At 44.2% G+C, this 72,089-nt stretch overlaps 3 non-coding genes across 3 annotated transcripts; 2 read left to right on the top strand and 1 right to left on the bottom strand.

Moving 5' to 3' along the window:
* The first annotated feature begins 28,109 nt into the window (after window positions 1–28,109).
* trnar-ccu (transfer RNA arginine (anticodon CCU)) lies at window positions 28,110–28,182 on the top strand. The gene has a single exon. It is a non-coding gene; the product is annotated as a tRNA-Arg (tRNA).
* Window positions 28,183–45,705: 17,523 nt separating this feature from the next.
* Window positions 45,706–45,778, top strand: trnar-ccu (transfer RNA arginine (anticodon CCU)). Its single transcript has one exon. It is a non-coding gene; the product is annotated as a tRNA-Arg (tRNA).
* Window positions 45,779–64,794: 19,016 nt separating this feature from the next.
* On the bottom strand, window positions 64,795–64,867 carry trnar-ccg (transfer RNA arginine (anticodon CCG)). Its single transcript has one exon. It is a non-coding gene; the product is annotated as a tRNA-Arg (tRNA).
* Window positions 64,868–72,089: the final 7,222 nt, after the last annotated feature.

Below are 72,089 nucleotides of genomic sequence, written 5' to 3'. Positions count from 1 at the left end.
AGGTCTGGGGCAGATCAGCCATGATCTTATTGAATGGCAGGGAAGGCTTGAGGGGCTGAATGGCCTACTGCTGCTCCTATTTCTTATTTTCTTGTGTTCTTGTAGGCCCCGGAGACAGAGAAGTGCAGGGCTTGAAGGCTGCTGCTTCTTGTAGAAGCTGTTCTCTTTAACTGAAACTGTTTAAAATTAGACAGGCTAAAAAGGGTGGGTTCTAGATCATGTGATCCCTTCAAGTAGCTGTCCCACCTCCTGTTGGCCTTCCTACATATTAGAGTCAGTGAAGTGATCTCCCACTCCATTTTAAACACGCTGAACACTGAAGTAAATCAACTTAATATGCTGTGTATATACAGAAACCAGAGAGAAAAAAATGGATGTTCTCAAACTCAAAAGATTCTTCAGTAAAAACATGCAGTACCCAGAACAAAAGGGTCAACATGCACATTAAGAGCTGAGTTTTTAACTTATTTGTACCCTACTGGCTACTAGTTTCACTGTGTTGAATGGCAGCTGACGATAACACCCAAGTGCACAGAAATTCTATAATTTCCACTTGGTTTTCATCCGTTCATGACAGTGGCACAATGTTACTTGCCACTTATCAACCCAAGCCTGAATATTGTCCAGGTTTTGCTGCATACAGGCACAGACTGAGGAATTGTGAATGGTACTGAACACTATGTAATCATGATTAAAAATCCCCACATCTGACCTTATGATGGGGGGGAAAGTCATTGATGAAGCAGCTGAAGATGTTTGGGCCTAGGACATGGCCCTGAAGAACTCCTACAGCAATATCCTGAGGCCGAGATGATTGGCTTCCAACAATCACAACCATCTTCACTGACATCTGACTCCAGCCAGAGGAGAGATTTCCCTCTGATTCTCATTGACTTCAATTGTCCTCGTGCTCCTTGATGCCACACTCGGTTAAATGATGCCTTGATGTCAAGGGCAGTCACTCTCACCTCACCTCTAGAATTCAGTTCTTTTGCCCATGTTTAGATCAAGGTTGTAATAAGGTTTGGAGCAGAGAGAGGCCTCAACATGTTGCACCAGGGACATGTGACAAAATTAATGACTCTGTCACAGACATGGGGGCTATTAATTTGCATATAAAGTGAATAGCCAATCTAATACCTTCAAAACACAATCTGATTTAAAACACATTTCTCCCTTTCAATAATGTCACTAAGCATGAAGACATCAATGGAGAGTAGCACAACTGTATTAGCTAGCTAACAAAACAGTATGCAATGCCAATGCAAACTATTTTTTTTGACAGAAAAGAGCGAGCTACATCATGTCACTGGGTGGTAGATGGACCTTATGGGATAACCTCTGTGGATTCACATTGAATGCACTCCTGATACATCCAATAAACCATGAAACTCAAGGAGAGAATTGTTATTGTGGTTATTGAGGTGAGGCAGTAGAAAAACCAGCAAAAGGAAGAGGGACCATTTCTCACAATGCTGTTGTCACAAGATAATTTAACCTGTGATGGTCAATGTTTGTGCAACTTCTCCACCTGCTTGTATTATGTCTCTGCAGACAGGGCAGCCAACAAAACGGCAGTAAATTAATCACCATTTAATCTTTTATACAAGCTAACTCGATACAAGCTGTCTTTATAATTTAACCCTCTAAACCCCAGTGCCATTCTGGCAAATCAGTGCTGTACCCCCTCCGGGGTGGTCGACACAGAAACCCTCATTGCATTTAAAAATACTTGGATATGCACTACAAAGAACAAAGAACAGTACAGCACAGAACAGGCCATTCGGCCCTCCAAGCTGACACGAGGAGACTGGATGAATTGTAACCCACGCCGAGGTCCCTTTAAATAGAAATTCTTAGCTAGTCAGGTGAAGGTCGTCATCACAACCGCCCAATCTGATTGGTCAGGAATCCTGGAAGCCGGGTGGGAATGCTGTGGCTGAGTTAAAAGGCCACGGCAAAGTCCACTCCTCGATCTTTCAGGTCCCAGCCCACTGACAGACTCCCCCAGGTGTGAGTAGGTGTCAGTGTTAAAATTCAGTCTAAAATCTCTCTCTGGAAGGTATTTTCCAGAGGGAACTGCCAAGCAGCTGGAAGCACTGAACCTTTATTGAGTTCAGGTTATCTGAAGCTGATAGACCCCCCATGAAGAGCAGCTCAATCTCACCTTCTTTTCACTGGAGAGTTTCCCAGACCCCAGGAAACCTGTGCTGGAGGCGTTAAATCCAAAGCATTCTGAAAATGTATTGAAAATCCAACCCTTTCTATGTAATTGTGATTTTAAATGGTGTGTTAATTGTCGACCCACCTGTCTGAATGATTACACCAGCAGGCAAATTATTCACGTGCAGTCAATTGGGTGTCAGTGAAAGCTGGAAGTGGATGTATTGGAGCCGGGCTGTGGTCAAGCTTCAATTTTCTCTGATTTTTAGCTGATTCCATCCCTCACATTCTTGGCTGTTAAAATCCTCTCCCCAGCCTCAAACTCAAAGGTTACGAGGAAGCTGTTTGGAGGTGAAAATTCACCCTGATGTAGTATCATAGGGAGTGTTTTTGTGAGCTGAGGGACAGGTGCATTGCTGAAGTGAGTAAAAGGAGAGAAATTCTTCTGCTGTACACCATGTACTTACCAGCTGCTCACCACAACCCCTCCCCCACTCACCACAACCCCTCCCCCACTCACCACAACCCCTCCCCCACTCACCATAACCCCTCCCCCACACACCACAACCCCTCCCCCACACACCACAACCCCTCCCCCACTCCCACAACCCCTCCCCCACTCCCACAACCCCTCCTCCACACACCACCACCCCTCCCCCACTCACGATCAAACACGCCCCTGCTCACCACCAGAATCTCTGTTATCCAATCCAATCTGATCACTTTCCCACCGAGCGGTCTAGTTTAAAATTATTCCCTCTTCCTCTGTAAGATCACCTGCCATGACGCAGGTGAATCGCTTAGAATTTCAGCTGCAGACAACTTTCTCACATTCTGCATTACACCAGCTACTGTCACAAACTGCAAACAATGTCAGTAACTAACAGCAATTATAGCATCATAGAAGGGTTACAGCACAGAATGAGGACATTTGGCCCCTCGTGTCTGTGCTGTCTCTCTGTGAGGACAATGTAATTAATCCCACTCCCCATCCTTTACCCACAGCCCTGCAAATGATTTCTTTTCAGGTGCTGATCCAATTCTCTATTGAAATCCCCTGAAATCGGTGTCCTCTGGTTCTCAGCCCTTCCACCAATGGGAACAGGTTCAGTCTATTTATTCTGTCCAGTCACCTCTGTTAAACTCCAGAAATCTTGTTCTAGAAGGATAAGGCTGGAGCCTATATTTACTCAGTTTCACATTTATTGTGCAGAAAAAAAGTATTACAAACATGCAGCTCTGCACACAAATCCCTCTCCCAGTCCCACTGAGTGTCTGCTTTTAAGTGTTCAACTAAAACCCAATTAACTCCCTTCACCTGCACATAATCACACAATTACCAGATTCCCTTCTTTCTTTTACAATACAATTTAGATTAACATGCTCAAAGAATACTTCAAAATGAATCAAAATTAAATTCCATATTGAGCATAAAGTTTTTTTTATATTGTGAGATACCCGTCATCCAGCAACTCCAACAATTCCTTTGCACTCACATTTCTCTTTATGAAACAATCAGATCGCTGATGACTTGCATCTACCCATTTGAGTTTGGAGATTTCCTTTCTCTCCAGCATTTATTTCAATTCATTGAGGTCAATACGTAGTCTTTGATCACTCACACTTTTTGTAGAGTGTACATTGTCCCACAAAGAACTATTATCCACATAACAATTCAATGTGTATTCTATCTTCAGGATGTCCCTTGTTCAGAATTTCACCCAAAATATATGACAAATAGAACTCCATGTCCACTGCCTCCACAAGACCAGTGTTTCTGCAGCTAAAGTGCTTTTAACAACACGTTTTATTTTCTTAGCCTCCTAAGCTAAAGGACAAGATTTCCCATTTTCACCCATCAGACATATTATGAAGCCAGCCGCACACGAATACCCATCATCAAGATTAGCATGTGAAGCATCACTAAAAATTATTAGCTTCATGTTCTTTGGGTCACCTAAGGATGGGAACTTCAGTGCACATTTCTCCACATTTAGCTTTTTCAATGTTTTATTTGCCCTTAAAACATTCTCGACTTTTGGATGTTTCATCATCGTGCTTAACTCCAGCACATCAAAACTAACATCAGGCCTAGTCTGAGAGCCCAACCAGTTTAATTGACCCACCAGGCTTCGCAATTGTTCAATCTCTGCTTTAGATAGATCGTCATCTTTCTGTGATGACCGAACACGATTAACTGGGATGGGAGTAATACTCTCTAAATAGGATTGTTGATTCAAACCTATTCCAGACTTATTCAGCTTAACATCTAAACCAATATATTTAAAGGCCCCACAAGCCTGACTCCCAATCTTAAATTCTGCCTTAATCTTATTAATAACATATTTCTCAAAATCTGCAGTACCACCGCATAAGATATTATCAACATACATCATGAAGATGCCTGAAAGTTTCTCTTTATGAGACCAATAAAACGTTGCAGGATCTGCTTTTAGTTGAACACAACCAATTTTCAACAAAAGAGATCTCACTGAGAAATACCACACCCTGGAAGCATCATTAAGGCCACAGACACATTTGTTCAGTTTCCATAATTTTCCTTCTGTATCTGCTGCCTCTTCAGGTGGTTTCAGATACACTTCTCTCTGAAAAGTATCACCTTGCAGAAACACAGCTTTTATGACAATGGATTTACATTCCCATGAATATGTGGCCAAAAGAGTCAAAAAGATTTTTTGATTACTTTTCCAGCTGTGGGTGAGTCCACTCTAACATCGATATCCCCCAATCGCTCTTCAAACCCCCTCACAACTAACCTCACTTTAGCCTTATAAATTCCATCAGGAAGGACTTTCTCAGTACAAATCCATCTCTGTGACAAGGCCGACTGTCCCCTATCTGGTACCTCAGAATAGACGCCAAACTCTCTCCAACTCTCTAATTCGTTATCTTTTACTTCTCTTTTTCGTTTATCCTCCAGTTTACTGACAGCCACGAAAACTTCATGATCATGAGGACTTCTGCTTCCAATTCTATTCAGAGACTGCCATCTAGCCTTCATTTCATTGTGTAATCTGTTCATAGAACAGCCTCCATTAGCACTTTGATTTCTTTTGGAACGACTGCGAGAAGATTTCCCTCGCGCTTTATCGGAGGCTCTTTCTCCAGTACGTGGTCACTTCCTCAGGCAAGAGTCACTTCCTGACCCACTATCAAAACTTGCACTGCACTTTCTTACCTTCCACACTTTCACCCCACTCTGCCAGTCCATGGCCCTTGCTTCTTGGCCATCATCTTGAACATTTAACCAATATTTAAACTTGATTTTCCTGCACGCTCCACAGTTGTCGCATCCTTCCATTTATCAGACCCCTCTGGAATATATGTCACCCGAGTACCTACTCGAGACAAATTGGTCTTTGGATGTGATAGCTCTTTCCTGAGCATCATGATCGGTTACATTACTATCCAACTCTTGATCTACCTGTGCCTCAGGACCTTCATCACAAAACACATGAATATTTGAAGTACAAGGTGCCCCTCTTCCCTCTATCAGCTGCTCAAATTCTGAGATTTTGTAATCAACCCCAATTATTCGTGAAGAATGAACCTTAACAGTTTGATTTCCATGCTTGATAACGACTGTCTTACCATCCCGACCGATTATCTTACCAGGGCCCTTCCATTCTCAATGGCCTCTCTTTTATAATGGACCAAATCTCAAAGAACAAAGAACAGTACAGCACAGGAACAGGCCATTCGGCCCTCCAAACCTGTGCCGATCTTGATGCCTGCCTAAACTTATATGCAATGCTTATAGAAGATGCTTTGGCATTTGTATCTGGTCCAAAGTTATTTCAGCTAAGATGAATCTTGAACCCATAACCACTGCTTCAGAGGATCAATACCTTATCCATTAAGCTGCTGGAGCCCGATACTATTGTAAACCAGGAAAAGCGATAGAGAGTCAGATGGTTTAGGGTGGAAATTCCAGAGCTTGGGTCCTTGGCAGCTGAAGACACAACCATCAATGCTGTTGTGATGAAATTCAGCCATGCTCAAGAGGCCAGAAATTGAAGGAGTGTCGATAGCTCGAAGGCTTGTTGGGCAGGAGAAGGCGACAGATATAGGAAGGGGTGAGGCCATAGAGAAATATGAAAATAATGATGAGAATTTTAAAATTTGAGGCATTGCTGGGAGCCAACACAAGGCAGTGATCACAGGGGAGTTTGGTGTGTGTTAGGACTCGGGCAGCAGAATTTAGGATGAACTGAAATTTATAGAGGGTGGAAGATGGGAGGCTGGCCAGTACAGTATTGGAAGAGTCAAGTCAAGAGGTATTGGAGTGGAGTGGATTTGTGGTCAGAAGCTCATTTCGGAGTCAAATGCGAATTGAAGCAAATGACCAATCTGGTGCAGCCTCAGAGATTTGCCAGGGAGAGAGATGGGGCCGGTGGCTAGGGAATGGAATTTGTGGTGGGGACCAACGACAATGGCTTCAGTCTTTCCAATATTTAGGGGGAGAAAAATTCAGCTCCGGAAAGCGAATCGAATGTTTTTGTTTATTGCGAGCGGAATTGAATACAAAAGTAGGGAGGTTATGCTTCAGTTATATAGGGTATTTGGTGAGACCACATCTGGAGTATTGTGTACAGTATTGGTCTCCTTATTTAAGGAAGGATGTAAATGTGTTGGAAGCAGTTGAGAGAAAGTTTACTAGACTAATACCCGGAATGGGTGGTTGTCTTATGAGGAAAGGTCGGACAGGCTCGGCTTGTATCCGTTGGAGTTTTAAAGCTTAAGAGGCAACTTGATTGAAGCATTTAAGATTCTGAGGGGTCTTGATGGTGTGGATGTGGAAAGGATGTTTCCTCTTGTGGGAAAATGTCGAACTAGGGGTCACTGTTTAAAAATAAGGGGTTGCCCACATTTAAGACACAGATGAGGAGAAATTTTTTCTCTCAGAGGGTTACGAGTTTTTGGAATTCTCTTCCTCAAAAGGCAGTGGAAGCAGAGTCTTTGAATATTTTGAAGGCAGAGGGAGATAGATTCTTGATAAGCAAGGGGGTGAAAAGTTATTGGGGGAGGTGGGAATGTGGAGTTGAGGTTGCAATCAGATCAGCCATGAACTTGTTGAATGGTGATGCAGGCTCGAGGGGCCGAGTGGCCTATTCCTGCACCTAATTCATGTGTTCGTATGTCATACGACAGGTTAAGAACAATGAGGAGAGCAAGTCTACCATGGTCACAATCACATCGGATGTCATTTGTGACTTTGATAAAGGCCATTTGTGTTAGTGACAGGGATGGAAGCTAACTGAAGGAATTCAAGTATCGAATTATGGAAAGATGGGTGAATTTGGGAGGTGACAACACATTGAAGGAGTTTGGAGAGGAACAGGAGATCAGACATGGAGCAGGAGGAGGGGTTTGTGAGGAGAGGGGTGATGATGGCAAATTTGAAGGAAAGGGGACAATACCTGAGAAGAGGAAATTCAAACTCTGAAATTTTCACAGTGGGATATGAACTGACATTGACTGCATTATTAATCAAGTAACATAACCAGAGAACCGATTGGTGCAACTGCATGTTAACAATTAGTACGTTGATTGCAGGGTGAAATGTTGACTGTCCATGGGAAGCAAGTGGTTTTGCAGAGGTTTTCTTTTTTGCACCGGCTCCAACTTTCAGAGGTTAATAAGGCTCCATGCTGCCTGAAGCAATTTAATTTCTGTGTATTTCAGTGATGAGGACAAAGAGCTGGTTTCACAGAATAGCAATGATTTAAAAACTCACCACACCCCAGGTGGGACTTGAACCCACAATCCCTGGCTCCGGGGGCCAATGCCTTATCCATTAAGCCATTGGGGCTGTTCAGTGTTTGGTTTTGGTGCTTGCAACTTGTCACTTATTATTTATGTAATCACTGCCAAAACCTGATGTCTTTGTGTCAGTTGCCATTTCTTCTTTGACACAACCACATTAGAATCATAGAATCTTCGAGCACAGAAAGAGTCCTTTCAGCCCATCATGTCTGTGCCAGCTATTTGAAAGAGATTTCTAATTTAGTCTAATTGTCGATTGAGGGATAAATATTGTGCACGGCACCAGTGAGAACTCTCCTGTTCCTCAACAAAAGAGCCTTGGGATCTTTTAGATTCACTTGAGGAATAGACAGAGCCTTGGTTTAATCTATCATCCAAAAAGAATGCAGACCCGGCAGTGCAGCACTCTCTCTGTGTGACACTGGGAGAATCAACATAGAATTCTGTGCTGATGTAACTGGAGGTAGAGGTTAAACACTGTCTACTGACAGAGAGACAAAAGTGTAACCAGCTGAACCACAGCTGACACACATTACAGTACCACCAATCTGAAGTTCTTGAAATCAATGTTGAGTCCATGAGGTTGTGAAGAGCTTTATTGAAAGATGAGGTGCTGTTCCTCGAGCTTCCATTGAGCTTCATTGGAACAGTGAAGGAGGTCAAAGGCAGAGATGTAAGAGTAGAAGTGGGATGGAGAATTAATATGGTTAGTGACTGGAAGATCACGTTCAAGTTTGCAGACTAGACGGAGGTGTTGAGCAAAAAGATCACCTAATCTGCATTTAGTGTCTGCAGTGTAGAGGAGATGACATCATGTGCAGTGAATACAGTACAGTAAATTGAAGGAAGTACAGGTTAATCACTGTTTCACCTGGTAGGAGTGTTTGGGCCCCTGGACGATAAAAAGGAGTTGAAAGGCAGATGTTACATCTCCTGCACTTGCACAGGAAGATGTTATGGGACAAGGAGTGAGTGATTGAAGAGGCTGCACAAGGCAGAGAGGTCCGATCACCAAGCAACCACAGAACTAAGGGTGGTGCAGTGGTTGGCACTGCAACCTCACAGCTCCTGTGACCCGGGTTCAATTCTGGCTACTGCTTGTGCAAGTTCTCCCTGTGACCGTGTGGGTTTTCACCAGGTGCTCTGGTTTTCACCCACAGCCAAAGACTTGCAGGTTGATAGGAAAATTGTTCCTAGTATAGGTAGGGGGGATGGGGTAGGAATATGGGATTAATGTAGGATCAGAATAAATGGGTGGTTGATGGTCACCACAGACTTGGTGGGCCAAAGGGCCTGTTTCAGTGCTGTATCTCTAAATAAATAAGCTGCCTTTGTCATCAGGTTTATAGGAATAGGCCACTTAGCCCCTCGAGCCTGTTCCACCATGCAATGCAATTATGGCCGATTTATGACCTAACTCAGTTTTCCCACCATTGCCCCTTATTTCTTTGGACCCCCACAGTTTCTAGATTTACACCATTTAGAAACTATCCTGCTCTATCCTTTTCAGCTCCATAGTGGATGACCAACACACACTGCTATTGAAATCCATTGCCACAGTTTTGCCCATTCACTTAATCTATCAATATCTCTTCGTAATTTGATGTTCCATCTACACTGCTCACAATGACACAGCCTCCACTGCTTTCTGGGGAAGAGAATTCCACAGACGAACGACCCTTTGACAAATAAAAAATTCTCCTTATTTCAGTTTTGAAAAGGAGACCTCTTACACTTAAACTGTTTCCCCTAGCCCTAGTCTCTCCCACAAGAGGAAACATCCTCCTGGTATCCACTCTAGCAAGTTCCCTCATCTTATATGTTTCAATAAGATCACTTCTCATTCTTCTAAATTTCAACAGGTAAAAGCCCAACCTGCTCAGTCTTTCTTCATAATATAAGTACTTCATCCCCCGGATTTAGTCGAGTGAGGCATCTATGAACTGCTTCTAATGCAATTATATTCTTTACCAAATAAGGAGACCAAAACTGTAGACAGTACTCTCAATGTGGTCTCACCAAGGTCCTATACAGCTGCAGTAAAACTTCCCTACTTTATGTAGTGTTATGACCGAGGTGGGAGGAGGGCACTGTCTTTTCTTGTTCCACTTCTATGCAGGTCACACATATATTTTTAAAAATGTTTACCCAGTTACCGATGCAGTCAATCATATACTCTACTCTTTATCTCAGAATAAAATACGCCAACCAGGTTTCTTCAATAAACAACAACATCATCAGTTCATTACAAAGCAAGACTTAACCAGTAACAAAGCAAAGCATTAACACACAGATTGAAAAATGAAAGTTCCCCTTTTAAATTCCCCACACACAAACTCACACAGACTGAAAAAAATACAGAAATTCTCTCTGCAGAGGTCTGTTACAAAACAAAGACAACAAAGAATACTTTGGCCAAATATTTGCTAATTCTTGAAGAAAAAAAAGTTATGGAAAAATGTTACTTGTCCCTTTGTAGCCTGGCACCCCAAATATGCATAAACGGCTGTCACTGGGATTTTTCTAGAGCAGATTCTTTCAGGTGACATTGAGGATCAGTTCAGCAGGGTTTGCAGGAGAAATGCAGGATCAGTTTCTCTATTTCTTACACTTGATTCTCAGGAAGTTCTCAAAGAGATGGAAGAGGGTGATCTAATGGTAGCTGCTCTCTTGGCAGGTTTTCTCCAACTCTTAAAAATAGTTCACACCTCAATATATTCTCCAAAATGAAACCAAAAGCAATATCTCAAAAGTCAAGCCTCCTGACCCCTATAAATCTTGACCTGTCATTTCCCGGTAAACATCTTCCCCAGGTCACCAAGGTTTCTATTGTTTATTGCTTAAAGATCATAACTTCTAGCACGGTTGCTTTTAAACAACATTTAAGTGTCCTTTCAATGAACTGTCAACAACAAAACAAAGTCCAGCTTCTATGAAATCTTCAGCCTTCCAATGAAACCATCTCCACAATTGAAATATATGTTCTCAAAAACACATACTTAACAAAACATACAGAAGCACTTTCATAACAGTGATATAATATACATAAGCTGTTGCTAGGTTGATTATGTTAAAAGACTTTGCCGGAATTTTACCCCCCCACCCCCACCACACAGGAGCAGGCTGGTGGCAGGGGGGGAGGGCAGGTGTGGTAAAATTGAGTGGGAGGTGGAGGGGGGATGTGTTACTATTCTTTTACACTGCAATTTTATGAGTGGCGGTGGCGAGAAACAGCCCACCTGCCACAGCCCAATCAGGACCCTTATGTGGCCAATTAACTGCCACTTAAGCGCCTCCTCCTGCCACCGCTGGTATTTTATCAGGTCTTAGGCCCCACAGAAGGCCACCAGGTGGGGGGCACCCTATCCCCTACAGAGGGCCCCCCCCGAAGCCCCTACAGTCCCCACTGAGAAACAGTACTCCGCCCAACCATTCCCCCCTTGCCTTGCCGGGGTCAGTTCGGTTGTCCCCGGCTAGGCCCGGAAATTTGCCTCTCTTCCATGGATGGCATCCATGATCCTTGCTTCCTAATCAGTTGCTGGACCTGTATACTTACCTTTTGTGATTCATGTACCAGGACACCTAGATCCCTCTGTACCCACGAGTTCTGCAATCTTGCTCCATTTCAATAGTATACAGACTTTCTACTCTTCCTGCCAAATTTCACATTTTCCCACATTATAATCCATCTGCCAAATTTTTCGTACACACTTAACCTATCTATATCCTTTTTAGTCTTTTTACATCCTCTTGACAACTTACTTTCCTTCCTATCTTGGTGTCATCTATAAATTTAGCAATTGAAATACTTGTAGAAACTCTTACTATCTGTTTTTACATTACTGGCTAGTTTTCATTCATACTCTACTTTCTACCTCTTAATTAATTTTTCATCATTCTTTGCTGGTTCTTAAAATCTGTCCAATCTTCTGACTTATCACTAACCTTTGCAGATTTATATAGCGCTTCTTTTAATTTGATACTATCCTGAATATCCTTATTTAGCCACGGATGATGCATCCTTCTCAAAGAATTTTTCTTTCTCGCTGGGCTAAATCTTTGCTGAGAGTTATTAAATTTTGCCTTAAAGGTCTACCCCTGCTTCTCCACTATCCTACCATTTAACCTAGTTTCACAGTTTACTTTCTGCCTTCATACCTTTGTAATTACCTTTATTTAGGTTTAAAACACAAGTCTTAGACCCACACTTTTCCCTTTCAAACTGAATGTGAAATTCTATCATGTTATGACCACTGTCGTCGAGAGGCTCCTGCACCATGAGATTATTGATTAATCCTGTCTTATTGTACATATCCAGGTCTAGACTAGCCTGCTCCCTAGTTGGCTCTCGACGTACTGTTCTGATAAATTGTCTGGAATACACTTTATTAACTCATTTTCTAGCCTACCTTTGCCAATCTGATTCGCCCAATCTACATGTAGATTAAAGTCACCCAAGACTGCAGTGGTACCTTTCTTACATGCCCCATTTCTTCCTGTATACTCTGCTCTACTGTGTAGCAGCTGTTCGGGTGGCCTATAAACTACTCCCACAAGTGCCCGCTTACCTTTCCTATTTCGTATCTCTACCCAACTGATTCTACATCTTGCAGCCTCACAGCTCCAGCGGCCCGGGTTCAATTCTGGGTACTGCCTGTGCGGAGTTTGCAAGTTCTCCCTGTGACCTCGTGGGTTTTCGCCGGGTGCTCCGCTTTCCTCCCACAGCCAAAGACTTGCAGGTTGATAGGTAAATTGACCATTATAAATTGCCCCTAGTGTAGGTAGGGGAATTGAGAGAGGGTACTGGGATTAATGTAGGATTAGTATAAATGGGTGGTTGATGGTCAGCACAGACTCGGTGGGCCGAAGGGCCTGTTTCAGTGCTGTATCTCTTAAAAAAAATCTCTTGCTGCAGCACTAATGATATCTTTAATTAACAGAGCTACTTCACCACCTTGTCCTAGCTTCCTGTTTTATTGAAATGTTGATTACCCTTCATTATTTATTTCTATCTGTGCTAACAATTCATCCATTTTGTTGTGAATGTTACACACATTCAGATACAGAGCATTTAACTCTGTCTTTTTTACCACTTCTGCAGTCTTTGGCCTTATCTGCTGGTGTAGTCTTACGCTCTATCCCTTGCTGCCTCCTGCCACACTCTGATTATCATTACCCAAATCACTACCTGGCTCTATTACCTCATTGTTTCCCTTTGGTTTACCACATGTGAATGTGGGAATTTGGTTCACCTGCTAAGTTTGGTACAGAGAGGGAAATAGGTGCTCCTTTTTCAGCCTCCAGTCGCTGCAGAAGATATAAGTTGCTTCCGAGAAATAGAAGGCAACCTTGAGAGAGTGACATCACAGGAAAGCTGTAAGATGATTGGTTGGTGAGTAACTGCTCATCGGGAGTATCTGTAAATAGGAGCAGGATCCAGTTGTCGTGGTCCATGTAGGTACCAACGACATAGGTAGGATTAGAAAAGAGATTTTGCTTAGACAGTATGAGGAGCTAGGCACCGAATTAATGAGCAAGGGTAATAGTCTCTGGATTATTACCTGAACCACATGCCAATTGGCAGAGGGCACATAAGATTAGTGAAATGAATATGTGGCTCAAAGGCTGGTGTGGGAGAAATGGGTTTTGGTTCATGGGGCACTGGCACCAGTACTGGGGAAATTGGGGGCTGTACCGTTGCGACAGTCTGCGACATGCTGGGACCAATGATCCAGCAAACCATATAACTAGGGAAGTACAGAGTGCTTTAACAAGGGGGGTGAGAGATCAAGCTTGGGTAGATGTAGCAACTCAAGGGGTAGAGTCAAGGCAGGAGAGCAGAATAGTAATATGGGAAATGAAGGTCAGAGAATGGTAGCAAGGGCCAGAGAAAAATCCTAACAACACAACAAAAGTCAAGACTAAATGTTACAAAGATAACACAAAGACAAAACTAAAGGCTCTGTATCTGAATGCACGTAGCATTCATAACAAAGTAGATGAAATGATAGCGCACATTGAAGTAAATAAATATAGCCATTACGGAGACATGGCTGCAGGATGACAAGGATTGGGTCCTGAATGTTGAGGGGGATATGACATTCAAAACGAATAGGAAATTAGGTCAAGGTGGAAGGGTAGCACTGTTACTCAAGGATGGCATTGGTGCAATTGTTAGAGATGACCTTGGTTCAGGAGATCAGGATGTAGAATTGGTTTGGGTGGAGATGAGGAAAAGTAGGGGAAATAAGTCACTAGTGGGAGTGGTCTACAGGCCCCCTAACAGTAATCACAATGTAGGAAGAAGTATACAAGAAGAAATATTGGGTGCTTGTGATAAAGGGACAGCAATAATTATGAGTGATTTTAATCTATATATAAACTGGAAAAATCATATTGGCAATTGTAGCCTGGATGAGGAGTTCATAGAATGCTTGAGATAGTTTCTTAGAGTAGCACATTCTGGAACCAACCAGAGAGCGGGTTATATTGGACTTGGCATTGTGTAATGTGACAGAATTAAATCATGACCTCAGAATAAAGGCACCTTTAGGTAGCAGCGAACACAACATGATTGAATTTTGCATCCAGTTTGAAAGAGAGAAGAGTGGATCTAAGACTAGTATTTTCAACCTAAATAAGGGCAAATATATGGACATGAAATCTGAGCTAGCTGAAGTGAACTGGGATACTAGGCTTGGAAATAGATCAATAGAGAAGCAGTGGCAGATATTTAAGGGGATATTTCAAAATACTCAGAATTACTACAATGAAGAAAAATTCTAAGAGGAGGTCCTACCATCCGTGGTTAACTAAAGAAGTTGAGGAAAGCCGGCACAGGTGTAATGGGCCGAATGTGGTTGTGCATGACGAAAAAGGCCGGCCCATAGAAAGACACCAAATTTGAGACAAAGGGTCAAATTGCAAACTCCAAGCTCACACATTTCTAGTTGTCAAATCGATGTGATATTGGTCTCCAACACCTGAGATAGTGGATTTCAATCCCATCCAGGAACAAATGTGAAAATGTGCTCTATGTGGGAAGCCAGGAACAATTCCAGCGCCCGGGACCAGCATGTGTGCAGGAAGTGTCTCTAGCTGCAGCTCCTGGAAGCCTGGGTTTCGGAGTTGGAGCAGCAGCTGGGGACACTGTGGGGTATCCACAAGGCAGAGAGTATCATTGATAGCACGTATAGAGAGGTGGTCACTTCGCAGGCTCAGACACCACAGGCAGGAAGGGAATGGGTGACCACCAGGCAGAGCAAGAGGACTAAGCAGGCAGTTGAGGACTCTCCTGTGGCTATTCCCCTGCAAAACAGATATACTGCTTTGGATACTGTTGGGGGGAATGGCCTCTCAGGGGAAAGCAGCAACAGCCCAATTCGTTGCACCACAGTTGGCTCTGTTGCACAGGGGAGGAGTAAAAAGTGTAGAATGCAATAGTTATAGGGATTCAATTGTAAAGGGAATAGATAGGTGTTTCTGTGGCCGTAAAAGAGACTCCAGGATGGTATACAAAAACAAGAAATGCTGGATTCACTCAGCAGGTCTGGCAGCATCTGTGGAAAGAGAAGCAGAGTTAACGTTTCGGGTCAGTGACCCTTCTTCGGAACTGACAAATATTAGAAAAGTCACAGATTATAAACAAGTGAGGTGGGGGTTGGGCAAGAGATAACAAAGGAGAAGGTGCAGATTGGACCAGGCCACATAGCTGACCAAAAGGTCACGGAGCAAAGGCAAACAATATGTTAATGGTGTGTTGAAAGACAAAGCATTAGTACAGATTAGGTGTGAATATACTGAATATTGAACATCAGCAAGTGCAAACCTGAAGAAAAACAACCTGAAAAAAACAGTGGGTAAGCAAACTGAACAAACTAAGATGAAATGAAATAAATGCAAAAAAAGATTGTAAAAAATGTAAAAAGGAATGCAAAAAATAAGGAAGAAAAAATAACTAAAAATGACTAAAAATGAAAGTAAAGTGGGGGGCTGTCATGCTCTGAAATTATTGAACTCAATGTTCAGTCCGGCAGGCTGTAGTGTGCCTAATCGGTAGACGAGATGCTGTTCCTCGAGCTTGCGTTGATGTTCACTGGAACACTGCAGCAATCCCAGGACAGAGATGTGAGCATGAGAGCAGGGGGGAGTGTTGAAATGGCAAGCAACCGGAAGCTCAGGGTCCTGCTTGCGGACTGAGCGGAGATGTTCCGCAAAGCGGTCACCCAGTCTGCGCTTGGTCTCCCCAATGTAGAGGAGACCACACTGTGAGCAGCGAATACAGTATACTACATTGAAAGAAGTACAAGTAAATCGCTGCTTCACCTGAAAGGAGTGTTTGGGGCCTGGGATAGTGAGGAGAGAGGAGGTAAATGGGCAGGTATTACACCTCCTGCGATTGCAAGGGAAGGTGCCCTGGGACGGGGACGAGGTGGTGGGGGTAATGGAGGAGTGGACCAGGGTGTCGCGGAGGGAACGATCCCTTCGGAATGCTGACAGGGGAAGGGAGGGGAAGATGCGACTGGTAGTGGCATCACGCTGGAGGTGGTGAAAATGGCAGAGGATGATCCTTTGGATATGGAGGCTGGTGGGATGAAAAGTGAGGACAAGGGGAACCCTGTCACGGTTCTGGGAGGGAGGGGAAGGGGTGAGGGTAGAGGTGCGGGGAATGGGTCGGACACGGTTGAGGGCCCTGTCAACCACAGTGGGGGGAAATCCTCGGTTGAGGAAAAAGGAGGTCATATCAGAAGCACCGTCATGGAAGGTAGCATCATCAGAGCAGATGCGTCGGAGACGGAGAAACTGGGAGAATGGAATGGAGTCCTTACAGGAGGTAGGGTGTGAAGAAGTGTAGTCGAGGTAGCTGTGGGAGTCAGTGGGCTTATAATGGATATTGGTAGACAACCTATCCCCAGAGATGGAGACAGAGAAGTCGAGGAAGGGAAGGGAAGTGTCAGAGATGGACCATGTAAAGGTGAGAGAAGGGTGGAAATTGGAAGCAAAGTTGATAAAGTTTTCTAGTTCGGGGCGGGAGCAGGAAACGGCACCGATACAGTCATCAATGTACCGGAAAAAGAGTTGGGGGAGGGGGCCTGAGTAGGACTGGAACAAAGAATGCTCGACATATCCCACAAAAAGACAGGCATAACTAGGACCCATGCGGGTACCCATAGCGACACCTTTTACTTGAAGGAAATGCATGGAGTTGAAGGAGAAGTTGTTCAATGTGAGAACAAGTTCAGCCAGGTGGAGGAGGGTGTTGGTGGATGGGGACTGGTTGGGCCTCTGTTCCAGCAAGAAGCGGAGAGCCCTCAAACCATCCTGCTGGGAGATGGAGGTGTAGAGCGATTGGACGTCCATAGTGAAGAGGAGGCGGTTGGGACCAGGAAACTGGAAATTGTCAAAATGACGTAGGGCGTCAGAAGAGTCACGGATGTAGGTGGGAAGAGACTGGACCAGCGGAGAAAAGATAGAGTCTAGATAGGAAGAAATAAGTTCAGTTGGGCAGGAGCAGGCTGACACAATGGGTCTGCCGGGACAGTCCCGTTTGTGGATTTTGGGAAGGAGGTAGAAGCGGGCTGTCCGGGGTTGCGGGACTATGAGGTTGGAAGCTGTAGAGGGAAGATCTCCAGAGGAGATGAGGTCAGTGACAGTCCTTTGGACGGTGGCTTGATGTTCGGTGGTGGGGTCATGGTCCAGAAGAAGGTAGGAAGAGGTGTCTGTGAGTTGGCGTTGAGCTTCTGCAAGGTAGAGGTCGGTACGCCATACAACAACAGCACCACCCTTGTCTGCAGGTTTGATGATCATGTCGGGGTTAGACCTGAGAGAACGGAGTGCCTCAAGTTCAGAGGGGGACAGGTTCGAGTGAGTGAGGGGGGCAGAGAAATTCAGACGACCAATGTCTCGCCGACAGTTTTCAATGAAGAGATCAAGAGCGGGTAAGAGGCCAGGGTGAGGGGTCCAGGTAGAGGGAGAATGCTGGAGGCGGGTGAATGGGTCTGCTGGTCGGGGGAGGACTCCTGGTCGAAGAAGTGAGCCCGGAGGCGGAGGCGACGGAAGAAGAGCTCAACGTCATGCCGAGCGCGAAATTCATTGAGGTGGGGGCGTCAGGGGATAAAACTGAGACCTTTGCTGAGTACAGAACGCTCAGCATCAGAGAGGGGGAGGTCAGAGGGAGGTCCAGGATGGTATGTTGCCTCCCTGGTGCTAGGGTCAAGGATGTCTCAGAGTGGTTACAGGACATTCTGAAGGGGGAGCCAGTGGTCGTGATATACCTTGCTACAAACGGCGTAGGTTAAAAAAGGACGAGGTCCTAAAAGCAGAATATAGGGAGTTAGGAAGTAAGTTGAAAAGTAGGACCTCAAAGGTAGTGATCTCAGGATTACTATCAGTGCCACGTGCCAGTCAGAGGAGAAATAGAAGGATATATCGGCTGAAGGGATAGTGTAAGGGGGAGGGTTTTAGATTCCTGGGACATTGGGACCGGTTCTGGGGGAGGTGGGACTGGTACAAACTGGACGGGTTACACCTGGGCAGGACCGGGACTGATGTCCTAGGGGGAGCATTTGCTAGAGTGGTTGGGGAGGGTTTAAACTAAAATGGCAGGGGGATGGGAACCTTTGTAAGGAGTCAGAGGAGGGGGGAATCATAGACAAGAACAAAAGACAGAAAGGGGAATAAGAAATGTGATAGACAGAGAAATCAAGGGCCAGAATCAAACAGGGCCACAGTGAAAAATAGTGGGAAGGGGACAAGTAATGTTAAAAAGACAAGTCTTCAGGCTTTGTACCTGAACAAGCGAAAATTTCGCAATAAAGTGGATGAATTAATCGCGCTAATAGATGTAAACGGGTATGATATAGTCGGGACTACAGAGACATGGCTACAAGGTGACCAGGGATGGGAAATGAACATCCAGGGGTATTCAGTATTTAGGAAAGGCAGCCAAAAAGTAAAAGGCGGTGGAGTTGCAATAGTGAGGAAGGATATTAGCTCTGACGATGTGGAATCTGCATGGGTAGAGCTGAAAAAAAACTAAGGGGCAAAAAATGTTAGTGGGGATTGTATATAGACCCCTAAACTGTACTGGTGATGTTGGACTTGGCATTAAACAGGAAATTGGAGACGCATGCGAAAAAGGAACATCTGTAATTATGGGTGACTTTCATCTGCATATAGATTGGGGAAATCAAATTAGTTACAATACCATAGAGGAGGAATTCTTGGAGTGCATATGGGATGGTATTCTGGACCAATACACTGAGGAACTAACCAGAGAACAGGCCATCCTAGACTGGGTATTGTGTAATGAGAGAGGAATAATTGACAATCTAGTGATGCGAGACCCCTTTGGGGATGAGCGACCATAATATGATAGAATTCATCATCAAGATGGAAAGTGATGTAGTTGATTCTGAGACTAGGGTCCTGAATCTTAATAAAGGAAATTACAAAGGTATGAGGCACGAGTTGGCTATGAAGGATTGGGAAACGTTACTTAAAGGGATGACGGTGGATAGGCAATGGCAAACATTCAAAGAGCGCATGGACAAACTGCAACAATTGTTTATTTCTGTCTGGCGCAAAAGTAAAACGGGAAAGGTAGCCAAACCATGGCTTACAAGGGAAATTAGAAATAGCATTAGATCCAAGGAAGAGGCATATAAATTCACCAGAAAAAACAACAGACCTGAGGATTGGGAGCAGTTTAGAATTCAGCAAAGGAGGACCAAGGGATTGATTAAGAATGTAAAAATAGAGTACGAGAGTAAGGTTGCGGGAACATAAAAAGTGACTGTAAAAGTTTCTATAGGTATGTGAAGAGAAAAAGATTAGTGAAGACAAATGAAGGTCCCTTACAGTCAGTAACAGGGGAATGTATTATGGGGAATAAAGAAATGGTTGATCAACTAAATACTTACTTTGATTTTGTCTTCACAATGGAGGACACAAATATCATACCAGAACTGTTGGGGAACACAGGGCTTAGTGAGAGAGAGGAACTGAAGGAAATCAGTATTAGTAGAGAAATGGTGTTGGGGTAATTGATGGGATTGAAGGCCGATAAATCCCCAGGGCCTGATGGTCTGCATCCCAGAGCACTTAAGGAAGTGGCCCTGGAACAATGAATGCATTGGTGGTCATCTTCCAAGATTCTATCGACTGTGGAACAATTCCTACAGATTGGAGGGTAGCTAATATAACCCCACTATTTAAAAAGGGAGGTAGAGAGAAAACAGGGAATTATAGACCAGACAACCTGACATCGTTAGTGGGGAAAATTCTGGAGTCCATTATCAAAGATTTTCCAGCAGAGCACTTGGAGAACAGTGGCAGAATCGGGCAGAGTCAGCATGGATTTACGAAATGGAAATCATGCTTGACAAATCTACTAGAATTCTTCAAGGATGTAACTGGTAGAGTTGATGAGGGAGAGCCAGAGAATGTGGTTTATTTGTACTTTCAGAAGGCTTTCGACAAAGTCCCATATTAGGGCCGCACAGTGGCGCAGTGGTTAGCACTGCAGCCTTACAACTCCAACAACCCGCGTTCACTTCTGCGTACTGCCTCTGTGGAATTTGCAACTTCTCCCTGTGACTGTGTGGGTTTCCACCAGGTGCTCCGATTGTCTCCCAAGGACTTGCAGGTTGTTAGGTAAATTAGCCATTGTAAATTGCCCCGAATGTAGGTAGGTGGTAGAAGAATTGTGGGGATGTGGTAGGGAATATGGGATGAATGTAGGATTAGTATAAGTTGATGGTTGGCACAGATTTGGTGGGCTGAAGGGCCTGTTTCAGTGCTGTATGTTTCTATAAGAGATTAGTGTGTAAAGTTAAAGTGCATGGAATTGGGGGTAGTGTATTGCAATGGATAGAAAATTGTTTGGTAAGCAGGAAACAAAGGATAGGGATAAATGGGTCTTTTTCCGAATGGCAGGCAGTGACTAGTGGGGTGCCGCAGGGATCAGTGCTAGGAACCCAGCTATTCACAATATATATTAATGATTTAGATGAGGGAACTAAATGTAATATCTCCAAATTTGCAAAACTGGGTGGGAGTGTGAGTTGTGAGGAGGATGCAGAGAGGCTTCAGGGTGATTTGGACAAGTTAAATGAGTGGGCAAGTGCATGGCAGATGCAGTATAATGTGGATAAATGTGAGGTTATTCACATTGGTAGCAAAAACAGGAAGACAGATTATTATCTGAATGGCTATAAATTGAGAGAGGGGACTATGAATATGAAGGGAGACCTGGGTGTTCTCGTACACCAGTCACTGAAGGTAAGCATGCAGGTGCAACAGGCAGTAAAAAGGCAAATGATATGTTGGCCTTCATAGCGAGAGGATTTGAGTACAGGAGCAGGGATGTCTTACTGCAATTATACAGGGCCTTGGTGAGGTCACACCTGGAATATTGTGTGCAGTTTTGGTCTCCTTATCTGAGGAAGGATGTTCTTGCTATAGAGGGAGTGCAGCGAAGGTTTATCAGACTGATTCCTGGGATGGCGGGACTGATGTATGAGGAGAGATTGAGAAGGTTAGGATTATATACGCTGGAGTTCAGAAGAGTGAGGAGGGATCTCATAGAAACCTATAAAATTCTAACAGGACTTGACAGGGTAGATGCAGGAAGGATGTTCCTGATGGTGGGGGAGTCCAGAACCAGGGGTCATAGTCTAAGGATACGGGGTAAACCTTTCAGGACTGAGATGAGGAGACATTTCTTCACCCAGAGAGTGCTGAGCCTGTGGAATTCGCTCCCACAGAAAGCAGTTGAGGCCAAAACATTGTATGTTTTCAAGAAGGAGTTAGATATAGCTCTTGGGCCTAAAGGGATCAAAGGATATGGGGGGAAAGCGGGAACAGGTTACTGAGTTGGATGATCAGCCATGATCATAATGAATGGCGGAGCGGGCTCGAAGGACCGAATGGCCTACTCCTTCTCCTATTTTCTATGTTTCCTTTCCCATTTCTAATACATTGTTCTCTATATAATCTCTTCCTTGTCTTCTTCTAATCGTCAAGATGGGAATCCATCAGGATCAGGGGTTTTACTCTCTCTAAGATTGACTTGTTTACCAATTCCACCCCCACCCCCAACTTTCTATTTTAAACGTTTTTCGATCTTTTTTGATCTCTTCTTCTAATGTCATGCTGACCATGTCAGTCTCCCTGGTAAATACCGAGGTAAAGGAATTATTTCATATTTCGGTCCTCTCGCTCTCACGACCTGAGTTTATCATGTGTATCCCTGAGTGACCCAATCCCTATCCTGATTTTTCATTTGTTATTGAGGTGTCTGTGGAATAATTTCCTTTTTTTCTTATATTTATTGATAATTTAATTTTGTCATTTCTCTTTGACTTCCTATTTGTTTTTTTAAAGTCTTACCTGACCTTTTCATATTCCCTTTTGTCATTCTCTCCTTTGTGTCTGCCTTTATCTGTTGTTTTAACTTTGCTCAGTTTACGGAGAATGTAGAGCATTTCCTAAGTACATCAAGGCTGTTGATCCAGGCATGTGACTCCTGTGGTTCAATGGGTAAAACACTGACTTCACAATTCAGGATTGTCAATGCAATCCCTATCTGGGGTAAACTTGGCTTTGAATAATCTTCATTCTGTGAAAACCAGCTCATTGTCCTTGTTGCTGAAATACACAGTGATCAAATAACTTCATCAGCTCCTGTCTTGTAAATGACTGAAATTTAGGGGAAGCAAGTTAAACCTGTGGAAAGCCACTTGCTCTTCACATATAATTGATGTTTTGCCCAGAAATCACTGTATCAATTCCTGACAGGCAAAAGAAAGTCAGATCATGTCATGTCATTACTGGGTTCTTTCAAATTGATCGAATGTGGTTGTGTATGAATAGAAAGATTGGAGCACAAAAAGGCATCAAATGTGGCAGTGATTATAGAGAGACAAAGGGGACAGTTGCAAAGACCAAACTCTTTCCATGTACAGCCACATGGCCTAATGGATAAGGTCCAGCCCTCCTAAAACAAGCATTGATGGTGCAAGTCTCATTTGTGATGAAAGCAGTTTTAGGTGAAGGAGCACATTCTGTAAACAGGCTGCATTCTGTAACAAGCAGTTAGTTTTCTTTTTAACTGATCAGCCAATCTCGGCAGTTCCTGTTCGGCTCCCTCCTCACTCTCGCCTTGCTTTCCAGTGTCACAATCCAATGTAATGTTTCTACTGAGCTGTGCACCATCCCAACACCCAGGGAACAATGTCACTTGCACTTTCCAGGCAAATACTTCCCTTTTAAATCCTGTCTTCAGATTACCCAATGTCTGAGGCACAGTTGTTACTTTGTAATGTAGATATCCAATTACAATACACGTATGATTGATGTTATCAGATTCAGGGTGAAATACACAGCACACTCTTCCTCCAAGCTGGAAAATTCTAGGTTCAAATGTTACCTTGTTTATCATAGAAACTTACAGCAGAAGGAGACCATTCAGCCCATCGTATACACTCAGTTACAATAATAACTCCTCTAGTGTTCCTCAATTCTACTGAAATAGATTCTGTCTTTGGTCTCTCAACTCTATCATTCCTCCTCAGTGTTATAATAGTTTCTTTGAACAATGCTGCCATGCCCTCCATTTTTCCTGCCCTATTATTCCTGAATATCTTGTTTCCAGGAATATTCATTATCCCAATCTTCCCCTCCTTTGAGCCAGATCTCTGTTATTGCCACAATATCATAGTCCCGTGTGGTGACTTGTCCCTGCAGCTCACGGAGCTCATTTCCCACACTCAGTACATTTACTCACATACACTCCAAATCCATCTCAGACTGCTTCATATTTACTCCCAGTCTGACCCTCCCATTTCTGAATTATTCTTTATTCTGGTGCTATTTGTCTCTCCCAGTCCACTTTACATCTTGCTTCTCCTCTCTAATGCTTCATCCTGGTGCCTGCCCCACCCCCGCCAAATTCATGTAAACCTTCACTAACAACACCAGTTAAAGTTTCTTCAAGGACATCAGTCCCAGTTTTGTTGATGGAGATTCACAGAGTTATACAGCACTGAAACAGGCCCTTTGGCCCATCGTGCCTGTGCCGGCCATTAAGCACCTGTTTGTTCCCATTTTCCAGCAGTTGGCCCATAGCCTGTATGCTATAGCATTTCAAGTGGTCATCTAAATACTTCTTAAATGTTGTGAGGGTTCCTGCCTCAACCACCCTTTCAGGCAGTGTGTTCCAGATTCCAACCACCCTCTGGGTGAAAAGGTTTTTCCTCAAATCCCCTCTAAACCTCCTGCCTCTTACATTTAATTTATGCCCCCTGATTATTGACACAGCCACTAAGGGAAAATGTTTCTTCCTATCTATCCTATCTATGCCCCTCATAATTTTGTAGACCGCAATCAGGTCCCCCCTCAGCATTCTCTGCTTTTAGGAAAACAACCCTAGCCTATCCAGTCTCTTGTCATAGCTGAAATGTTCCAGCCCAGGCAACATCCTGGTGAATCTCCTCTGTACCCTCTCCAGTGCAATCACATCCTTCCTGTAGTGTGCTGCCCAGAACTGTACACAGTACTCCAGCTGTGGCCTAACTAGTGTTTTATACAGCTCCATCATAACCTCCCTGCTCTTATATTCTGTGCCGCGGCTGATCAAGGCAAATATCCCGTATTCCTTCCTAACCACCTTATCTACCTGTGCTGCTGCCTTCAGTGATCTATGGACAAGTCCATCAAGGTCCCTCTGACCCTCTGTACTTCCTAGGGTCCTACCATCCATTGTGCATTCCCTTGCCTTATTAGACCTCCCAAAATGCATCATCTCACACTTGTCAGGATTAAATTCCATTTGCCACTGCTCTGCCCATCTTACCAGCCAATCTCTTTCAGATTAGAATTAGAACATTACAGCGCAGTACAGGCCCTTCGGCCCTCGATGTTGCGCCGACCTGTGAAACCATCTGACCTACACTATTCCATTTTCATCCATATGTCTATCCAATGACCACTTAAATGCCCTTAAAGTTGGCGAGTCTACTACTGTTGCAGGCTGGGCGTTCCACGCCCCTACTACTCTCTGAGTAAAGAAACTACCTCTGACATCTGTCCTATATCTATCACCCCTCAACTTAAAGCTATGTCCCCTCGTGTTTGCCATCACCATCCGAGGAAAAAGACTCTCACTATCCACCCTATCTAACCCTCTGATTATCTTATATGTCTCTATTAGGTCACCTCTCCTCCTCCTTCTCTCCAACGAAAACAACCTCAAGTCCCTCAGCCTTTCCTCGTAAGACCTTCCCTCCATACCAGGCAACATCCTAGTAAATCTCCTCTGCACCCTTTCCAAAGCTTCCACATCCTTCCTATAATGCGGTGACCAGAACTGCACACAATACTCCAAGTGCGGTCTCACCAGAGTTTTGTACAGCTGCAGCATGACCTCGTGGCTCCGAAACTCGATCCCCCTACTAATAAAAGCTAACACACCATATGCCTTCTTAACAGCCCTATTAACCTGGGTAGCAACCTTCAGGGATTTATGTACCTGGACACCAAGATCTCTCTGTTCATCTACACTACCAAGAATCTTCCCATTAGCCCAGTACTCTGCATTCCTGTTACTCCTTCCAAAGTGAATCACCTCACACTTTTCCACATTAAACTCCATTTGCCATCTCTCAGCCCAGCTCTGCAGTCTATCTATGTCCCTCTGTACCCTACAACATCCTTCGGCACTATCCACAACTCCACCGACCTTAGTGTCATCTGCAAATTTACTAACCCACCCTTCTACACCCTCTTCCAGGTCATTTATAAAAATGACAAACAGCAGTGGCCCCAAAACAGATCCTTGCGGTACACCACTAGTAACTAAACTCCAGGATGAACATTTACCATCAACCACCACCCTCTGTCTTCTTTCAGCTAGCCAATTTCTGATCCAAAGCTCTAAATCACCTTCAACCCCATACTTCCACATTTTCTGCAATAGCCTACTGTGGGGAACCTTATCAAACGCCTTACTGAAATCCATATACACCACATCCACTGCTTTACCCTCATCCACCTGTTTGGTCACCTTCTCGAAAAACTCAATAAGGTTTGTGAGGCACGACCTACCCTTCACAAAACCATGCTGACTATCGCTAATGAGCTTATTCTTTTCTAGATGATTATAAATCCTGTCTCTTATAACCTTTTCCAACATTTTACCACAACCGAAGTAAGGCTCACAGGTCTATAATTACCAGGGCTGTCTCTACTCCCCTTCTTGAACAAGGGGACAACATTTGCTATCCTCCAGTCTTCCGGCACTATTCCTGTCGACAATGACGACATAAAGATCAAGGACAAAGGCTCTGCAATCTCCTCCCTAGCTTCCCAGAGAATCCTAGGATAAATCCCATCTGGCCCAGGGGACTTATCTATTTTCACACTTTCCAAAATTGCTAACACCTCCTCCTTGTGAACCTCAATCCCATCTAGCCTCACAGTCTGAATCTCAGTATTCTCCTCGACATCATTTTCTTTCTCTACTGTAAATACTGACGCAAAATATTCATTTAACGCTTCCCCTATCTCCTCTGATTCCACACACAACTTCCCACTACTATCCTTGATTGGCCCTAATCTAACTCTAGTCATTCTTTTATTCCTGATATACCTGTAGAAAGCCTTAGGGTTTTCCCTGATCCTATCCGCCAATGACTTCTCGTGTCCTATCCTTGCTCTTCTTAGCTCTTCCTTTAGATCCTTCCTGGCTAGCTTGTAACTCTCAAGCGCCCTAACTGAGCCTTCACGTCTCATCCTAACATCAGCCTCTTCTTCCTCTTGACAAGCGCTTCAACTTCTTTAGTAAACCACGGCTCCCTCGCTCGACAACTTCCTCCCTGCCTGACAGGTACATACTTATCAAGGACACACAGTAGCTGCTCCTTGAATAAGCTCCACATTTCGATTGTGCCCATCCCCTGCAGTTTCCTTCCCCATCCTACGCATCCTAAATCTTGCCTAATCGCATCATAATTTCCTTTCCCCCAGCGATAATTCTTGCCCTGCGGTATATACCTGTCCCTGCCCATCGCTAAGGTAAACCTAACCGAATTGTGATCACTATCACCAAAGTGCTCACCGACATCTAAATCTAACACCTGGCCGGGTTCATTACCCAGTACCAAATCCAATGTGGCATCGCCCCTGGTTGGCCTGTCTACATTACATATCATCATGTAATCTAAGGCTTTCCTCCTCACTATTTACGACACCACCAATTTTCACGTCATCTGTGAACTTACTGATCATACCTCCTATATTCACGTCTAAATCATTAATGTACACTACAAACAGCAATGGTCCCAGCACTGATCCCTGCAGTACACCACTGGTCACAGGCTTCCAATCACATAAACAACCCTCGACCAAGATAAAATATATCATTGAGCAAATGGCATCAGGAAACCAGATCTGCTTCCACCTGCTCCACATCATTGTTAAAGGATGTGGAATTGGCTGAAAATAAAGTGAGTGGCCACAGGGACAGGTGGAATTTAGAAAGAATCCAGAGCAAACAGCAAGAGCATCCAGTGTGATGTCGTGCTCCTGTGGCCGAATGGATAAGGCACTGGTTTCTACAGGCAGGTATTTGTGAGGTTAAATCCCATCTGGGATGAGATTAATCTTCATTCAGTGAATATCTGCTCTTTGTCATCATTAAGAAACACACAAAGATTAAAGTAGCTTCAGTTTGAGTGCTGTCTGAGAAATGACTGAAACATAGAGTCAGGGTAAGCAAAGAAAGCTCTGGAAAGACACTTGCTTTTCACATTTCACACACTTTTCTACTTTGAGAACTGCCAAAGTTGGAAACAATTTTCCTGAACATTTGCTCCTCTCTCACCTTCCCACTATTTGCTCGCCCAGAGTCTCGACTCAGTCACAATAATAACTCCTCCAGCGTTCCTCAAGTCTACCAGCCAACATTTTGCCCAGTAATCAACGATACCAATTGCTGACAGACAACAGTAAGTTATATCCTGTCACATCATTGCTGAAATCTTTGGTATTAATACATTGTATTTGGGTGTGAAAATAAAATGCTGACCCACAAAAAGCTTCAAATTTGCCAGTGCTTAGAAAGGGTGTCAAAGGGACAAGTTGCAACACAAAATTTTACAGCCCCAGTGGCCTAATGGATAAGGCACTGGCCTCCTAAGCCAGTGATTGTGGGTTCAAGTCCCATCTGGGGTGCAGCAAGCATGTATTAAATCATTCTCTTAACTTTGCAACCAATCTCACCAGGGCTGATTCAGTTTGCTGCTTCCTATTATTTGCCACAATCTGATGCAATTGTTCAACCAAGCTCTGTGCCATCTTCACACTCACTGAACAAAACCACCTCCACTTTCCACACAAATCCTCTCCCTTTTACCCCTCTTTTCACTTCACACAACATCCCATGCACAGTTCCTTCTTTCAAATACAAACACAAATTACAACTCATCTACAAATCCTCTAAACACATTCACACCTCAAATACACACCATACTCTTCCTCCAAACACCAACAATTCTATCTTCAATTATTATCTGGGCTTCCACACTATGAAAATGCTCAGCAGGCAACTGTACAGTCTGTTGGTCCACTGAGCTGCACAGACCAGGCAGTCGTCAGGATCAATACTTTTTTTTATTCATCCGCAGGATGTAAGTGCTGGCAAAGCCAGAATTTATTGTCTATCCATAAATTCCCTTCACAAAGTGCTGACCCCTCTTCTTGAACAGTTTCAGTCTGTGTAGTGAAGGTACACCCACAATGCTGTTAGGGACGGAGTTCCAGGATTTTGACCCAGTGACAGTGAAGGAACAGTGATATATTTCCAAATCAGGAAGGTTTGGGACTGGGAGGGGAACTTGGAGGTGGTGGTGTTCCCATGCACCAGCATGCTCTTGTCCTTCTAGGTCACTGTGGGTGTACCGATCTCACATGGACTGCAGTGGTTCAAGAAGGCAGCTCACCACCACCTTCTCAAGGGCAATTAGACATGGGCAATAAATGCTGGCCTAGCCAATGACACCCTCATCCCATGAATAAAAAAAGAAATACATTATTCCGAATGTGTTATTAGAAGCTATTTTTATCACGAGAATCAGTAGCTGAAAAAAATGTCTTATATCTCGGCATCATAAATTAAAATTTAAAATCAGCGCTCCGAATTTGCCATAACCTTCCTTTTTTTTCCTGATCCAATCCTCTATATCCCTTGACATCCAGGGTTCCCTGGACTTGTTGGTCCTACCCTTCACCTTAACACGAACATGTTGGCTCTGAACTTTCAATATTTCCTCTTTGAATGACTCCCACTGGTCTGATGTAGACTTTCCTACAAGTAGCTGCTCCCAGTCCACTTTGGCCAGATCCTGTTTTATCATATTGAAATCGGCTTTCCCCCAATTCAGTACCTTTATTTCTGTCCAGCTTTGTCCTTTTCCATAACTACCTTAAATCTTACATAGTTATGGTCATGCTCCCCCATTGACACTTTTACCACTTGTCCGGCTTCATTTCCTCGGATTAGGACCAGTACTGCCCCTTCTCTTGTAGGTCTTTCTACGTACTGGCTCAAAAAGCTCTCCTGTATGCATTTTAAGAATTCCGTCCCCTTTAAGCTTTTTTCACTAAGACTATCCCAGCTGATATTGGGGAAGTTAAAAGCCCCTACTATTATTACCCTATTATTTTTACATTTGGGACAGCTCTCCCAAATTTGGCACAAACCCCAGATAATTAGTAAGGAGGACTTTGCAGGGTCAGGTTTTCATTGTCAATGCTGAGGTCGATGCCAGGTGATCACTCTGGTTTCATTCTTACTGACTTCATGGCAGTTAGATACTACTGTGTGGCTTGCTGGGCCATTTCAGACAGCAGTTAAGAGTCAACCACATTATGGTGCATCTGGAGTCACACATAGGCCAAACCAGGTAATGACAGCAGATTCCCTTCTCTAAAGAAGATTATTAAACCAGATTCATTTTCACAACAATTGACTATGGCTTCATGGCCATCATTTAAATAGCTTTTTAAATTCCAGATGTATGAATTAAATTCAAATTCTACTTTCTGCCATGGTAAGATTCAAACCAATGACCCCAGAAGAATACCCGAGGATCTCAAAGTTATTGATCCAGTGACAAGACCACTCCACTACCACCTCCCCATTGTTTTCCTTTATCAAGTCCCCAGACTCACTCTCCAGAGGACCAATATTAGCTTTAGTTACTCTTTTCCTAGTGGTGCAGTGGTTAGCACCGCAGCCTCACAGCTCCAGGGACCTGGGTTCGATTCTGGGTACTGCCTGTGTGGAGTTTGCAAGTTCTCCCTGTGTCTGCGTGGGTTTTCTCCGGGTGCTCCGGTTTCCTCCCACAAGCCAAAAGACTTGCAGGTTGACAGGTAAATTGGCCATTATAAATTGTCACTAGTAGAGGTAGGTGGTAGGGAAATGTAGGGACAGGTGGGGATGTTTGGTAGGAATATGCGATTAGTATAAATGGGTGGTTGATGTTCGGCACAGACTCGGTGGGCCGAAGGGCCTGTTTCAGTGCTGTATCTCTAATCTAATCTATTTAAATACTTGTAGACACTCTTACTATCTGTTTTTATATTACTAGCTAGTTTTCTCTCATGCTCTACTTTCTACCTCTTAATTAATTTTTTCATCATTCTTTGCTGGTTCTTAAAATCTGTCCAATCTTCTGACAGATCACTAATCTTTGCCGAATTGTACAGTGTTTCTTTTAATTTGATACCACCTTAAACTTCCTTATTTAGCCACGGATGATGCATCCTTCTCAAAGGATCTTTCTTTCTCACTGGGATAAATCTTTGCTGACAGTTATTAAACATCCCCTTAAAGGTCTGCCACTGCATGTCGCCTCCTTTACCATGAATTTATTGATTAATCCTGTCTCATTATACATTACCAGGTCTAGAATAGCCTGCTCCTTAGTTGGCTCTAGAACATACTGCTCTAAGAAATTGTCCCGAATACACTCGATGAACTCATTTTTCAGGTTACCTTTGCCAATCTGACTCCTCCAATCTATATGTAGATTAACGTCACCCATGTGGGGATTACAGATCTGTTAGCCTTACATCAGTAGTAGGGAAAATGCTAGAATCTATTCTAAAGTTGTGATAATGTACACTTGGATAATAATGACCTGATTGGGCAAAGTCAACATGGATTTATAAATGGGAAATCAGTTTTACCAAACCAGTTGAGGTTTTTTTGAGGATGTTACTAACAGAATTGATAAAGGGGAGTCGGTAGATGTGGTATACTTGGATTTTCAGAAGGCTTTTGATAAAGTCCCCCACGGGAGATTGCTTAGCAAAATTAAAGCACATGGGATAGGAGGTAATATACTGGCATGGATTAAGGATTGGTCAACAGGCATAAAACAGAGAGTCGGAATAAAGGGATCATTCTTGCATTGGCAGGCTGTGACTAGTGGGGCCACAGCTGGTCACAATGTATATCAATGGTTTGGGGACCAAATGCAAGTTCATGGATGGCACAAAACTAGGTGGGAATGTGTTTTGTGAGGAAGATGTAAATCTCTCAAGGAGATTTTGGACAGACTTAGTGAGTGGGCAAGAACATGGCAGATGGAATATAATGTGGAAAAATGTGAGGTTAGCCACTTTGACAGGAGGAAGAGATGTGCAGAGTATTTCTTAAATGGTAAGAGATTAGAAAGTGTAGATGCACAAAGGGACATGGGTGTCCTTGTCAATAAGTCACTGAAAGTTAACATGAAGGAGCAGGAAGAAATTAAGAAGGCTGATGGTATGTTACTCCTTAGTGCAAGAGGATTTGACTACAGGAGTTGCAAAGTCTTGCTTCAGTAAGTAACAGAGCTACCCCACCAACTTTTCCAAGCTTCCTGTCATTTCAAAATGTTGAATACCCTTCAATATTCAGGTCACAGCCTTGTCTCTGTAATGGCTGTCAGGTCTGACATATTTATTTCTATCTGTGCTAACAATCCATCCATTTCCTTACAAATGCTGCACGCATTCAGATACAGAGCCTTTAACTCTGTCTTTTAAGCATTTCTGCAATCTTTGGCCTTGTCTACTGGTGCTGTCTTGTGTTTGCATGTTCTGACCCGTCCCATCATACTGTGGTTATCATTACCCAAAGCGCTGTCCTGCTCTATTACCTCATTGTTTCCCTTTGATTTACTACATCTCCTCTCACATGATCCCTTCCCCCCCACTATTTAGTTTAAATCCCTCTCTACCACCCTCGTTATATGACTTGTCAGAACAGTTGTTCCAACATGGTTCAGGTGAAGACCATCCCAGCGGTACAGCTCCCACTTTCCCCAGTACTGGTGCCAGTGCTCCATGAATTGAAACTCATTTCTCCCACACCAGTCTGAGTCACACATTCACCTCTTTAATCTTATTTACCATACACCAATTTGCTCGTGGCTCAGGTAATAATCCAGAGATTATGACTTTTGAGATTCTGATATTAAATTTAGCATCTCGCGACTCATAGTCCCCACAGAGAAATTCTATCCTAGTCCTACTTATGATATGTTTGTTACCCACATGGACCACAGCAACTGCATCCTCCCCCCTCCCACTGCATGTTCCACTCCAGCACCGAGCAGATGACCCGAACCCTGGCACAGGGCAGGCAAAACAGCTTTCTAGAATCTTGCTCTTGGCTGCAGAGAACCGTGTCTGTCCCCCTAACGATATTATCTCCTACTAACACCACATTGCTTTTTACTCCTCCTGCTTGAATGGCTTCCTGTACCATGGTGCCATGGTCAGTTGGCTCATTACCCCACAGTCTTCATTCTCATCCATACAAACTGAAAGAACCTCAAACCTGTTGGACATTTACAAGGGCTGAGGCTTCTCCACATCTGCTTTCTCGATCCCCTAACCTGCCTCACTCGCAGTCACGCCCTCCTATACCTGACCAAATCAGAAAATGCTGTCCGATGGGATGAGACTGCCTTCTGGAACAGTGTGTCCAGGTAACCTTCCCCCACCCTGGTGCATCACAGTGTCTGTAGCTCAGCCTCCAGTTCATCTAGACTGAGCCGAAGCTCCTCGAGCCAAAGACACTTACTGCAGACATGGGTGTCGTGGATCACATTGGTGTCCACGAGCTCCAGCATACTGCAGCTACAATGCATCTCCTGCCCTGCCATCCTGATTGTGTTTTAAGTAACTAATTAATTATTTACTTATTTAATTTTTAAATTCATGCCTCTCCTCACCAGCATTTACTGTACTTATTTAAACCTTGGTAATGCAATACTTAAATACTGACAATGCTTAAAAATGAAACAAGAGCAAGTGCATCTTCTTCCTTCCCTTCTGCTTCCATGTCTTAATTAATTAGAAGGTAGCTACTTATTTTAATCTTTATTTAACGCTTTTCCAATTTCCAGCTATTAACACACACCCCCTCACAGCAGTGTACTAATCTAGCTATTTACAGATCCTCCCTAATAGCAGTTACTCACCAGCCAATCACCTTACAGCTTCCCTGTGATGTCACTGTCTCAAGGTTACCCTCTATTTCTGGGAAGTAACTTGCATCTTCTACAGCGACTGGAGGCTGGAAAAGGGACACCTCTTTCACTCTCTGCACCAAACTTTCCAATGAACCAAATTCTTATCTTCACACTCTGACTGTGTCTCACTCAGGCAAAGTCTCCTCTCTGTTTGCCCCTTATTTCATGCTTTTTGAAAATAAATAAATTATTTGGAAAGACATGGGACAATTGAGCATTACAGTACGTACTGTAGGAGGGCTAATTTCAATGAGTTAAAAGGGATCTGACCTCATTGGGTTGGAATTAAGAATTGGTAGGAAAGATAGTTTTTTGAAAAAGGAGTGCTTCAAAGAGGAGATAGTTCCGGTACAGAGCAGACACATCCCCACGAGGGAGAAAGGAATGGCATCCAAAGTTAGAACTTTCTGCCTGACAAAAGATAAAGAGATGAAAATGAGAGAGAAAAACAGAGGCTTATAACAAATGTAAGATTGATAATGCGTAGAAAACCAAGTTGAATATAGAAAGTACAGAGAAGATCAAAAAAGGAAAGAAGAGGGGCAAAGAGATTACGAGAATAGATTTGCAGCGAACATAAAAGGGAACTCAAAAGTCTTTTATAAACAATATAAACGGCCAACAGGTAGTGAAAGGAAGGGTGGGATTGATTAGGGACCAAAAAGGAGATATTCTTGTGGAGGCAGAGCACATGGCTGACACAGTTAGCAGGTTCAATATCTGCTGTGGGCGGATGTTAAGTTTATCTCAGCCAGGAAAGGCAGTGAACACAGGAAGATAGGAAAAGGAGTTTGTATTTCAGACACTTGAACCTGTTCTGCCGTTCAATTAGATCAGGACTGATCTGTATCCTGACTCCATTGTACCATCTACAAGATCCACTGCAGTAACTCACCATGGCCCCTTCGACAGCACCTTCCAAACCCGTGACCTCGACCATCTCGAAGAATAGGGCAGCAGAGACATGGGAGCATCACCACCGGCAAGTTTCTCTCCAAGTCACATATCATCCTGATTGGAAATATATCACCATTCCTTCACTGTCACTGGAACAATATCCTGGAACTCCCTTCTTAACAGCATTGTGTGTGTACCCGCACTAGATGGACTGTAGCGGTTCAAGAAGGCAGCTCACCACCACCGTCTCAAAGACAATTAGGGATGAGTAACAAATGCTGGCCTTGCCAGTGACGCCCACATCTCATGAAAGAATTACAAAATAATTGTCACCTTGGTTCCATGTCCCTTAATATCATTGACTCACATAAATCTATCAATCTCAGATTTAAAATTATTAATTGAGTATCTATTGTTTTTTGTCGGAGAGAGTTCCACATGTCTAAAAGTCTTTTCGTGAAGAAGTGTTTCCTAACTTCTCGCCTGAATGGCCTGGATCTGATTTTATGGTGATGTCTCCTTATCCTAGACGACCCTATCTGTGGAAAACCTTTCTTTCCATCTCACCTTTCAAAATTCAAAAAACCACAATCAAATCACCCCTAACCCTGCAATACAAGCCTAGTTTATGTCATCTTTCCTCACTATGTAACCGCTGGAGTACTGGTAACATTCTGGTGAATCTGCTCTGCACTCCATCCAAGGCCAATATATCCATTACGAGGGGTGGCACAGGGTCAGCACTGCAGCCTCACAGCTCCAGCGACCCGGGTTCAATTCTGGGTACTGCCTGTGCGGAGTTTGCAAGTTCTCCCTGTGACTTGGTGGGTTTTTGCCGGGTGCTCCGGTTTCCTCCCACTGCCAAAGACTTGCACGTGATAGGTAAATTGGCCGTTGTAAATTGCACCGAGTGTAGGTAGGGAATATGGGATTATTGTCGGGTTAGTATAAATGGGTGGTTCTTGGTCGGCACCGACTCGATGGGCCGAAGGGCCTGTTTCAGTGCTGTATCTCTAAATAAGATGCAGTGCACAGTACTTCAGAACTGATTTAACAAGGCATTTGTATAGCTGCAGCACAGCTTCCTCCCCCTTCTATTCTAGCCCTGTGGATTAAAAGGCAAATATTCCATGAGCCTTTTAGATTAATTTTTGTACCTGCCTATTACATTTTATTGATCTGTGTACATGGACATGTCAAATCTCTTTGACACTCCATCTATCCACATCGTGAGTATCTGAGACACACGGTGTGCAGATTGCCTCCACCATGCATCTTCACACCTTTCAGTTCACTGAATCAGCTCAAGAACATTGCAAAACATCGGAAGCAAGGCCAACACTCAGCAAACTGATCCTGTTCAACTCACCAGAATCCACATGGTGGGAAATGTGTGTCTGATGGACCTTCCTGCAGGATTTGGCACATATACGTCTGCACTGTCACCAAATCCACCGGGATGGCTATTCTTAGTGGCAGGTTAATACCTCATAGGTGACTGGAGAAACCAAATGGGCAAAGGTAGCCGAGATGAGGAGTTCATAGAATGTTTTCCTGATAGTTTCTTGGAACAGCCAACCAGAGAGCAGGCGATATAAGACCTGGTAGAAAAACAAGAAATGCTGGAAATACTCAGTAGGTCTGGCAGCATCTGTGCAGAGAGAAGCAGAGTCAATGTTTCAGGTCAGAGACCCTTCTTCAGAACACATAAGCTCACACATTTCTAGTTGCCCAATTGCTATAACACTGCCCTCCGAATCCTGAGATTGTGGATTTCTGCCATTTAGTAAATGTTGATCCAGAAACAAATGTGAAAACACTTTCTGTAAACATTATCAGAGTCTCTGACAGGCAAGTTGCCTCCCTCTTAATTGTAGGAGTATTGTCTCTTCAACCAAAGGTTGTGGGTTCCATTCTGTCCCATTCTGCATATTGAGCTGGCAATCCAATGCTGTGTTGAGATAGTGCTGCACTGTTGGAAATGTAACCTTTCGGATGGGATGTTACACTGAGGCTGTGACTATCCTCACAGGTAGATGTTACAAATCCCTGGAATTAATTTGAATAAGAGCAGTGGAATTATCCTCTGTGTTTTGGCCAATGTTAATCCCTCAATCAATGTGTCAAAAATAGAATATCTAGTTGTTAACACAACTATTTGGGGGAAGTTGCACAAATTTGCTCCCATGTTTCCTATCTTACAACAGTGAAAACATTTCTAAGTACTTCATTGACTGTGAAGTGATTTGGGATGTGGTCTGCATGGATTGGACCCTAAACTCTGGAATTCCCTCTCTCTGGGCTGAATTTTACTGACCCCCCCCCCCCCACCCCCGTGACATCGGGGGTCATTGCAGGGGGGGACTTAGAAAATCCTTCCAGGAGTGGACTGCCATGGGCCTTGACGCTGGGAAGGCCCCGCCGCATTTTAACGGCAGTGGCAAAGCCTCAGAGCAGCCCCTCACTGCTCAGCAAAGAAAAAATCATTGACATATTTCAATAAAGCATAATTACTTACCTTTTCATGATGTCCATCCCATGCCGATATTCCAGCCAGTTGCCAGAAGTCCTGCGTTTTCAGACTCTCCTTAAAATCCACCTCCTTGATCAAGCCTTTGGTCATGTGATCCAATATCTCCTAATGTGTCTCACTGTCATACTTTGTTTTATACTGTTCCTGTGAAGTGCCTTGGATGTTTTATTATGCTAAAGGTGCTATATAAATATAAGTTGTTGTTGTTTCTTTCTCTTTTCTGATTCATGTTATCAGATTCAGTGTCCAAATACAAAGCACACTCTTTCTCTAAGCTGGAAAATTCTAGGTTCACATGCTACCTGAGCTACCACATGATGAAAATATTCAGCAGACACAGTGTGCTGGGATCCTGAGCTGCACAAACCAGGTAGTTGCCAGGCTCAGTACCTGCTGTGTACTGAAATTAGTTCATCTCAGCCAGAGTAGGCAGTGGACAGATACAGTAAGCAGGTTGGCAATAATCAAGCTTCATTCACAGACTTCTCAATACCCTCCTTGTGCACTGTGACGTCGAATACCTTCACCTTCATGATGTGGAAGTGACATAATGATGTTTTGGACAATGATTGACATCATTGCTTTGTGTTTCTGTTCCCTCATGAATGCTCGTGAATCTCTGATGGAGTTGTGAGCCCTCTAACAATTGTTTCTAAATATCACCCCCATTGTAATCAGTGCAGATATCGAGCAATAGAAGCCTAATCAATGTAGGCCTTGTCTCTTTTATACAGCAATGTGCAAAAGGAAAACTTTGTATTATATAGTACTTAGTTACATAGAATTTACATCAGAGAAACAGGCCATTCAGCCCAAGAGTTCCATGCTGTTGTTTATGCACTAGCTTCCCCTTCATTGAATCTCTGCTATTTGCCTCAACTACTCCTAGTGGTCACAAGTTCCACATTCTAACCACTCACTGGGTAAATAAATTCCTCCTGAATTCCCGATTGGAATATCAGAGACTATCTTAAATTTATGGAGCCTGGTTCTGGTCTTGCCCACAAGTGGAAACATCTTTTCCACATTTACCCTATCAAATACTTTTGGAATCGGAGAGACCTCTATCAGGTCATCCCTCAGTCTTCTCTTTTCTAGAGAATAGAGCCCCAGTTTATTCAATCTTTCCTGACAGCTGTTACAAAAATTTCTAAATTCACTTGTAACAGCCCTTCAAAACACTCCCACAGGGGATGCTGAGACCAAGTGGGCCCACATCAGAGACGCCATCTATGAGTCAGCTTTGACCACCTACGGCAAAAGTGCGAAGAGAAATGCAGACTGGTTTCAATCTCATAATGAAGAGCTGGAACCTGTCATAGCCGCTAAGCGCATTGCACTTTTGAACTACAAGAAAGCCCCCAGCGATTTAACATCCGCAGCACTTAAAGCAGCCAGAAGTACTGCACAAAGAACAGCTAGGCGTTGCGCAAACGACTACTGGCAACACCTATGCAGTCATATTCAGCTGGCCTCAGACACCGGAAACATCAGAGGAATGTATGATGGCATGAAGAGAGCTCTTGGGCCAACCATCAAGAAGATCACCCCCCTCAAATCTAAATCGGGGGACATAATCACTGACCAACGCAAACAGATGGACCGCTGGGTTGAGCACTACCTAGAACTGTACTCCAGGGAGAATGCTGTCACTGAGACTGCCCTCAATACAGCCCAGCCTCTACCAGTTATGGATGAGCTGGACATACAGCCAACCAAATCGGAACTCAGTGATGCCATTGATTCCCTAGCCAGCGGAAAGGCCCCTGGGAAGGACAGCATTACCCCTGAAATAATCAAGAGTGCCAAGCCTGCTATACTCTCAGCACTACATGAACTGCTATGCCTGTGCTGGGACGAGGGAGCAGTACCCCAGGACATGCGCGATGCCAACATCATCACCCTCTATAAAAACAAAGGTGACCGCGGTGACTGCAACAACTACCGTGGAATCTCCCTGCTCAGCATAGTGGGGAAAGTCTTTGCTCGAGTCGCTCTGAACAGGCTCCAGAAGCTGGCCGAGCGCGTCTACCCTGAGGCACAGTGTGGCTTTCGTGCAGAGAGATCGACTATTGACATGCTGTTCTCCCTTCGTCAGATACAGGAGAAATGCCGTGAACAACAGATGCCCCTCTACATTGCTTTCATTGATCTCACCAAAGCCTTTGACCTCGTCAGCAGACGTGGTCTCTTCAGACTACTAGAAAAGATCGGATGTCCACCAAAGCTACTAAGTATCATCACCTCATTCCATGACAATATGAAAGGCACAATTCAACATGGTGGCTCCTCATCAGAGCCCTTTCCTATCCTGAGTGGTGTGAAACAGGGCTTTGTTCTCGCACCCACACTTTTTGGGATTTTCTTCTCCCTGCTGCTTTCACATGCGTTCAAATCCTCTGAAGAAGGAATTTTCCTCCACACAAGATCAGGGGGCAGGTTGTTCAACCTTGCCCGTCTAAGAGCGAAGTCCAAAGTACGGAAAGTCCTCATCAGAGAACTCCTCTTTGCTGACGATGCTGCTTTAACATCTCACACTGAAGAATGCCTGCAGAGTCTCATCGACAGGTTTGCGTCTGCCTGCAATGAATTTGGCCTAACCATCAGCCTCAAGAAAACGAACATCATGGGGCAGGATGTCAGAAATGCTCCATCCATCAATATTGGCGACCACGCTCTGGAAGTGGTTCAAGAGTTCACCTACCTAGGCTCAACTATCACCAGTAACCTGTCTCTAGATGCAGAAATCAACAAGCGCATGGGTAAGGCTTCCACTGCTATGTTCAGACTGGCCAAGAGAGTGTGGGAAAATGGCGCACTGACACGGAACACAAAAGTCCGAGTGTATCAGGCCTGTGTCCTCAGTACCTTGCTCTACGGCAGCGAGGCCTGGACAACGTATGCCAGCCAAGAGCGACGTCTCAATTCATTCCATCTTGGCTGCCTTCGGAGAATACTTGGCATCAGGTGGCAGGACTATATCTCCAACACAGAAGTCCTTGAAGCGGCCAACATCCCCAGCTTATACACACTACTGAGTCAGCGGCGCTTGAGATGGCTTGGCCATGTGAGCCGCATGGAAGATGGCAGGATCCCCAAAGACACATTGTACAGCGAGCTCGCCACTGGTATCAGACCCACCGGCCGTCCATGTCTCCGTTATAAAGACGTCTGCAAACGCGACATGAAATCGTGTGACATTGATCACAAGTCGTGGGAGTCAGTTGCCAGCATTCGCCAGAGCTGGCGGGCAGCCATAAAGACAGGGCTAAATTGTGGCGAGTCGAAGAGACTTAGTAGTTGGCAGGAAAAAAGACAGAGGCGCAAGGGGAGAGCCAACTGTGCAACAGCCCCAACAAACAAATTTCTCTGCAGCACCTGTGGAAGAGCCTGTCACTCCAGAATTGGCCTTTATAGCCACTCCAGGCGCTGCTTCACAAACCACTGACCACCTCCAGGCGCGTATCCATTGTCTCTCGAGATAAGGAGGCCCAAAAGAAGAAAAAAAAAGAAAAAGAAAGAGCCCCAGTTTATTCAATCTTTCCTGATAGGTATACCTCTCAGTGTTGTTATCTTTCTAGTAACTCTTATTTGCACATTCTCTAGTGCCTCTGTAATATATTTTATATTTTGAAGACAAGTAATGCTCACAGTGTTCCAAATGCGGTCTAACCAGGTTTCTATATAAGTTTAACATAAATTCTTTGCTTTTCGGGCAGCCATAAAGACAGGGCTAAATTGTGGCGAGTCGAAGAGACTTAGTAGTTGGCAGGAAAAAAGACAGAGGCGCAAGAGGAGAGCCAACTGTGCAACAGCCCCAACAAACAAATTTCTCTGCAGCACCTGTGGAAGAGCCTGTCACTCCAGAATTGGCCTTTATAGCCACTCCAGGCGCTGCTTCACAAACCACTGACCACCTCCAGGCGCGTATCCATTGTCTCTCGAGATAAGGAGGCCCAAAAGAATATAAGTTTAACATAAATTCTTTGCTTTTCAATTCTTTCTCTCCAGAAATGAAGCACAGTACTTTGCTTGCATTTTTATAGCTTTATTAACCTCCGATGCTATTTTTAGTGATTTGTGTATCTGTATCCCTAGATCCCTCTGTTCCTCTATCCCATTTAGACAAATATTTTCCAAGGAGCATTTGGCCTTCTTATTCTTTTCCTAAAATGTATTACCTCGCACTTCTCTATATTGAAATTTATTTGCCAAATCCATGCCCAATCTGAAAGGTTATTAAAGTCTTCCTGTATTGTGCTGCAGTCCTATGTATTCACTACATTCCCAGGTCTGATCTCCAAATTTTGAAAATGTACTTCCAATTCACAATCGTTTATATAAATGATGAACAACACTGTTCCCAGCTCCGATCCTTGTGGAAAACTACTTCCCATCTGAATAACTACCTTTAACCCCTACTCTCTGCTTTCTGTTTTGGAGCTAGCAGACATTGTTGGAACAAAGGAGCTATCCTCTGCTCCAATACAATACATGGAACAGCCCTGGTCAAACCAGTCAGTCATGTGACCACTCTGCTGGCCAACTTAGGGAGTTTGAAATTGTAGAGACAATGTTTGAACTGGGAGAAAGCTCTTGGCTCCTGGATTGAAAAGACCTCCTCTCCTGTCCTGTCTGCTCCCATCTCTGTCTCATGGAGCTCCAAAAACCCACTGGAGACACATGAACGAAAAGTCTCCTCCAGTGAACAGGGTTTATGAAGAATGCTGTGCCCCAATGAAAAGCAAGATCTACCTACAAAAGGACTCTACAGTGAGCTCGAAGAACCGTAACTAAAACTCTTCAGATATTACCTCAAACCTATCCACTTTATTTTTTCTTCTGCTCTTTTCTGTCACTATTTGCATGGGTGTTTAGCATTTGCATGCCAGCGTGGGCACGTCATATATCTGTAGGCGTCAACCGAATAAGAGTTTAAGTTTTAATAAATTTCAGTCTTTCTTCTTTATATATAAGAAAAGCTGTGTGTGTGTCTGTTGGTTTCTTTGTCTTCTGATTGGAAAGCAGTGAACAAGGATTCACCAAGGGGGAGCTAAAAGCACAGTGTGTTTAAAAATGAAACCCTGTTACAGTAAGATCAGGTGAAGGCTGAAAGGGAACCCTAGACCTCTTTCTTACCTGGTTGTAACAACATTATGACAGCTGCAATACCGTTATCTATCCTTTTAGTTACTTCTTTAAAGAATGTAATAAGAGGAATCAAGCATGAACTTTTCTTTTGAAATCCGTGCAAACTATTCAGTATTTTTTCAGTTTCTGGATGTTTTCCTGTTACATCTTTGAGAAAGGATTCCATTATCTCTCCTGCAACCGATGTTAAACTTCTTGGTCTATAGTTCCCTGGACTTATTCTATCTCTTTTTAAAATATAGGAATCAGCTTAGCTGCCACCGCTCCTCTGCTACTATTCCCATTTCTGATACATTTTTATATATTTCTGAGTGCCTCTGCTATCTCTTTCTTCTCTTCTTCTGATAGTCACGGAGGGAATCCATCAGGATCAGGGGTTTTACTCTCTCTAAGATTGACTCGTTTACCAATTCCACCCTCCCCCCAACTTTCTATCTTAAATGTTTTTCGATTTTTTTTTGATCTTTTCTTCGAATGTCATGCTGACCATGTCAGTCACCCTGGTAAATACAAGGTAAAGGAATTATTTCATATTTCGGTCATCTCACTGTAACGACCTGAGTTTATCATGTGTATCCCTTCGTGACCCAATCCCTATCCTGATTTTTCATTTGTTATTGAGGTGTCTGTGCAATAATTTCCTTTTTTTCTTATATTTATTGATAATTTAATTTTGTCATTTCTCTTTGCCTTCCTATTTTTTTTTTTTAATTCTTACCTAACCTTTTAATTTTCCCTTTTGTCATTCTCTCCTTTGTTGTCTACGTTTTTAGTGTCTGCCTTTATCTGTAGTTTCAACTTTGCTCAGTTTATGTAGAATGTAGAGCATTTCCTAAGTACATCAAGGCTGTTGATCCAGGCATGTGACTCCTGTGGTTCAATGGGTAAGACACTGACTTCACAATTCAGGATTGTCAATGCAATCCCTATCTGGGGTAAACTTGGCTTTGAATAATCTTCATTCTGTGAAAACCAGTTCATTGTCCATGTTGCTGAAATACACAGAGATCAAATAACTTCATCAGCTCCTGTCTTGTAAATGACTGAAATTTAGGGGAAGCAAGTTAAACCTGTGGAAAGCCACTTGCTCTTCACATATAATTGATGTTTTGCCCAGAAATCACTGTATCAATTCCTGACAGGCAAAAGAAAGTCAGATCATGTCATGCCATTACTGGGATCTTTCAAATTGATAGAATGTGGTTGTTTATGAATAGAAAGATTGGAGCACAAAAAGGCATCAAATGTGGCAGTGATTACAGAGAGACAAAGGGGACAGTTGCAAAGACCAAACCCTTTCTATGTGCAGCCACATGGCCTAAAGGATAAGGTCCAGCCCTCCTAAAACAGGCATTGATGGTGCAAGTCTCATTTGTGATGAAAGCAGTTTTAGGTGAAGGAGCACATTCTGTAAACAGGCTGCATTCTGTAACAAGCAGTTAGTTTTCTTTTTAACTGATCAGCCAATCTCGGCAGTTCCTGTTCGGCTCCCTCCTCACTCTCGCCTTGCTTTCCAGCGTCACAATCCAATGTAATGTTTCTACTGAGCTGTGCACCATCCCAACACCCAGGGAACAATGCCACTTGCACTTTCCAGGCAAATACTTCCCTTTTAAATCCTGTCTTCAGATTACCCAATGTCTGAGGCACAGTTGTTACTTTGTAATGTAGATATCCAATTACAATACACGTATGATTGATGTTATCAGATTCAGGGTGAAATACACAGCACACTCTTCCTCCAAGCTGGAAAATTCTAGGTTCAAATGTTACCTTGTTTATCATAGAAACTTACAGCAGAAGGAGACCATTCAGCCCATCGTATACACTCAGTTACAATAATAACTCCTCTAGTGTTCCTCAATTCTACTGAAATAGATTCTGTCTTTGGTCTCTCAACTATATCATTCCTCCTCAGTGTTAGAATAGTTTCTTTGAACAATACTGCCATGCCCTCCATTTTTCCTGCCCTATTATTCCTGAATATCTTGTTTCCAGGAATATTCATTATCCCAATCTTCCCCTCCTTTGAGCCAGATCTCTGTTATTGCCACAATATCATAGTCCCGTGTGGTGACTTGTCCCTGCAGCTCACGGAGCTCATTTCCCACACTCAGTGCATTTACTCACATACACTCCAAATACATCTCAGACTGCTTCATATTTACTCCCAGTCTGACCCTCCCATTTCTGATTTATTCTTTATTCTGGTGCTATTTGTCTCTCCCAGTCCACTTTGCATCTTACTTCTCCTCTCTAATGCTACATCCTGGTGCCTCCCCCACCCCTGCCAAATTCATGTAAACCTTCACTAACAACACCAGTTAAAGTTTCTTCAAGGACATCAGTCCCAGTTTTGTTGAGGTACAACCCGTCCATCTTGAACAGGTCCCTCCTGCCCCAGAATTGGTTCCAATACCCCAGGAATCTTTTTACATGCTGGGTGATAAGCTGTCTTATCTTATTGCTCCTGTACTCACTAGCACATGACACTGGAAGTAATCCAGAAATTACTAGCTCTGAGGTCCTGCTCTTTAGTTCCTCCCGAGCTCCTGAATCTCTGACTGTAGTATCTCAACACTTCTCCCAATGTTTTAGGTTTCCATATCAACCACAACTTCCCCTCCCCACTCAAAATATTCTGTACCCTCTCACTGATGTCTTTATCAACCAATCTCAGTTGCTCCTGTCAGCAAGCTTCCCTGTGACATCAAATGCCTTCAGCTTCATGACATGGTAGTGAGGTAATGATGTTTTTGATGATGTTTGATATCATTGTCCTGTGTATTTGAATCCTTACGAACACTCGTGAATCTCTGATGCAGTCCTGGGCCCACTAACAGTTACCAAATATCATGGTCCATTATAAATGAGAGCACATATCCAGCAGTAGAAGTCTAATCAATGTCGTGGTGCTTGTCCAAGTCAAAGGAGAACATGCTTAAGGGAAGCTTTGTAAATTCTTCCCTAATGATAGACAGTGATATTTCCAAGAAGATAAAATATATAATTGAGCAAACGGCATCAGGAAACCAGATCTGCTCCCACCTGCTCCACATCATTGTTAAAGGATGTGGAATTGGCTGAAAATAAAGTGAGTGGCCACAGGGACAGGTGGAATTTAGAAAGAATCCAGAGCAAACAGCAAGAGCATCCAGTGTGATGTCGTGCTCCTGTGGCCGAATGGATAAGGCACTGGTTTCTACAGGCAGGTATTTGTGAGGTTAAATCCCATCTGGGATGAGATTAATCTTCATTCAGTGAATATCTGCTCTTTGTCATCATTAAGAAACACACAAAGATTAAAGTAGCTTCAGTTTGAGTGCTGTCTGAGAAATGACTGAAACTTCGAGCCAGGGTAAGGAAAGAAAGCTCTGGAAAGACACTTGCTTTTCACATCCAATCAACATTTTGCCCAGTAATCAACTGTACTAATTGTTGACAGACAACAGCAAGTCACATCCTGTCATGTCATTGCTGGAACCTTTGGCATCAATACATTGTGGTTGTGTGTGAAAATAAAGGCTTCATATTTAGCACTGCTTAGAAAGAGTGTCAAAGGGACAACTTACAACTTCAACATCAACAGCCCCAGTGGCCTAATGGATAAGGCACTGGCCTCCTAAGCCAGGGATTGTGGGTTCAAGTCCCATCTGGGGTGCAATAAATGCACTTTCAACCATTCTCATTTCTTCATAACTTTGGAACATATCTTACCACTTCACCTCCTTTCTTATTTGCTTTCCACTCTCACAATCTGATGTCGTCTTTCAACCAATCTCTGTGCCATCTTAACACTCACTGAACAATACCACCTCTACTTTCCACACAAATCCTCTCCCTTTTACCCCTCTTTTCACTTCACACAACATCCCATGCACAGTTCCTACTTTCAAATACAAACACAAATTACAACTCAACTACAAATCCTCTAAGCACATTCACACCTCAAATACACACCACACTCTTCCTCCAAGCACCAACAATTCTGTCTTCAATTATTATCTGGGCTATCACACTATGAAAATGCTCAGCAGGCAACTGTACAGTCTGCTGGTCCACTGAGCTGCACAGACCAGGCAGTTGTCAGGATCAATACTTTTTTTTATTCATACGCAGGATGTAAGTGCTGGCAAAGCCAGAATTTATTGTCTATCCATAAATTCCCTTCACAAAGTGCTGACCCCTCTTCTTGAACAGTTTCAGTCTGTGCAGTGAAGGTACACCCACAATGCTGTTAGGGACGGAGTTCCAGGATTTTGACCCAGTGACAGTGAAGGAACAGTGATATATTTCCAAATCAGGAAGGTTTGGGACTGGGAGGGGAACTTGGAGGTGGTGGTGTTCCCATGCACCAGCATGCTCTTGTCCTTCTAGGTCAGGGGTCAGCAACCTGCAGCTCCGGAGAAACATGTGGCTCTTGAACATTGTATTTGTGGTTTCCAACCTTTTCCACTTGGAACACATTAACACGAGAAAAGCGAATAAAAATTAGCTTGAGAAAAGTCAGATCTGTATTTTTATTGTGGGGATAAAAGTCTAATCATTAAGCTGCACTTTACAGTTTAAAATGATAACTTTAACAAAAAACATCATTGTGCTCTTCACAAATCTGTTTGTCTGGTATAGCTACCCCATGGTTATAGATATGACTTTGGTTAACGGAACAGGTTTGATATTTGTGACCATTATTGTTTCTAGTATAGCTGAGATGATACATTATTCTGAATGTGCTATTAGAAGGTATTATTATCACGAAAATCAGTAGCTGATAAAAATGTAATAATGGTAAAAAAGTCAAAGCTTAAGGCTCTTTATCTGAATGCACCTGGCATTTGTAACAAGATAGATGAGTTGATGGCACAAATAGAAATAAATAAATATGACTTGATAGCTATTACAGAGACGTGGTTGCAGGGTGACCAAGACTGGGAACTCAATATTCAAGGGTATTCGACATTCTGGAAAAATAGGCAAAAAGAAAAAGGAGGTGGGGTACCTTTGTTAATAAAGGAAGGTATCAGTGCGGTGGTGAGTGGTGATATCGGTGCAATAGATCGTGATGTGGAATCAGTTTGGTTGGAAATAAGTAATAGCAAGGGGAAGAAGTGACGGGTGGGAGATGTTTATAGGCCCCCGAAGAGTCGTCTCACTGTGGGACAAAGTATAAATCGGGAAATAATGGAGACGTGTCAGAAGGGAACTACAATTGTCATGGTGATTTTAATCTGCACATTGAATGGACAAATCAGATTGGCAGAGGTAACATGGAAGACGAATTTGTAGATTGTACTTAGATTGATACTTAGAGCAATACATTGCAGAACCTATTCGGGAAGATCTAGTAATGTGTAATGAGATAGGATTAATAAGAGATATCGTAGTTAAGGATCCTCTAGGGGGTAGCAATCACAACATGGGAAAATTTCAAATTCAGTTTGAGGGCGAGTAACTCGGGTCTCAAACCAGTGTCCTCAACTTAAACAAGGGCAATTACAGAGGGATGAAGAAAGAGTTGTCAAAAGTGAGCTGGGAAAATAGACTAAGGGGAAGGTCAGTGGATGAGCAGTGGCAGACATTTCAGCAGATATTTCATAATGCTCAGCAAAAAGTTATCTCGGTCAAAAAGAAGGACTCGATGAGAAGGATGAACCACCCGTGGTTAACACAGGCGGTCAAGGAGAGTATCCAATCAAAAACTAAGGCATATATAGCGGTGAAAACTAGTGGTCGGCCAGAGGATTGGGAAGTTTTTTTAGGAACTAGCAGCAGATGACTAAAAAGCTAATAAAGAGGGAGAAAATTGATCATGAAAGTAAAGTGGCAAGAAATATAAAAACAAACAGCAAGAGCTTTGACGGGTATATAAAAAGAAAGAGAGGAACTAAAGTGAGTGTGGGACCCTTGGAAGATGTGTTTGGAGAATTGATAAGGGGGAACAGGGAAATGGCCGATCATTTAAACCAATATTTTGCATCGGTCTTCACTGTGAAGGACACTATAAACATCCCACAGATATCAGATAAGCAAGGAGCTAATGGGAGGAAAGATCTTGTAACAGTCTCTATCACGAGGGACAAAATATTTGACAAACTAATGGGACTAAAGGCAGACAAGTCGCCAGGACCTGATGACCTACATCCAAGGGTTTTAAAGGAAGTGGCTGCAGAGATAGTGGAGGCATTGGTGGAAATATTCCAGAACTCACTGGATTCCGGGAGGGTCCCAGCGGATTGGAAAACCGCAAATGAGAAGGCCCCTGTTCAAGAGGGTAGGGAGATAAAAAGCAGGAAACTATAGGTCAGTCGGCTGAACATCAGTCGTTGGGAAAATGCTGGAGTCCATTATTAAGGAAGAAATAGCAGGACATTTAGAAAACCATAACGCAATCAGAGTCAACATGGTTTTGTGAAAGGGAAATCATGTTTGACAAAGTTGCTCGAGTTCTTTGAGGATATAACAAACAGAGTTGATAAAGGGGAACTGGTAGATGTAGGGTATTTGGATTTCCAGAAGGCATTCGATAAGTTGCCACATAAAAGATTATTGCACAAGATCGGAGCTCACAGTATTGGGGGTAAAGTATTAGCATGGATTGAGGATTGGTTAACTCACAGAAGACAGAGGGCTGAACGGCAGTGCCCTTTAAACTCAGCGCGGTGCCCACATTCAGCGGCCGCCGCCAAGCCCCCGCGATATTAATTACGGGGGCTCATTTCCATCGAGGCCGCCCGTCACCCTCCCCATATTACGTGAGGAGATCCGGGACATTCGGCACAGGGAGAGAGTTTTTGACAGTTGTGTAGCAGGTGCTAGGGCCCTATTTTAAGCGTCCCAGCATCTGCTTCCTGACAGCTGTCAAAGAATACTTACCTGACTGCTGAAGAGTGGGGCTGCTGTCAATCTGGCAGCAAAGCAGAAAGTGATGCAGAAACCCAGCAGGTCAGGCAGCATCTGTGGAGAGAGAAGCAGAGTTAACTTGACCAAGTTCACAGACCTGAAAGTTAACTCTGCTTCTCTCTTCACAGATGCTGCCTGACCTGCTGAGTTACCCCAGCACTTTCTGCTTTGCTATCACATACTTACCCTGCTGTGTCCCAGTGTCCTATAAAGTGGCGATCCTCTTCTTCCACTCCAGTGTAACATTCCTTCTTGTACGCGTGCCGCACCAGGGGGAATAATCTTAATTTTGCACATTCCATGGCGTGAGACTGAAATATATCATCAAAGGCGAGTATTCTTCTTTGGCCTCCTTATCTCGAGAGACAATGGATAAGCGCCTGGAGGTGGTCAGTGGTTTGTGAAGCAGCGCCTGGAGTGGCTATAAAGGCCAATTCCAGAGTGACAGGCTCTTCCACAGGTGCTGCAGAGAAATTTGTTTGTCGGGGCTGTTACACAGTTGGCTCTTCCCTTTCGCCTCTGTCTTTTTTCCTGCCAACTACTAAGTCTCTTCGACTCGCCACACTTCAGCCCCGTCTTTATGGCTGCCCGCCAGCTCTGGCGAACGCTGGCAACTGACTCCCACGACTTGTGATCAATGTCACAGGATTTCATATTGTGTTTGCAGACGTCTCTAAAGCGGAGACGTGGACGGCCGGTGGGTCTGACACCAGTGGCGAGCTCGCTGTTCAATGTGACTTTGGGGATCCTGCCATCTTCCATGTGGCTCACATGGCCAAGCCATCTCAAGCGCCGCTGACTCAGTCGTGTGTCTAAGCTGGGGATGTTGGCCGCCTCGAGGACTTCTGTGTTGGAGATGCGGCCCTGCCACCTGATGCCAAGGATTCTCCGGAGGCAGCGAAGATGGAATGAGTTGAGACGTCGCTCTTGGCTGACATACACTGTCCAGGCCTCGCTGCCAGAGAGCAAGGTACTGAGGACACAGGCTTGATACACTCGGAATTTTGTGTTCCGTGTCAGTGCGCCATTTTCCCACACTCTCTTGGCCAGTCTGGACATAGCAGTGGAAGCCTTTCCCATGCGCTTGTTGATTTCTGCATCTAGAGACAGAATATACAACATAAATAAAACCATAATTGAAGAATAATTACCTACTATGAGTATCTAAGCATCTGACTGTGAAAAACCGCAGTCTAATATGCATTTGGAATCTGTATTCATTTCTCTGCGAACTGCGATGTGAAAATACATGTAACCACAATTATACCATCATTGTTAAAAAAACAGGGAAAAATGTTCATATTCGAGCTGCATTGCCAACTACAAATATTACACCATTAAATATTATCAACTGCTGCAGAAGCAAAGTGTTCGTGAACATGTGTCGATGTGTAATTGTTGAAAAACCCATGACAACAGCACAGATTAGGCCCCTCCCCCACCCTGCCCGAATGTCGCAATGGTTTTCAAACATGTGCAAGACAAACCTTGCAGTCAGACGTCAGAGCTGTTACACGGTGGAGTTACCTTTGCATTTAAAGGACCACACCAAAAGCCGAGGATGGCAGAGGGGTATTCTAGGGTGGCCCCGCAGTGTAGTGAAGCCTCCCTGCTCACCCTCCTATAGGCTGTGTGGGCAAAGCGGGAGGTCCTTTTCACCAGCGATGGTAAGAAGATGCTCTACCCCCAGAACAAGACATTCTGGCTGGAGGTGGCAGAGAAGGTGAGGAGCCGTGTGACTATCCAACATCAAAGGGTCCAATGAAAGAAGGGGATGAACAATCACTCTCCCAGCCAGCCGGGCCCTCTAAGCTTCATGTGCACAGGGTACGACTGCCAAAGTCATCCACAGCCAAAGGGCTATCATAGCAGCAGCCTTCCTGCAGTCAGGCTACTGGCGCAGAAGTGGCACCGCATAGGAGAATCTGCAAGCATTTCCAACAAACATCCTGACACAGACGGGTCTGCATGGGTGACACAACACCCTAGAAAGGCCGGGAACAAATTTGTCTTCACTAACATTGCAGCACTTTTACTGTCTGAATGAAGTGTACCAGCATGTACTGATCGTGGCTCCTCCCATTACAGTATTGGTCTTCCAGAATTGCCAATGTATGGAATAACATCATTGCCATGTCAGTATCACTCATGTGCATCTTCACGGATGCAGGAATGTGGACAATGACTCAGTATTCTGCTGTGAGTAATGGTGTACACAAAGATGTTGCAGATGTGGACTGCTGCACAACAGGTGAATGAGGGTGCTGTGTGGTGTGCAGAGCCCATGGTGGTTCCTATGTCATGGAGAACCTTTGATCAATGAGGTGCTGCCGTGCATCCTGAGCTCACTGCTCACCCTGCACACAGTGCCTCGATGTTCTCTTTCCTCCCATGTACCTTCCCTGCTGTATGACCTCAGGGTCATCATCGTCTGAGGATGAGTCCTGCTCATGTCTCTCCTCATCCTGCAAAGCCTCCCCCCTATTGACTGTGTCATTGTGCAGAGCACCGCAAACAGCAACGATACAAGTTATCCTTTCCGGCCTGTACTGCGGGGCACCACTCCAGGCAGCGGAATCGCATTTTAAGCCTGCCGATCGCCTGCTCAGTGGTAGCTCTTGTAGCTCTGTGGCTGGCGTTGTATCGTTCTTCTGCAGCAGTGCTGGGTGTCTCACTGGTGTCAGCAGCCATGTCTACAAGGGGTAGCCCTTGTCTCCACGAATCCACCCCTCCATCTGAGCCATTTCAGCGAACAGCAATGGCAACTGTGACTGGCACAGGATGTGTCACCACCTCTCTCGACATCCGCAGTTGCCTCTGACACTGGCGCTCTGGCATCTGCAGGTATGTTATAGAGTCATAGAGTCGTACAGCATAGAAATAGGCCTTTCGGCCCATCGCATCCATGCTGACCATAATGCCTATCCATACTAATCCCCTCTGCCTGCATTAATTCCATATCCCTCTATGCCTTGCTCATTCAAGTACCTGTCCAGATGCCTCTTAAATGTCGCTGCTGTTCCTGCCTCCACCACCTCCTCAGGCAGCTCATTCCAGATACCCACTATTCTTTCTGTGAAAAATTGACCTCTTTGATCCCCTTTAAACCTCCTTCCTCTCACAAATCTATGCCCTCTAGTTTTACTCACCCCGACCATGGGAAACAGACTCTGGCTATCTACCCTATCTATGCCTCTCATAATTTTAGATACCTCTATCATGTCCCCTCTCAGTCTCCTTCGCTCCAGGGAAAACAGACCCAGCCTCTCCAATCTCTCTTTATAACTCAAGCCCTCCAAACCAGGCAATGTGCTTGTGAATCTTTTCTGCACCCTCTCTTTCTTAATCACATCTTTCCTGTAGTGCGGCGACCAGAACTGCACACAGTACTCCAAATGCGGCCTAACCAACGTTATGTACAACTGTAACATGACGTCCCAACTCTTGTACTCAATGCCTCGGCCGATGAAGGCAAGCATGCCATACGCCTTCTTCACCACCCTGTCTACCTGTGTTGCCACTTTCAGGGAACTATGTACTTGCACCCCAAGGTCTCTCTGCTCAGTGGGACTTGTAGATGCACAGGGATCTGTAGTGGCGAGCTCACCTTGGGTGCTGCTGCTCACGACTGGGTGGCCCTATGTGTGCTGCAACTGCCTGTTGGTTTTACCTGCAGCTCATATGGATCCTCTCAAGAAGGGCATCAATGAATATACCGTGAACCATCCTCATCTTCAAGCTGCAATTCAGCTCGGTTCCTTCAATGCTTCGAAGGTTCCTGACAGGACAGAGACTGATGTTGACTGGTACATCAGGTGCTTTCATACAGCAGCTGTGTGGTATGGCAGAACATTTCCTGTCTTAGCTCCCACTAAGAGTGGCACCGCATGACCACATAGAGATTGAACATGCTGCATAGACTGACCCACAAGACATACAAGCTTCACACACCTACCATCTGTGGCACTCTCCCCACATACAGGGAGACTCGAGTGCCATTGCTCCTTCAATAACAGAGGCAGTCAATTACGCAGAGCTGCCAACCATAACGGAGGGGGAAATCGCAGTGGCTACCTTCCAGAATACAGAGTTAGACCCCTGCAAATCCCCCCTCCCTCCTGCCCTTAAAAATGCAGAGTTAGACCCCTGCAAATCCCCCCTCCCTCCTGCCCTTAAAAATGCAGAGTTAGAGCCCTGCAAATCCCCCCTCCCTCCTGCCCTTAAAAATGCAGAGTTAGAGCCCTGCAAATCCCCCCTCCCTCCTGCCCTTAAAAATGCAGAGTTAGACCCCTGCAAATCCCCCCTCCCTCCTGCCCTTAAAAATGCAGAGTTAGAGCCCTGCAAATCCCCCCTCCCTCCTGCCCTTAAAAATGCAGAGTTAGACCCCTGAATATCCCCCCTCCCTCCTGACCTTAAAAATGCAGAGTTAGATCCCTGCACATCCCTCTCCTCCCTTGAAGAATACAGAGTTAGACCCCTGCACATCCCCCCTCCTCCCTTTAAGAATAGTTAGATCCCTGCACATCCCTCTCCTCCCTTGAAGAATACAGAGTTAGACCCCTGCAAATCCCCCCTCCTTCCTGCCCTTAAAAATGCAGAGTTAGACCCCTGCATATCCCCCCTCCTCCCTTTAAGAATACAGAGTTAGACCCCTGAATATCCCCCCTCCTCCCTTTAAGAATAGTTAGATCCCTGCACATCCCTCTCCTCCCTTTAAGAATGCAGAGTTAGACCCCCTGCACATCCCCTCCTCTCTTTAAGAATACAGAGTTAGACCCCCTGCACATTCCCTCCTCTCTTTAAGAATGCAGAGTTAGCCCCCTGTGTATGCCCCTCCCGTAATGCAGAGTGAGACCCCTGAATAACACAACTTACCTTCACTGGTGACAAGTTCTGCCTCTGAGGACCCGTCGGCTTTTCAAATCCTGAACAGGACGGCTCGTGACCGCCGCCTGTTCAATGAAAAATCCGGAAGTGTTGGTGCAGAGGTGGCGGGCTGCATAATCAGCATAGGTAAGTAATCATTACCATATGGTAATTGTGGTGTCACCGTCATGCAGAGGGGTCCTCAACGAGGTCCTGCCACTACCGGTAAAATTTGATGGACGCGTCTCGACGTCGCGGGTCATGGTGAGCTTCTCTCCACAGTATTTTACCGGCACCCACTCTGTGAACCGGGGCGTTAATGGGCCGGTAACATTCAGCCCAGAGAGTCAGGATTAATGCGTCTTTATCAGGTTGGAAAGACCTAATTTGTGGAGTGCCACAAGGATCAGTCCTAGGACCTCAATTATTTGCTGTCTCTATTAATGACTTGGAGGAGGGGACAAAGTGTAATAGATCCAAATTTGCTGATGATACAAAAATAGTTGGGAGGGCATGTTGTGATGAGGACATAAGGAATCTGCAAGGGGATATGGATACGTTGAGTGAGTGGGCAAAAACTTGGCAGATGGAGGTTAATGTAGGAAAGTGTGAGGTCATGCACTTTGGTCGGAAGAATCAAAAGGCAGACTATTATTTAAATGGAGAGAGACTTCAAAAAAGTGCAGCACAGAGGGATCTGGGTGTTTTTGTGCATGAAACACAAAAAGTTAGCATGCAGGTACAACAAGTAATTACGAAGGCAAATGGAATTTTGGCCTTTATTGCCAGGGGACTGGAGTTTAAAAATAGGGAAGTTTTGTTGCAACTATATAGGGTTCTGGTGAGGCCGCACCTGGATTACTGTGCACAGTTCTGGTTCCCGTATTTAAGAAAGGATTATTTGATTCACTAGGTTGATTCCTGGGATGAAGGGATTCACTAATCAAGAACGGCTAAACATGTTAAGCCTTTATTCATTAGAGTTTAGAAGAATAAGGGGTGATCTTATTGAAACTTACAAGATTCTGAGGGGGCTTGACAGGGTAGATGTTGAGAAGATGTTTCCACTCGTGGGGGATTCTCAAACTAAGGGACATAGTTACAGAATAAGGGGACACTCATTTAAAACTGAGATGCGAAGGAATTTCTTCTCTCATAGGGTAGTGAATGTCTAGAATTCTCTACCTCAGAGAGTGGTGGAGGCTGGATCGCTGAAAGTATTTAAAGAGGAGGTAGATAGATTTTTGAAATTTCGGGGAGTTGAGGGCTATGAGGTGCTGGCATGAAAGAGGAGTTGAGGTCTGGGGCAGATCAGCCATGATCTTATTGAATGGCAGGGAAGGCTTGAGGGGCTGAATGGCCTACTGCTGCTCCTATTTCTTATTTTCTTGTGTTCTTGTAGGCCCCGGAGATAGAGAAGTGCGTGGCTTCAAGGTCGCTGCTTCTTGTAGAAGCTGTTCTCTTTAACTGAAACTGTTTAAAATTAGACAGGCTAAAAAGGGTGGCTTCTAGATCATGTGATCCCTTCAAGTAGCTTTCCCACCTCATGTTGGTCTTACGACATATTAGAGTCAGTGAAGTGATCTCCCACTCCATTTTAAACACGCTGAACACTGAAGTAAATCAACTTAATATGCTGTGTATATACAGAAACCAGAGAGAAAAAAATGGATGTTCTCAAACTCAAAAGATTCTTCAGCAAAAACATGCAGTACCCAGAACAAAAGGGTCAACATGCACATTAAGAGCTGAGTTTTTAACATATTTGTACCCTACTGGCTACTAGTTTCACTGTGTTGAATGGCAGCTGACGATAACACCCAAGTGCACAGAAATTCTATAATTTCCACTTGGTTTTCATCCGTTCATGACAGTGGCACAATGTTACTTGCCACTTATCAACCCAAGCCTGAATATTGTCCAGGTTTTGCTGCATACAGGCACAGACTGAGGAATTGTGAATGGTACTGAACACTATGTAATCATGATTAAAAATCCCCACATCTGACCTTATGATGGGGGGAAAGTCATTGATGAAGCAGCTAAAGATGTTTGGGCCTAGGACATGGCCCTGAAGAACTCCAACAGCAATATCCTGAGGCCGAGATGATTGGCTTCCAACAATCACAACCATCTTCACTGACATCTGACTCCAGCCAGAGGAGAGATTTCCCTCTGATTCTCATTGACTTCAATTGTCCTCGGGCTCCTTGATGCCACACTCGGTTAAATGATGCCTTGATGTCAAGGGCAGTCACTCTCACCTCACCTCTAGAATTCAGTTCTTTTGCCCATGTTTAGATCAAGGTTGTAATGAGGTTTGGAGCAGAGAGAGGCCCCAACATGTTGCACCAGGGACATGTGACAAAATTAATGACTCTGTCACAGACATGGGGGCTATTAATTTGCATATAAAGTGAATAGCCAATCTAATACCTTCAAAACACAATCTGATTTAAAACACATTTCTCCCTATAAATAATGTCACTAAGCATGTAGACATCAATGGAGAGTAGCACAACTGTATTAGCTAGCTAACAAAACAGTATGCAATGCCAATGCAAACTATTTTTTTTTGACAGAATAGAGCGAGCTACATCATGTCACTGGGTGGTAGATGGACCTTATGGGATAACCTCTGTGGATTCACATTGTATCAGGAGTGCATTCATCCAATAAACCATGAAACTCAAGGAGAGAATTGTTATTGTGGTTATTGAGGTGAGGCAGTAGAAAAACCAGCAAAAGGAAGATGGACCATTTCTCACAATGCTGTTGTGACAAGACAATTTAACCTGTGATGGTCAATGTTTGTGCAACTTCTCCACCTGCTTGTATTATGTCTCTGCAGACAGGGCAGCCAACAAAACGGCAGTAAATTAATCACCATTTAATCTTTTATACAAGCTAACTCGATACAAGCTGTCTTTATAATTTAACCCTCTAAACCCCAGTGCCATTCTGGCAAATCAGTGCTGTACCCCCTCCGGGGTGGTCGAGACAGAAACCCTCATTGCATTTAAAAATACTTGGATATGCACTACAAAGAACAAAGAACAGTACAGCACAGAACAGGCCATTCGGCCCTCCAAGCTGACACTAGGAGACTGGATGAATTGTAACCCACGCCGAGGTCCCTTTAAATAGAAATTCTTAGCTTGTCAGGTGCAGGTCGTCATCACAACCGCCCACTCGGATTATCAGGAATCCTGGAAGCTGGGTGGGAATGCTGTGGCTGAGTTAAAAAGCCATGGCAAAGTCCACTCCTAGATCTTTCAGGTCCCAGCCCACTGACAGACTCCCCCAGGTGTGAGTAGGTGTCAGTGTTAAAATTCAGTCTAAAATCTCTCTCTGGAAGGTGTTTTCCAGAGGGAACTGCCAAGCAGCTGGAAGCACTGAACCTTTATTGAGTTCAGGTTATCTGAAGCTGATAGACCCCCCATGAAGAGCAGCTCAATCTCACCTTCTTTTCACTGGAGAGTTTCCCAGTCCCCAGGAAACCTGTGCTGGAGGCGTTAAATCCAAAGCATTCTGCAAATGTATTGAAAATCCAACCCTTTCTATGTAATTGTGATTTTAAATGGTGTGTTAATTGTCGACCCACCTGTCTGAATGATTACACCAGCAGGCAAATTATTCACGTGCAGTCAATTGGGTGTCAGTGAAAGCTGGAAGTGGATGTATTGGAGCCGGGCTGTGGTCAAGCTTCAATTTTCTCTGATTTTTAGCTAATTCCATCCCTCTCATTCTTGGCTGTTAAAATCCTCTCCCCAACCTCAAACTCAAAGGTTACGAGGAAGCTGTTTGGAGGTGAAAATTCACCCTGATGTAGTATCATAGGGAATGTTTTTGTGAGCTGAGGGACAGGTGAATTGCTGAAGTGAGTAAAAGGAGAGAAATTCTTCATCTGTACACCATGTACTTACCAGCTGCTCAACACATCCCCTCCCCCAATCACCACAACCCCTCCCCCACTCACCACAACCCCTCCCCCACTCACCACATCCCCTCCCCCAATCACCACAACCCCTCCCCCACTCACCACAACCCCTCCCCCACTCACCACAACCCCTCCCCCACACACCACAACCCCTCCCCCACTCACCACATCCCCTCCCCCACTCACCACAACCCCTCCCCCACTCACCACAACCCCTCCCCCACACACCACAACCCCTCCCCCACACACCACAACCCCTCCCCCACTCACCACAACCCCTCCCCCACTCACCACAACCCCTCCTCCACACACCACAACCCCTCCTCCACACACCACAACCCCTCCCCCACTCACCACATCCCCTCCCCCAATCACCACAACCCCTACCCCACACACCACAACCCCTCCCCCACTCACCACAACCCCTCCCCCACTCACCACAACCCCTCCCTCACTCACCACAACCCCTCCCCCACTCACCACAACCCCTCCCCCACTCACCACAACCCCTCCCCCACTCACCACATCCCCTCCCCCAATCACCACAACCCCTCCCCCACACACCACAACCCCTCCCCCACTCACCACAACCCCTCCCCCACTCACAACATTCCCTCCCCCAATCACCACAACCCCTCCCCCACACACCACAACCCCTCCCTCACTCACCACAACCCCTCCCCCACTCACCACAACCCATCCCCCACTCACCCCAACCCCTCCCCCACTCACCAGAACCTCTGCCCCAATCACCTCAACCCCTCCCCCACTCACCACAACCCCTGCCCCAGTCACCACAACCCCTCCCCCACACACCACAACCCCTCCCCCACTCACCACAACCCCTCCCCCACTCACCACAACCCCTCCTCCACACACCACAACCCCTCCTCCACACACCACAACCCCTCCCCCACTCACCACATCCCCTCCCCCAATCACCACAACCCCTACCCCACACACCACAACCCCTCCCCCACTCACCACAACCCCTCCCCCACTCACCACAACCCCTCCCTCACTCACCACAACCCCTCCCCCACTCACCACAACCCCTCCCCCACTCACCACAACCCCTCCCCCACTCACCACATCCCCTCCCCCAATCACCACAACCCCTCCCCCACACACCACAACCCCTCCCCCACTCACCACAACCCCTCCCCCACTCACAACATTCCCTCCCCCAATCACCACAACCCCTCCCCCACACACCACAACCCCTCCCTCACTCACCACAACCCCTCCCCCACTCACCACAACCCATCCCCCACTCACCCCAACCCCTCCCCCACTCACCAGAACCTCTGCCCCAATCACCTCAACCCCTCCCCCACTCACCACAACCCCTGCCCCAGTCACCACAACCCCTCCCCCACTCACCACAACCCCAACCCCACTCACCACAAACCCTCCCCCACTCACCAGATCCCCTCCCCCACTCACCACAACCCCACCCCCACTCACCACAATCACACAACCCCTCCCCCACTCACCACTTCCCCACCCCCACTCACCACAGCCCCTCCCCCACTCACAACAGCCCCTCCCCCACTCACCACATCCCCACCCCCACTCACCGCAACCCCTCCCCCACTCACGATCAAACACGCCCCTGCTCACCACCAGAATCTCTGTTCTCCAATCCAATCTGATCACTTTCCCACCGAGCGGTCTAGTTTAAAATTATTCCCTCTTCCTCTGTAAGATCACCTGCCATGACGCAGGTGAATCCCTTTGAATTTGAGCTGCAGACAACTTTCTCACATTCTGCATTACACCAGCTACTGTCACAAACTTCAAACAATGTCAGGAACTAACGGCAATTATAGCATCATAGAAGGGTTACAGCACAGAATGAGGACATTTGGCCCCTTGTGTCTGTGCTGTCTCTCTGTGAGGACAATGTAACTAATCCCACTCCCCATCCTTTACCCACAGCCCTGCAAATGATTTCTTTTCAGGTGCTGATCCAATTCTCAATGAAATCCCCTGAAATCGGTGTCCTCTGGTTCTCAGCCCTTCCACCAATGGGAACAGGTTCAGTCTATTTATTCTGTCCAGTCACCTCTGTTAAACTCCAGAAATCTTGTTCTAGAAGGATAAGGCTGGAGCCTATATTTACTCAGTTTCACATTTATTGTGCAGAAAAAAAGGATTACAAACATGCAGCTCTACACACAAATCCCTCTCCCAGTCCCACTGAGTGTCTGCTTTTAAGTGTTCAACTAAAACCCAATTAACTCCCTTCACCTGCACATAATCACACAATTAACAGATAACTCTTTCTTTTACAATACAACTTCGATTAACATGCTCAAAGAATACTTCAAAATGAATCAAAATTAAATTCCATATTGAGCATAAAGTTTTTTTTACATTGTTAGATACCCCTCATCCAGCAACTCCAACAATTCCTTTGCACTCACATTTCTCTTTATGAAACAATCAGATCGCTGATAACTTGCATCTACCCATTTGAGTTTGGAGATTTCCTTTCTCTCCAGTATTTATTTCAATCCATTGAGGTCAATACGTAGTCTTTGATCACTCACACTTTTTGTAGAGTGTACATTGTCCCACAAAGAACTATTATCCACATAACAGTTCAATGTGTATTCTATCTTCAGGATGTCCCTTGTTCAGAATTTCACCCAAAATATATGACAAATAGAACTCCATGTCCACTGCCTCCACAAGACCAGTGTTTCTGCAGCTAAAGTGCTTTTAACAACACGTCTTATTTTCTTAGCCTCCTAAGCTAAAGGACAAGATTTCCCATTTTCACCCATCAGACATATTATGAAGCCAGCCGCACACGAATACCCATCATCAAGATTAGCATGTGAAGCATCACTAAAAATTATTAGCTTCATGTTCTTTGGGTCACCTAAGGATGGGAACTTCAGTGCACATTTCTCTACATTTAGCTTTTTCAATGTTTTATTTGCCCTTAAAACATTCTCGACTTTTGGATGTTTCATCATCGTGCTTAACTCCAGCACATCAAAACTAACATCAGGCCTAGTCTGAGAGCCCAACCAGTTTAATTGACCCACCAGGCTTCGCAATTGTTCAATCTCTGCTTTAGATAGATCGTCATCTTTCTGTGATGACCGAACACGATTAACTGGGATGGGAGTAACATTCTCTAAATAGAATTGTTGATTCAAACTTATTCCAGACTTATTCAGCTTAACATCTAAACCAATATATTTAAAGGCCCCACAAGCCTGACTCCCAATCTTAAATTCTGCCTTAATCTTATTAATAACATATTTCTCAAAATCCACAGTACCACCGCATAAGATATTATCAACATACATCATGAAGATGCCTGAAAGTTTCTCTTTATAAGACCAATAAAACGTTGCAGGATCTGCTTTTAGTTGAACACAACCAATTTTCAACAAAAGAGATCTCACTGAGAAATACCACACTCTGGAAGCATCATTAAGGCCATAGACACATTTGTTCAGTTTCCATAATTTTCCTTCTGTATCTGCTGCCTCTTCAGGTGGTTTCAGATACACTTCTCTCTGAAAAGTATCACCTTGCAGAAACACAGCTTTTATGACAATGGACTTACATTTCCATGAATATGTGGCCAAAAGAGTCAAAAAGATTTTTTGATTACTTTTCCAGCTGTGGGTGAGTCCACTCTAACATCGATATCCCCCAATTGCTCTTCAAACCCCCTCACAACTAACCTCACTTTAGCCTTATAAATTCCATCAGGAAGTACTTTCTCAGTACAAATCCATCTATGTGACAAGGCCGACTGTCCCCTATCTGCTACCTCAGAATAGACGCCAAACTCTGTCCAACTCTCTAATTCCTTATCTTTTACTTCTCTTTTTAGTTTATCCTCCAGTTTACTGACAGCCACTAAAACTTCATGATCATGAGGACTTCTGCTTCTAATTCTATTCAGAGACTGCCGTCTAGCCTTCATTTCATTGTGTAATCTGTTCATACAACAGCCTCTATTAGCACTTTGATGTCTTTTGGAACGACTGCTCGAAGATTTCCCTCACGCTTTATCGGAGGCTCTTTCTCCAGTACGTGGTCACTTCCTCAGGCAAGAGTCATTTCCTGACCCACTATCAAAACTTGCACTGCACTTTCTTACCTTCCACACTTTCACCCCACTCTGCCAGTCCATGGCCCTTGCTTCTTGGCCATCATCTTGAACATTTAACCAATATTTAAACTTGCTTTTCCTGCACGCTCCACAGTTGTCGCATCCTTCCATTTATCAGACCCCTCTGGAATATATGTCACCTGAGTACCTACTCGAGACAAATTGGTCTTTGGATGTGATAGCTCTTTCCTGAGCATCATGATCGGTTACATTACTATCCAACTCTTGATCTACCTGTGCCTCAGGACCTTCATCACAAATATTTGAAGTACAAGGTGCCCCTCTTCCCTCTATCAGCTGCTCAAATTCTGAGATTTTGTAATCAACTCCAATTAATCGTGAAGAATGAACCTTAACAGTTTGATTTCCATGCTTGATAACGACTGTCTTACCATCCCGACCGATTATCTGACCAGGGCCCTTCCATTCCCTATGGCCTCTCTTTTATAATGGACCAAATCTCAAAGAACAAAGAACAGTACAGCACATTCGGCCCTCCAAACCTGTGCTGATCTTGATGCCTGCCTAAACTTATATGCAATGCTTATAGAAGGTGCTTTGGCATTTGTATCTGGTCCAAAACTATTTCAGCTAAGATGAAACTTGAACCCATAACCACCGCTTCAGAAGATCAATACCTTATCCATTAAGCTGCTGGAGCCCGATACTATTGTAAGCCAGGAAAAGTGATAGAGAGTCAGATGGTTTAGGGTGGAAATTCCAGAGCTTGGGTCCTTGGCAGCTGAAGACACAACCATCAATGCTGTTGTGATGAAATTCAGCCATGCTCAAGAGGCCAGAAATTGAAGGAGTGTCGATAGCTCGAAGGCTTGTTGGGCAGGAGAAGGCGACAGATATAGGAAGGGGTGAGGCCATAGAGAAATGTGAAAATAATGATGAGAATTTTAAAATTTGAGGCATTGCTGGGAGCCAACACAAGGCAGTGATCACAGGGGAGTTTGGTGTGTGTTAGGACTCGGGCAGCAGAATTTAGGATGAACTGAAATTTATAGAGGGTGGAAGATGGGAGGCTGGCCAGGACAGTATTGGAAGAGTCAAGTCAAGAGGTATTGGAGTGGAGTGGATTTGTGGTCAGAAGCTCATTTCGGAGTCAAATGCGAATTGAAGCAAATGACCAATCTGGTGCAGCCTCAGAGATTTGCCAGGGAGATAGATGGGGCCGGTGGCTAGGGAATGGAATTTGTGGTGGAGACCAACGACAATGGCTTCAGTCTTTCCAATATTTAGGGGGAGAAAAATTCAGCTCAGGAAAGAGAATCGAATGTTTTTGTTTATTGCGAGCGGAATTGAATACAAAAGTAGGGAGGTTATGCTTCAGTTATATAGGGTATTTGGTGAGACCACATCTGGAGTATTGTGTACAGTATTGGTCTCCTTATTTAAGGAAGGATGTAAATGTGTTGGAAGCAGTTGAGAGAAAGTTTACTAGACTAATACCCGGAATGGGTGGTTGTCTAATGAGGAAAGGTTGGACAGGCTCGGCTTGTATCCGCTGGAGTTTTAAAGCTTAAGAGGCAACTTGATTGAAGCATTTAAGATTCTGAGGGGTCTTGACAGTGTGGATGTGGAAAGGATGTTTCCTCTTGTGGGAAAATGTCGAACTAGGGGTCACTGTTTAAAAATAAGGGGTTGCCCATTTAAGACACAGATGAGGAGAAATTTTATCTCTCAGAGGGTCATGAGTCTTTGGAATTCTCTTCCTCAAAAGGCAGTGGAAGCAGAGTCTTTGAATATTTTGAAGGCAGAGGGAGGTAGATTCTTGATAAGCAAGGGGGTGAAAAGTTATTGGGGTAGGTGGGAATGTGGAGTTGAGGTTGCAATCAGATCAGCCATGAACTTGTTGAATTGTGGAGCAGGCTTGAGGGGCCGAGTGGCCTATTCCTGCTCCTAATTCGTGTGTTTGTATGTAGTACTGGATGTCGGACAAGCAGTCTGACGATTCAAAATGGAGGGGTCGAGTGAAGTGGTAGTGAGTTAGAGCTGGGAGCCATCAGTGTACAGAATGAACCTGACATGTTTTGAAGGGGCAGGTTGGAAATAGGAGGGACCAAGGATAGATTCTTGGGCAACTCCAGAGGTAACAGTGAGAGAGTGGGAAGAGAAGCCATTGCAGGTGATTCTCTGGGTAAGATTAGATAGATAAAAATGGAAGCAGGTGAGTGCAGTCCCACCCAGCTGGATGATGAGGATGATGTAGTTCACTGTGTCGAAGGTTGCAGACAGGTTAAGAACAATGAGGAGAGCAAGTCTACCATGATCACAATCACATAGGATGTCATTTGTGACTTTGATAAAGGCCATTTGTGTTAGTGACAGGGATGGAAACTAACTGAAGGAATTCAAGTATCGAATTGTGGAAAGATGGGTGAATTTGGGAGGTGACAACACATTGAAGGAGTTTGGAGAGGAACGGGAGATCAGACATGGAGCAGGAACAGGAGGAGGGGTTTGTGAGGAGAGGGGTGATGATGGCAAATTTGAAGGAAAGGGGACAATACCTGAGAAGAGGAAATTCAAACTCTGAAATTTCCATGGTGGGATATGAACTGACATTGACTGCATTATTAATCAAGTAACATAATCAGAGAACCGATTGGTGCAACTGCATGTGAGCAATTAGTACATTGATTGCAGGGTGAAATGTTGACTGTCCATGGGAAGCAAGTGGTTTTGCTTCTTGCACCGGCTCCAACTTTCAGAGGTTGATAAGGCTCCATGCTGCCTGAAGCAATTTAATTTCTGTGTATTTCAGTGATGAGGACAAAGAGCTGGTTTCACAGAAAGGCAATGATTTAAAAACTCAGTACACCCCAGGTGGGACTTGAACCCACAATCCCTGGCTCCGGAGGCCAATGCCTTATCCATTAGGCCACTGGGGCTGCTCAATGTTTACTTTTGGTGCTTGCAACTTGTCACTTATTATATATGTAATCACTGCCGAAACCTGATGTCTTTGTGTCAGTCGCCCTTTCTTCTTTTGCACTACCACATTCGAATCATAGAATCTTCGAGCACAGAAAGAGTCCTTTCAGCCCATCATGTCTGTGCCAGCTATTCGAAAGAGATTTCTAATTTAGTCTAATTTGTCGATTGAGAGATAAATATTGTGCAGGGCACCAGTGAGAACTCTCCTGTTCCTCAACAAAAGAGCCTTGGGATCTTTTTGATCCACTTGAGGAATCGACAGGGACTTGGTTTAATCTATCACCCAAAAAGAATGCAGACCCGGCAGTGCAGCACTCTCTCTGTGTGACACTGGGAGAATCAACATCGAATTCTGTGCTGAAGTAACTGGAGGTAGAGGTTAAACACGGTCTACTGACAGAGAGACAAAAGTGTAACCAGCTGAACCACAGCTGACACACATTACAGTACCACCAATCTGAAGTTCTTGAAATCAATGTTGAGTCCATGAGGTTGTTAAGAGCTTTATTGAAAGATGAGGTGCTGTTCCTCGAGCTTCCATTGAGCTTCATTGGAACAGTGAAGGAGGTCAAAGGCAGAGATGTAAGAGTAGAAGTGGGATGGAGAATTAATATGGCAAGTGACTGGAAGATCACTTTCAAGTTTGCAGACTGGACGGAGGTGTTGAGCAAAAAGATCACCTAATATGCATTTAGTGCCTGCAGTGTAGAGGAGATGACATCATGTGCAGTCAATACAGTACAGTAAATTGAAGGAAGTACAGGTAAATCACTGTTTCACCTGGTAGGAGTGTTTAGGCCCCTGGACGATGGGAAAGGAGGAGTTGAAAGGCAGGTGTTACATCTCCTGCACTTGCACAGGAAGATGTTATGGGACGAGGAGTGAGTGATTGAAGAGCCTCCACAAGGCAGAGAGGTCTGTTCACCAAACAACCACAGAACTAAGGGTGGTGCCGTGGTTGGCACTGCAACCTCACAGCTCCCATGACCTGGGGGCTCAATTCTGGGTACTGCTTGTGCGGAGTTTGCAAGTTCTCCCTGTGACCATGTGGGTTTTTAGCAGGTGCTCTGGTTTTCTCCCACAGCCAAAGACTTGCAGGTTGATAGGAAAATTGCTCCTAGTATAGGTAGGGGGGATGGGGTAGGAATATGGGATTAATGTAGGATCAGAATAAATGGGTGGTTGATGGTCACTACAGACTTGGTGGGCCAAAGGGCCTGTTTCAGTGCTGTATCTCTAAATAAATAAACTGCCTTTGTCATCAGGTTTGCAGGAATAGGCCATTTAGCCCCTCGAGCCTGTTCCACCATGCAATGCAATTATGGCCGATTTATGACCTAACTCAGTTTTCCCACCATTGCCACTTATTCCTTTGGACCCCCACAGTTTCTAGATTTACACCATTTAGAAACTATCCTGCTCTATCCTTTTCAGCTCCATAGTGGATGACCAACACACACTGCTATTGAAATCCATTGCCACAGTTTTGCCCATTCACTTAATCTATCAATATCTCTTCGTAATTTGATGTTCCATCTACATTGCTCACAATGACACAGCCTCCACTGCTTTCTGGGGAAGAGAATTCCACAGACGAACGACCCTTTGACAAATAAAAAATTCTCCTTATTTCAGTTTTAAAAAGGAGACCTCTTACACTTTAACTGTTTCCCCTCGCCCTAGTCTCTCCCACAAGAGGAAACATCCTCCTGGTGTCCACTCTAGCAAGTTCCCTCATCTTATATGTTTCAATAAGTTCACTTCTCATTCTTCTAAATTTCAATAGGTAAAAGCCCAACCTGCTCAATCTTTCTTCATAATATAAGTACTTCATCCCCCGGATTTAGTCGAGTGAGGCATCTATGAACTGCTTCTAATGCAATTATATTCTTTACCAAATAAGGAGACTAAAACTGTAGACAGTACTCTGGATGTGGTCTCACCAAGGTCCTATACAGCTGCAGTAAAACTTCCCTACTTTATGTAGTGTTATGACCGAGGTGGGAGGAGGGCACTGTCTTTTCTTGTTCCACTTCTCTGCAGGTCACACATATATTTTTAAAAATGTTTACCCAGTTACCGATGCAGTCAATCATATACTCTACTCTTATCTCAGAATAAAATACGCCAACCAGGTTTCTTCAATAAACAACAACATCATCAGTTCATTACAAAGCAAGACTTAACCAGTAACAAAGCAAAGCATTAACACACAGATTGAAAAATGAAAGTTCCCCTTTTAAATACCCCACACACAAACTCACACAGACTGAAAAAAATACAGACATTCTCTCTGCAGAGGTCCGTTACAAAACAAAGACAACAAAGAATACTTTGGCCAAATATTTGCTAATTCTTGAAGAAAAAAAAGATATGGAAAAATGTTACTTGTCCCTTTTTAGCCTGGCATCCCAAATATGCATAAACGGCTGTCACTGGGATCTTTCCAGAGCAGTTTTTTTCAGGTGACATTGAGGATCAGTTCAGCAGGCTTTGCAGGAGAAATGCAGGATCAGTTTCTCTATTTCTTACACTTGATTCTCAGGAAGTTCTCAAAGAGATGGAAGAGGGTGATCTAATGGTAGCTGCTCTCTTGGCAGGTTTTCTCGAACTCTTAAAAATAGTTCACACCTCAATATATTCTCCAAAATGAAACCAAAAGCAATATCTCAAAAGTCTAGCTTCCTGACCCCTATAAATCTTGACCTGTCATTTCCCGGTAAACATCTTCCCCAGGTCACCAAGGTTTCTATTGTTTATTGCTTAAAGCACATGACTTCTAGCACAGTTGCTTTTAAACAACATTTAAGTGTCCTTTCAATGAACTGTCAACAACAAAACAAAGTCCAGCTTCTATGAAATCTTCAGCCTTCCAATGAAACCATCTCCACAATTGAAATATATGTTCTCAAAAACACATACTTAACAAAAAATACAGAAGCACTTTCATATCAGTGGTATAATATACATAAGCTGTTGCTAGGTTGATTATGTTAAAAGACTTTAAGGCCGGAATTTTACCCCCCCACCCCCACCACACAGGAGCAGGCTGGTGGCAGGGGGGGAGGGCAGGTGTGGTAAAATTGAGTGGGAGGTGGAGGGGGGATGCCTTACAATTCTTTTACACTGCAATTTTATGAGGGGCGGTGGCGAGAAACAGCCCACCTGCCCCAGGCGGATCAGGGCCCTTATGTGGCCAATTAACTGCCACTTAAGCGCCTCCTTCTGCCACCGCTGGTATTTTATCAGGTCTTAGGCCCCACAGAAGGCCACCAGGTGGGGGGCACCCTATCCCCCACAGAGGCCCCCCCCCTGAAGCCCCTACAGTCCCCACTGAGAAACAGTACTCCGCCCAACCATTCCCCCCTTGCCTTGCCGGGGTCAGTTCGGTTGTCCCCGGCAAGGCCCGGAAATTTGCCTCTCTTCCATGGATGGCATCCATGATCTTTGCTTCCTAATCAGTTGCTGGACCTGTATACTTACCTTTTGTGATTCATGTACCAGGACATCTAGATCCGTCTGTACCCACGAGTTCTGCAATCTTGCTCCATTTAAATAGTATACAGACTTTCTACTCTTCCTGCCAAATTTCACATCTTCCCACATTATAATCCATCTGCCAAATTTTTCGTACTCACTTAACCTATCTACATCCTTTTTAGTCTTTTTACATCACCTTGATAACTTACTTTCCTTCCTATCTATAAATTTAGCAATTGAAATACTTGTAGAAACTCTTACTATCTGTTTTTACATTACTAGCTAGTTTTCATTCATCCTCTACTTTCTACCTCTTAATTAATTTTTCATGATTCTTTGCTGGCTCTTAAAATCTGTCCAATCTTCTGACTTATCACTAACCTTTGCAGATTTATATAGCGCTTCTTTTAATTTGATACTATCCTGAATATCCTTATTTAGCCACGGATGATGCATCCTTCTCAAAGAATTTTTCTTTCTCGCTGGGCTAAATCTTTGCTGAGAGTTATTACATTTTGCCTTAAAAGTCTACCCCTGCTTCTCCACTATCCTACCATTTAACCTAGTTTCACAGTTTACTTTCTGCCTTCATACCTTTGTAATTACCTTTATTTAGGTTTAAAACACAAGTCTTAGACCCACACTTTTCCCTTTCAAACTGAATGTGAAATTCTATCATGTTATGACCACTGTCGTCGAGAGGCTCCTGCACCATGAGATTATTGATTAATCCTGTCTTATTGTACATATCCAGGTCGAGACTAGCCTGCTCCCCAGTTGGCTCTAGACGTACTGTTCTAATAAATTGTCTGGAATACACTTTATTAACTCATTTTCTAGCCTACCTTTGCCAATCTGATTCGCCCAATCTACATGTAGATTAAAGTCACCCAAGACTGCAGTGGTACCTTTCTTACATGCCCCATTTCTTCCTGTATACTCTGCTCTACTGTGTAGCAGCTGTTAGGGTGGCCTATAAACTACTCCCACAAGTGCCCGCTTACCTTTCCTATTTCGTATCTCTACCCAACTGATTCTACATCTTGCAGCCTCACAGCTCCAGCGACCCGGGTTCAATTCTGGGTACTGCCTGTACGGAGTTTGCAAGTTCTCCCTGTGACCTCGTGGGTTTTCGCCGGGTGCTCCGGTTTCCTCCCACAGCCAAAGACTTGCAGGTTGATAGGTAAATTGACCATTATAAATTGCCCCTAGTGTAGGTAGGGGAATTGAGAGAGGGTACTGGGATTAATGTAGGATTAGTATAAATGGGTGGTTGATGTTCAGCACAGACTCGGTGGGCCGAAGGGCCTGTTTCAGTGCTGTATCTCTTAAAATAAAATCTCTTGCTACAGCACTAATGATATCCTTAATTAACAGAGCTACTTCACCACCTTGTCCTAGCTTCCTGTTTTATTAAAATGTTGATTACCCTTCATTATTTATTTCTATCTGTACGAACAATTCATCCATTTTGTTGTGAATGTTACACACATTCAGATACAGAGCATTTAACTCTGTCTTTTTTACCACTTCTGCAGACTTTGGCCTTATCTGCTGGTGTAGTCTTACGCTCTATCCCTTGCTGCCTCCTGCCACACTCTGATTATCATCACCCAAATCACTACCTGGCTCTATTACCTCACTGTTTCCCTTTGGTTTACCACATGTGAATGTGGGAATTTGGTTCACGTGCTAAGTTTGGTACAGAGAGGGAAATAGGTGCTCCTTTTTCAGCCTCCAGTCGCTGCAGAAGATATAAGTTGCTTCCGAGAAATAGAAGGCAACCTTGAGAGAGTGACATCACAGGAAAGCTGTAAGATGATTGGTTGGTGAGTAACTGCTCATGGGGAGTATCTGCAAATAGGAGCAGGATCCAGTTGTCGTGGTCCATGTAGGTACCAACGACATAGGTAGGATTAGAAAAGAGATTTTGCTTAGACAGTATGAGGAGCTAGGCACCGAATTAAAGAGCAAGGGTAATAGTCTCTGGATTATTACCTGAACCACATGCCAATTGGCAGAGGGCACATAAGATTAGTGAAATGAATATGTGGCTCAAAGGCTGGTGTGGGAGAAACGGGTTTTGGTTCATGGGGCACTGGCACCAGTACTGGGGAAATTGGGGGCTGTACCGTTGCGACAGTCTGCGACATGCTTGGACCAATGATCCAGCAAACCATATAACTAGGGAAGTACAGAGTGCTTTAACAAGGGGGGTGAGAGATCAAGCTTGGGTAGATGTAGCAATTCAAGGGGTAGAGTCAAGGCAGGAGAGCAGAATAGTAATATGGGAAATGAAGGTCAGAGAATGGTAGCAAGGGCCAGAGAAAAATCCTAACAACACAACAAAAGTCAAGACTAAATGTTACAAAGATAACACAAAGACAAAACTAAAGGCTCTGTATCTGAATGCACGTAGCATTCATAACAAAGTAGATGAAATGATAGCGCACATTGAAGTAAATAAATATAGCCATTACGGAGACATGGCTGCAGGATGACAAGGATTGGGTCCTGAATGTTGAGGGGTATATGACATTCAAAACGAATAAGAAGCTAGGTAAAGGTGGAAGGGTAGCACTGTTACTCAAGGATGGCATTGGTGCAATTGTTAGAGATGACCTTGGTTCAGGAGATCAGGATATAGAATTGGTTTGGGTGGAGTTGAGGAAAAGTAGGGGAAATAAGTCACTCGTGGGAGTGGTCCACAGGCCCCCTAATAGTAATCACAATGTAGGATGAAGTATACAAGAAGAAATATTGGGTGCTTGTGATAAAGGGACAGCAATAATTATGAGTGATTTTAATCTATATATAAACTGGAAAAAACATATTGGCAATAGTAGCCTGGATGAGGAGTTCATAGAATGCTTGAGATAGTTTCTTAGAGTAGCACGTTCTGGAACCAACCAGAGAGCGGGTGATATTGGACTTGGCATTGTGTAATGTGACAGAATTAAATCATGACCTCAGAATAAAGGCACCTTTAGGTAGCAGCGAACACAACATGATTGAATTTTACATCCAGTTTGAAAGAGAGAAGAGTGGATCTAAGATTAGTATTTTAAACCTAAATAAGGGCAAATATATGGACATGAAATCTGAGCTAGCTGAAGTGAACTGGGACACTAGGCTTGGAAATAGATCAATAGAGAAGCAGTGGCAGATATTTAAGGGGATATTTCAGAATACTCAGAAATACTACAATGAAGAAAAATTCTAAGAGGAGGTCCTACCATCCGTGGTTAACTAAAGAAGTTGAGGAAAGCATCAAACTTAAGGAAAAAGCATATAATTTCGCAAAGGTGAGTGGCAGTTCAGATGATTGGTCAGAATATAAAGAACGGCAGAGAATGTCTAAATGGTTAATCAGAAGAAAGAAATTAGAGTATGAGAGGAAGCGAGATCGAAATGTAATAATGGATAGCAAGAGTTTTTACAGGTATTTTAAAAAGTAGAAGAGTAAGTAAAGTGAGTGCTGGTCCTCTTCAGAGTGAGAATGGGGAGATAATAGCAGATAATAAGGAAAAAGTGGATGAAATGAACAAACACTATAGAGAATACCAAAAACATTCCATTAATAGCTGTAAATTAGGAGGTGGAAGGAAGAGAGGAACTTGGTGAAATTACAATCACCAGGGAAGTGGTATGAACAAACTGATGGAGCTGCAGGCTGACAAGTCCCCGGGTCCTGAT

This window comes from Heterodontus francisci, chromosome 10, assembly GCF_036365525.1.
Source record: "Heterodontus francisci isolate sHetFra1 chromosome 10, sHetFra1.hap1, whole genome shotgun sequence".
In the NCBI taxonomy this organism is placed as follows: Eukaryota; Metazoa; Chordata; class Chondrichthyes; order Heterodontiformes; family Heterodontidae; genus Heterodontus; species Heterodontus francisci.
The sequence above is the reverse complement of the archived record's forward strand: the minus strand, read 5'-3'. Positions and strand labels throughout refer to the sequence as shown.